The sequence below is a fragment of the Spermophilus citellus genome (genome assembly GCF_964194105.1).
Source record: "Spermophilus citellus genome assembly, chromosome: 1".
NCBI lineage: Eukaryota > Metazoa > Chordata > Mammalia > Rodentia > Sciuridae > Spermophilus > Spermophilus citellus.
Genome location: NC_138182.1, coordinates 189,502,393 through 189,563,679, shown reverse-complemented (window position 1 = coordinate 189,563,679; position 61,287 = coordinate 189,502,393). Strand labels below are relative to the sequence as shown.

The following is a 61,287-nucleotide window of genomic DNA, read 5'->3' as shown; positions in this document are numbered from 1 at the left end:
TTTATTAATATGATCATATGGGTGTACTCTGTTCACATTTAGACATTTGGTTTCAGTTCTGAGAAATTTTCTTGTTAAGTTTAAATACAATTTCTCCCCTGAGTTATTTATCTACATTCTCACTGAATGTCATTGAATTATCAGACTTCCTTGTTGATTCAATAAGGCCCTATAAGGTCCTTTCATATTTTCTCTCTTATTGTATCTGGTTCTACATTTTAATTGAATGATTTAATCTTTTTAAGTTTTTCTTTTCATCTGACAAATATTTTTTAAGAGTTCTTTCTGGTTCTCTGAGAGTTGTTCATAGTTTTGTTGTTGTTGTTGTTTGTTTGTTTTGTATCAGGGATTGATCTCAGGTGCACTTGACCCCTGAGCCACATCCCCAGCCCTACTTTGTATTTTATTTAGAGACAGGGTCTCACTGAGTTGCTTAGTGCCTCACTTTTGTTGAAGCTGGCTTTGAACTTGTGATCCTCCTGCCTCAGCCTTCACAGCGACTGGAATTACAGGCGTGCACCACAGCACCTGGATTGCATTTTTTTATAAATGTAATTTCTTCTCCCTTCTATAATTAATTTAATCCCTAAGATGTATTATTCAAGACATACATTATGCAGTATTGTTATTATGTGTCCATTTAATAATGAGAATGTATCAGACAACGAAAGAACTTGAACTGGTAAGGACACTTAAGTCTGAATCTATTGTTTATCTTACAATAAGAATATATACTTCATACCATTGCTATTAAGTTTAAATGTGTAGGACTGGGGATAGAGCTTTCTGGTAGAGCACTTGCCAATCATGCTGGAAATGCTGGAAATTCTGGGTTCAATCCCCAGTATTGCAAAAACAAAACAAAATGTACAAAAAAAACTTGAAAAACAGCACAAAGATTAAATGGGGAAATGTATGAAGCACTTAGACCAATGGGTAGCATGAAGTAAGTTCTAAATTCTAAAACAAATACTAGTTTTATTAGATTTTAATTCTTTGTGGACATTAGTCAGACAATCTCTTTTTATTATTTTTTCATTAGGTTCTGGGGATGGAACCCAGGGATTTGTGCATGCTAGCACTTAGCTACGTCCCCAGCCCAACTAATTGGACATTTTCAAAGGCATTATCATCTCTCTTTCTCTCTTTAACTTTTTTTGGGGGAAGGGTTTAAGCCAGAGTGCTTTACCACTGAGTATATCCTTAGCTCTTTTTAAAAAATTTGTGGCAGGATCTCACTAAATTGCTAAGGGGCTCCTTAACTTACTAAGGCTGGCCTTGATCTGTGATCTCCCTGTCTCAGCCTTCTGAGTCACTGGGATTACAGGTGTGCACCATCACACCCACTTTCTTATGTTCTATTACATGGGTTTTCTCATTCCCTTTTTGTAGAGGTGGTAGTGGTTTGGGCCTTTCTATTTCATGCTATAATAGGCTTCTCCTCAAATGTCTTGTGTTACTTAGCTATCCTCTTATATTTAAGAAGGATACTATTTTAAAATGCCAGCAATCAATACTTTGTGAGTGAATAAATCCTGTTGATGGCAGAGCATCAATCTAATATAACTATAAAAGGACAGGGCTGTTACCCTGGAAGACCACAAATATCAGTATGTTTAAGTATTTGGGCTTTTCATATTCTTGAGTTAGAATTCTAGAATATCCACTGTGTGGGAGTGGGAGTTATATTCCTTATGTCCTACAACCTCAGAGCATTGCCTGGGAAGGTAATATAAGTATCACCTTTCAAAATGAAAAGTTTTCTTACTTTTTCCTTACACTTGCTTTTAATCCTGCCTATATCTCCAAGACTAGAAAAAGTCTCATTTAATTTCTCCATAGAATAAACTAGCCCTGAGATACTTTCCTGTCTCTGTAGGATGGTGAGAGGAACAGAGAATTCAACATTCCTATATATGTACTTTAATAACTTTTATAGCTGCTAAGTCTTTATGCACCTGATTCCTCTAAATCTTTACATGGGATTGTGTGGGACAATCTCACTATTTTTGTCTTTTCAATGCAGGAAAATTAGCCATTTCTTGGAACTTGTGAGTTACTCTGCTCTTCTGATTTCTGTCCTAAAAAATGTATATTCACTTGTGTATTTTTAGCCTTTTTAAGTTGATTTTTAAGTTTTTGTCATCTTTGTAGATTTTTTAAAAATATTTATTTTTTAGTTTTAGTTGGACACAATATCTTTATTTCAGTTGTTCATTGTTGTATGTGGTGCTGAGAATCCAATGCTGGACCTTGCACGTGGGAGGCAAGCACTCTACCTCTGAGCCACAATACCAGCCCAGTAGATATTTTCAAAGGAAGGAGGATAGCTGCATAATCAATCTACCTACTTTTTAATTTGTAAACTTTTTTATTATTAAAAATTTATCTATTTTTCCAACCATGCATAAAGCTTACATATTATAGAACAACATTTGAATTTAATTTTTAAAATTATATTGTGTTTAGGGATTTTGTTTATCCATTCTTAGTATAATTTTGAGATTTCCTATAGTTGATACCATTAATGAACTTCTAGCATCTATTCCAAACTATCACCTTCATTATGTAGCAACCATGCACTTTGGCTAGGACTAAAACTACCTCAAGTTTAGAGGTGATTCCCGACAGAGTTAAACAAAGTAAGTACAAGCATAGGTCTTCAAATTCCAGAACTAAAAGCTCTATCTGTAATGTTGTCAATACCTCTTGAAACAATGACTTCTTCAGTAGCAGAAACATGTACTTGATCTAATCAGAGTAAAGGTTAAGTTTTTGTTTTATTTGGGAAAGAGACTCTCTCCCACTTTCTCTGCCTGGGATGAAAAAGAAAGTAGTTAGCCATAGTTGTTGTGGGAATGAGTCTTGGGAACCTAAAGGAAGTCAGTTTTAGAAGACTGCTTTAAATGAAACTAACATGTTTGCATTTGTGTAACTATTAATTTTTTGTAAGATATGAGAAAGTGTTGCCGCAGTCTCGGCTGGGCACAGAATCACGAGCCACCACACAGCTTTGTAGATTCAAACAGCAATTCTTTATTCCCGAACTCACACCGGCCTCCACACACGTTCTCTCGCAATCCCAGTTCTCCTGCCACCCAATTCACCTACTCCACGAGGCTTATTTCCCCAAAATGCTCTCTGAATCTCACGAGAGTTCAACAGGAGCTTAGGCAGCAGGAACGCCCTAATTCCAGCAGCAATAATCCTCAACATCGAACTTCCCTAAAATCCAAGGTCTTAAACTGGGAACGCCTTAAACTTGTCTTAAACCGGGAACGCCCTAAACCCAAGGACTGGGATACTTCCTCAAACTGCAGGATACACCCTAATCCTGGATCCACCCTCGTCCTTGGGCAGGGTCACCTAACATGCAATGTCAACAGCGAAATTAACATGGGGTACGCTGGCAAGGAAATTTCCTACTTGGTAATGGCCCTCAGCAAAGTGTAACTAAATTGTGGGTTTTATCATATGTTCTATCCCAACATTTTATTTAATTTTCTACCAGTTCACAATTCGTTCTATTAAAGAAATCTACAGAAATACTCTCTTGTACTATAGCAACTATATAAATTTATGCCATTTCATTTAATCCAATTTTATACTCCCTGAGAAGACTTAAATTACCATTGGATACTGTCTCTTTCCTTTAGTACCTTAGGCAGACCAAATAGTGATGGAATTTTGTTCAGCTTGACAGTGAGTTATATTACCCTCCTTGTTTCAGAAAGATTACAAACTTTTGGGGATCAGGAATCACATCTTCTATTTCTGTTTTTCCAAACACTGAGCACATTGTGTGAAGAGTGGGAAACCTGATAAATATTTTAAAACAGATGATAACATAATCAGAAATTATAAATCATGTAAAACAATTGTGAAAGAATATATTTGTAATCAAACAACAAATAGACATTTCTTTCCATGGGACATTCATGTGAATTTAATTTAGGTAGCTTTCAAACTGTGAAAATCTGTGGAGACGCATGGTGGCGCTGCAGGATAATATCCGCACAGGAAAAAAATATATTCCACTGGATGACATTGTGGACGCTTAATCAGTGCACAGGGAGAACAGGGAAGACAGAACAAGCCAACAAGGGGCAACCTAGAAGCCATTCAACCGGATTACAATATTCTTCCAAAGTGGACAAATCCAGAAACACGTTTCCCAGAACGGCAAAGTGGAGCTGAATCAATTCTGCAGGAAGCCTTCTGGCAAAGAACTATGGAGAATGGAGGAGAAGATACTTTGCAGACAAGGCAAGTCCTACTTCTCTTTGTTTTGTTGGGAATATCTCAGGCGCACTCTGAGCCTGGGAGCTTTTCCGTGGCAGAGGAAATGCAAAGTGGAAGCTTTGTAGGCAATTTGGCAAAAGACCTAGGACTAGAGGTGGATGAGCTGTCCTCCCGGGGAGCTCAGGTTGTCTCTAATGATAACAAACAGTCTTTGCAACTGGACATAAATACCGGGGATTTGCTTTTAAGCCAAATGTTAGACCGGGAGGAGCTCTGTGGCTCCACCGAGCCCTGTGTGCTGCATTTTCAGGTATTAATGAAAAACCCTTTGCAGTTTTTACGGATTGAGCTTCAAGTAAGAGATGTAAATGACCACTCTCCAATCTTCTTGGAAAAAGAAATGCTCCTAGAAATCCCAGAGCATAGTCCTGTTGGTGCTGTGTTCTTACTAGAAAGTGCAAATGATTTAGATGTAGGAATGAATACTGTACAAAGCTACACAATAAGCCCCAACTCTCATTTCCACATTAAAATGAGAGTTAATCCAGACAACAGGAAGTACCCAGAGTTGGTTCTGGACAAGGCGCTGGATTATGAAGAGCAGCAGGAACTCAGTTTGATTCTCACTGCTCTGGATGGTGGGACCCCACCCAGGTCTGGGACTGCCTTAGTTCGGGTGGTGGTTGTAGACATTAATGACAACTGCCCTGAGTTTCAGCAACCATTTTATGAGGTGAAGATTCCAGAGAATAGCATCCTTGGTTCACTGGTTATCACTGTCACGGCTTGGGATTTAGATTCCGGAACAAATGGGGAAATATCATATACCTTTTCTCATGCCTCAGAAGATATTCAAAAGACATTTAAAATTAACCGAAAGTCTGGAGAAATTAGTTTAACAGCATTTTTGGATTTTGAAACAATTGAATCATACTCAGTAATCATTCAAGCCACAGATGGGGGAGGACTTTTTGGAAAGTCTACAGTCAGAATACAAGTAATGGATGTGAATGACAATGTTCCTGAAATTGCTGTGTCATCAATTACCAGTCCAATCCCAGAAAATTCCCCTGAGATTGCAGTCATGGTTTTCAGTATTCGAGATAGAGACTCTGGAGAAAATGGAAGAACGATTTGTTCTATTCCAGAAGACCTCCCATTCCTACTGAAATCTTCATTTGAGAATTACTACACCCTAGAAACGGAGAAAACCCTAGACAGGGAAAGCAGAGCCCAGTATAATATCACCATCACGGTCACTGATTTTGGGACACCCAGGCTGAAAACCGAGCACAGCATAATAATCCTCGTCTCCGATGTCAACGACAATGCCCCTGCCTTCACACAAGTGTCCTACACCCTGTTGGTCCGCGAGAACAACCAGCCAGCCATGCACATAGGCAGTGTCAGCGCCACAGACAGAGACTCAGGCACCAATGCCCAGATCACTTACTCGCTGCTGCGAAACCAGGACCCGCATCTGCCCCTCGCCTCGCTGGTCTCCATCAACGCAGACAATGGGCAGCTGTTCGCGCTGAGGGCGCTGGACTTCGAGGCCCTTCAGGCATTCGAGTTCCATGTGGGCGCCACAGACCAAGGCTCTCCCGCGCTCAGCAGCCAGGCGCTGGTGCGCGTCGTGGTGCTGGACGACAATGACAACCCGCCCTTCGTGCTGTACCCAATGCAGAACACCTCTGCGCCCTGCACAGAGCTGGTACCCAGGGCGGCAGAGCAGGGCTACCTGGTCACCAAGGTGGTGGCGGTGGATGGAGACTCGGGCCAGAACGCCTGGCTGTCATACCAGCTGCTCAAGGCCACGGAGCCAGGGCTGTTTGGCGTGTGGGCGCACAATGGCGAGGTGCGCACCGCCAGGCTGCTGAGCGAGCGCGACGCGGCCAGGCACAGGCTGGTGGTGCTGGTCAAGGACAATGGCGAGCCTCCGCTGTCTGCCAGTGTCACACTGCACGTGCTGCTGGTGGATGGCTTCTCCCAGCCCTACCTGCCGCTCCCGGAAGTAGCGCCCGAGCGCGCGCAGGGGGACTCGCTCACTGTCTACTTGGTCATCGCCTTGGCCTCTGTGTCGTCGCTATTCCTCTTCTCTGTGCTGGTGTTCGTGGTGGCGAAGCTGTGCAGGAGGCGCAGGGCGGCGCCGCTGGGTGTGTATTCGGTACCTGAGGGCCACTTTCCTGGCCACCTGGTGGATGTCAGCGGCACTGGCACTCTGTCCCAGAGTTACCAGTATGAGGTGTGTCTTAGGGGAAGTACTGGAACAAATGAGTTCAAATTTCTAAAGCCAATTATCCCCAACCCTTCACCCGAGTGTTCTGGGAAAGAAACAGAGGAAACTCGTCCTTTCAACAGTAGCTTTGGGTTCAATATTCAGTGATCATAATTGATTTGATATTTCATATGCATTTTACTTTGTGGCACATGTGAATGTTTATTTCCCTCAATTTGCATGCACTTTAAATTGTAGTAATGTTCTTTTTTATTGTTTTTCATCCTTGCTTTTATGCAAATGTTTACGTAGTCATAATTGGATTTATTCTCTAACCCAGGAGGTCTTAATTTTTAAATCTCTTTACATTTAAAAAAAAAAGTCACTTTTTGCCCATATCCTTCTCTCCAGTTAAAGTTTCACACACACTTATGTTTATGGTAAAATGAATCAGGTCACTTTGGAAGTAGTTCAAAAATTTCTTCATTAGACTCTTCTTTTTGTAGTTTTCTTGTGGTTTAATAATAGTTACTAGTCACAAATACCATGTTTCTTAAATTAAAACATTTTAGTTAACATTTTAAAATCTTTATTACTATTAAAAACACTTTGAAAATCATGTAGTATGAAAGAAAATTTTAGTCTAAAAATCTAGTTATAAGCGGCCAGAAGAGATTGAGATAGGGGTATAGCTAGCTCAGTGGTAAAGCCCTGGGTTTGATTCCCCAAATTTTTTAAAGAAAAAACAAAATCAAATAAGTAGGAGGAAGAGGAAAAGAAGGAAGAAGGCTTATTCATCCTGGAAAAGGACTGTGAAGGTACATTGATATTGTGGCCACTCATATAATCTTCATATATGAAGCTATAATTTTCCAGATGTCTCACTAATGTTACAAAACTAGGATTCAACCCAGTTGAATTCAGGAACCTGAGAATTTGCAGAGTATAAAGTGAGTTTCTGTGCTAATGTGTATTTTTCCCCTGTGGTCTCCTTAAGTTTAATGTACATATACTGAGTACTTATTTTCAATTTCTTCCCCACCAATAGTAAAATTAGGTTGCATGTGTCATCAACATTGATATATTACAAATAAATGTTTTATAAACAATTCTTAGTCTTTCTGTTCCGTTGTTTTAAGCTTTCAGTGTGGTCATGAAATTGGCTTACTAAGGGGTAGCAATCCAGAGTTTGATAAGCACTTTTCTTAGAGATATAAAAGTGTGATACAGGGCTGGGGATGTAGCTCAGAGCTTGGCTAGGATGTATGGGGCCCTGAATTCCATTCCCAGCACTTCAAAAAAAAGTGTGATACATATGGAGCATTGAGAATTATTGAAAGATAACCCTTTGGGTTTAAATTTATTTTATTTATTTATTTTTGGTACAAGGGATTGAACCCAGAGATACTTAACCATTGAACCACACCCCCAACTCTTTTTTATTTATTTTTTTTATTTTTAGATAGGGTCTCACCAAGTTGTTTAGGGCCTCAACAAATTGCTGAGGCTAGACTTAAACTAGTGATCCTTCTACCTCAGCCTCCCAAATTGCTGGTTGGGTTTTAATTTTAAAGTAGAAATTCAAAGCGTTGTAAGAGGAAGTTTTGTCTTATGTTTATTTAGGGACCAACTAACCATTCTTGCCTTTAATGATCTGACTAAAAAAGAATAAAGGGGGAAAAGCCCCTATGTTTGGGTTTCCCAAGAATTCCAAAGGCTGTGGAGGAATGAAAACATAGATTAGCAAAATGTGTGATCAAAGAGAATAAAAAGAGTCTGTGAAGATGTGTTTGTGTGTGAGAGAGCAAGCAATCACCCTCCTCTGGTTTTAAATTCCTTTTCTATCCAGCCAATTCCCCCGTTTACCATTTCTTTTCACTCTCATGCCTATATCCTTCATTCTGTTATTAAATTTCCCCTCACAAAAATCACTTGATGAAACTTCACACTAGATGAATATAATTGCCTCCTTTCCCCCCTCTTACACCTGGGCTGCTGCACTCTATAAGATAAAAATTGTCATACCATTGCCACTATAAATTTATCATATCCAAGTCTAATTGGGCTTTTGAGACCGATAAATCCTTTTACAATTTTGCTAATCAACTTTCTCTTAAAATCTACTTACTTTAGACTTTGCCTAATACCTTAAAGAAAAATAAACTCCATCAGATGGAAATTATTATTTCCTGTCCCCAAGTCTACACCTTTGACAACATCTGTACCAACACCATTGTCCTACTGAGTTCCCTCCCACCTAAATACAATCTCTTCCTATATTCACCTTCTAGGGGCCTCATATGGACTTGATCTTCTGTATCTTAATTTTCTCCCTCTCTACTGAATGTTACACATCATCATTTTAAATTCATTCATTTTCTGGTCTTAAACTATTAAGTTAAATTTTCTAGTTTACCAAGCTTTTTTTTCCACCCATAGCCTTTTATTCCCTTAAAGTTTTATCTACCCTCATTTTTGATTCCTCATTTCTCATACTTTTCAACCAAGGGCAGCCTTACCTTGCACTGCAACCACTTTACTGAAAATGCTATTGTAAATGTTACCACAGATTTATTTTAAGGGATGTGATTATGCAATAGCTTATAAAACTTATATGTCTCTTTCATGTGACATTTCCAATGTACATGATTAGATATATATGACAGCTTTGCTCCTAATAGTCCTTGTGGAATCAAGTTTATTTCAAAGTAATTGTTCCAACATTCCCTTTGGACTGTCACTACCATATATGTGTTCTATAGCTAGCTTGGAGGGAAGAGGCACATCCAGATCTGGAAGTGAAAAGAAATTATGCTCACAATCCATATGTGAGAGAGTTCACTTGGCTATACCTAAATACAAGGGATGCTGGGACAGGTATCTAGTGGTCATGTGTACATTTCTATTACTACAGAAGAAATGAAGTACAGATTTTAGCAGAAATCCACAGTGATCACCGTCTTAAATCCAATAGGCAGTTTTAATACTTGCCTTTCTCTTGGTTTTTCCAAAGCATTTGCTACTGCTTACTCTTCCTCATTTTCTTGCTTTCATTTTCACGATTTGAACTCTGGGCCCTCCATGTCAATTAAGATACTTCTTTTCTTCTCTCCTCTAAATTAAGGGATTTCTCAGAGTGCTGAGTAAAGCTCTTTTTTTCTTACTTGACAATTTTAACACTTGACATTTGTCACTTTGCTTGATTATCCTAGAACTCTCCATATACAGTCATCCAGGTAACTGTGGGAGAATGGTTTTTTAATTCTATGAATATCAAAATCCACAAATACTGAAGTTTTATATAAAATAGAGCAGTATTTGCATATAACCTATTCATATCCCTTTGTATAATTTAAATCATTGTTAGATTATTTATAATAATACAATATAAATGCTGTATAAATAGTTATTATACTATATTGTTTAGGGAATAATTCTGGGGTAGAAATCTGTACACAAATGAAATATTTGGTTTAGATTTTAATTATTTTGTGTTATTTTATTTTTGGATGCTGAAATTCAACCCTGGATTGCACTGTGCATTTAAAGCACATGTCTTTCCACTGAGTTGAACCCCAATCCAATACTTTAATTAATTTAACAGACACTTAACCAGCACATATGATTAATCTGTAAATGTTAACTCTTTATATCCCTATGACAATCCTAGGGCACTAATAAATACTATTAGTGACCTGTTTTACACATAAGAAAACAGAAAGTTGGCCCATGTTTGCATAGAGTGAGTGGCACAAGCAGAATTCTAATGCTGACACTATGGTCCTATGCAGTTCCCATGGTACATAAATACATATCCCTTCTAGGTATTTCTATATTATAATTAACCTGCATCATTGTAACACATTTTAATTACTGCCAGTTTTTAGCCTTTGAGCTCCATAGAAACAAAAGTTATCTTATTTGTACATGATCTTACATGTTAAATGTAAAAGTTCAGAATCTTATACTTCCATGCCTTGGGCATGTAATAAATTTTGTGTGATCTTTTTCCTGATATATATGAAAAAACTAATATGCTACTAACTATAATTGACTGAACTTAGCAAATAGTGACAAGAATTGCACACAGTGTATATTTGTAACTATTTAAGATGTTACTTGAATAAAAATATTATTTCTTCAGTTCAGGACATTTTAAGAGATTCATGTATCAAGCGTTCAAAGCAGTGATAATTTAGTGCAGAATATGAATCTTGTTTGGCTTATGATTCAAACCAAAAACAAAAGACATTTTGGTGAGAACTGGGGGAAATCAGAGTCCAAGTATAAATTATATCAAAGAATTACTGCTAAATATTTTTATTGTGATAGTGATGTTGTAATAATATTTTAAAAGGCCTTTTCTGTTATAGATACTTAATGAAGTATTCGGAAGGAAAAATATGTGATATATGGGATTGGTTTTTGAATACTCCAGATGTATTCACAAATTTCTTTTTCAAAGAGGAAATTTTCTCAATGAAAAAAATTCTAGAGACACATGGTGGCGCTACAGGATAAGATGAAAACGATACACAGCTAGCACTGTGGGCTCCATTATTTAGGAGACAGAGACCATCAAACTCACTCAGAGGTATTGAAGCAGCTTCACTTACAGAACTGCTGGAAGGCTATATATTTTCCAGGGGTAATCCTATCGAAATATCAGTGCTTTGGCTTCCAAAATTAGGACTGAACTTAATATTATTCCACACAAAAAAAGGTTGCCTGAAGGAACCATGGGGATCAGAGGGGCATGCGCTCTACGGAAAAGGCAAGTCCTGGTTTTCTTTGTTTTGCTGGGGTTGTCGTGGGCAGATACTGAATCCACACGCTATTTTGTGGCAGAGGAAACAGAAACTGGCTCTTTTGTGACTAATTTGGCAAGAGACCTAGGGTTAGAGGTAGAGGAGATGTCCTCACGGGAGGCTCGGGTAGTGTCTGATGATAATGAAAAGCATTTGTACCTTGATTTGAGGACTGGAGATTTACTCTTAAATAAGAAACTGGATAGAGAAGAGCTGTGTGGCTCTACTGAGCCCTGTGTGCTGCATTTTCAAGTGGTATTAGAAAACCCCTTAGAGTTTTTTCGGGCTGAACTGCATGTCAGAGATATAAATGATCACTCCCCTACATTTCTGGACAATGAAATACTGATTAAAATATCAGAAAGTGCTACTATTGGATCCACATTCTTAATAGAAAGTGCTCAGGATTTGGATGTAGGAAGCAACAGTCTCCAAAACTACACAATTAGCCCAAATTCTCATTTCTACATTAAAATTCAAGACAATGAAGATGGAAAGATATATCCAGAACTGGTGCTAGATAGAGCATTAGACCATGAGGAGGCACCTGAGCTTACATTGACACTCACAGCACTGGATGGTGGATCTCCACCCAGGTCTGGGACAACTTTGGTTCTCATCAAAGTTTTGGACATCAATGATAATGCCCCTGAGTTTGTCCAAAGTCTCTATGAAGTGCAGGTCCAGGAGGATACACCCATTGGCTCCTGGATTATCACCATCTCTGCTAAGGATTTAGATACAGGAAATTATGGGAAAATATGGTACACATTTTTCCATGCCTCAGAAGATATTCGTAAAACCTTTGAAATCAACTCAATATCTGGGGAAGTTAATTTGAGATCACAACTGGATTTTGAAATAATACAGTCCTATTCTATAAATATTCAGGCAACAGATGGTGGAGGTCTCTCTGAAAAATGCACGCTTCTAGTTAAAGTATTAGATATAAATGACAACCCACCAGAAATAACCATTTCATCAATTACAAAGACAATACCAGAGAATGCATCAGAGACCCTCGTGGCTCTTTTTAGTGTCCGAGATCAAGACTCTGGGGACAATGGAAGGATCCTTTGCTCTATTCAAGATGACCTCCCTTTTATCTTGAAACCCACCTTCAAAAACTTTTTCACTCTAGTTTCTGAAAAAGCACTGGACAGAGAGAGCAGAGCCAAGTACAACATCACCATCACGGTCACAGACTTGGGGACACCAAGGCTGAAAACTGAGTACAGCATAACCGTCCTCATCTCCGACGTCAATGACAATGCTCCGGCCTTCACACAAGTGTCCTACACCCTGATGGTCCGCGAGAACAACCAGCCAGCCCTGCAAATAGGCAGTGTCAGCGCCACAGACAGAGACTCAGGCACCAACGCCCAGATCACCTACTCGCTGTTGCCAACCCAGGACCCGCACCTGCCCCTCGCCTCGCTGGTCTCAATCAACGCAGACAATGGGCAGCTGTTCGCGCTGAGGGCGCTGGACTTCGAGGTCCTGCAGGCGTTTGAGTTCCGCGTGGGCGCCACAGACCAAGGCTCTCCCGCGCTCAGCAGCCAGGCGCTGGTGCGAGTGGTGGTGCTGGACGACAATGACAACTCGCCCTTTGTGCTGTACCCAATGCAGAACGCCTCTGCGCCCTGCACCGAGCTGGTACCCAGGGCGGCAGAGCAGGGCTACCTGGTCACCAAGGTGGTGGCAGTAGACAGAGACTCAGGCCAGAACGCCTGGCTGTCATACCAGCTGCTCAAGGCCACCGAGCCAGGGCTGTTTGGCTTGTGGGCGCACAATGGCGAGGTGCGCACCGCCAGGCTGCTGAGCGAGCGCGACGCGGCCAGGCACAGGCTGGTGGTGCTGGTCAAGGACAATGGCGAGCCTCCGCTGTCTGCCAGCGTCACGCTGCACGTGCTGCTGGTGGATGGCTTCTCCCAGCCCTACCTGCCGCTCCCGGAAGTGGCGCCTGAGCGCGCGCAGGGGGACTCGCTCACTGTCTACTTGGTCATCGCCTTGGCCTCTGTGTCATCGCTCTTCCTCTTCTCTGTGCTGGTGTTCGTGGCGGTGAGGCTGTGCAGGAGGCACAGGGCGGCGCCACTGGGTGTGCATTCGGTGCCTGAGGGCCATTTTCCTGGCCACCTGGTGGATGTCAGTGGCACCGGGACACTGTCTCAAAGCTACCAGTATGAAGTGTGTCTGATGGGAAGTAATGGGATAAGTGAGTTCAGTTTCCTGAAGCCAAATATCCCCAATCCTGAAGTACATGATATTGGCAGGAATGTGGGAGAAAAAGAGAACTTTGCGAATAGCTTTGGATTCAATGGTCAATAAAAAAAAAGATCATTTAGAAATTTTAATATTTTGTTGTAGTAAGCAAACTTTAGATACTTTTATTTCTGCAAATATTTTAATTCCTAATTTGTAATAGATTTTAGGTTGCACTCTATTTGCATGCATTATTATTTATCATGCTCTCCTGAAGGTTACTTTAAAAAACTTTTTAGTCTCTATAATGATATTAGAATATAGTCTGCTCTTTGTAAAATATATGTGATTTCAATCTTGATACTGGGAATTGATCTCAGGGTCACTCAACCACTGAGCAACATCCCCAGCCCTATTTTGTATTTTATTTAGAAACACAATCTCATTGAGTTGCTTAGTGCCTTGTTTTTGCTAAGGCTGGCTTTGAACTTGTGATCCTCCTGCCTCAGCCTCTCAAGCCACTGGGATTACAAGCACATGCCACAATTCGGTTTTAATGAAGTTACTTTTAATTTGTTGTCATGGTGTATACTAAGCAATAAAACACTCTTAATCATTTGGAGATGTAAACTAAAATATTGATAGCAAATGTCATGGGACTGGGAATGTACCTAAGTGGCATAGTGCATATGTTCCTGAGGCCTGGCGCTTGATTCCCAGCTCCCACCCCCTGACAAAAAGGTAAATGTCACAATATGTGTAAATTGTTTCTGCACACCTTCAAGATACTAATAAAGCAAAAAACTAAAAAATGTTGAATATGAGTTGAAGGTATATTGAGTTAATTCTACTGGTCTCTAAAATTTTCATCATAAATGGTAAAAAGATGTCTCTCTCTCCAAACTCAGTACTAGAGAACTTTTAAAAGATATATTGTTTGTCAAGAACCCATTTTAGGCTTGGCTTCATGTTGTACAATTGTAATCTCAGCGACTACAGAGGCTGAGGCAGGAAGATCACAATTTCAAGGGCAGCTTCTACAATTTAGGGAAACCCTGTCTCATAAGAATTGGGGGTATAGGTCAATGATATAGTGCCCCAGGTTCAACTCCCAGTACCATGGGAGATTAATTTTAGGTGAAGTGATCACATTAAATATTAATGATGTTTTAAGTAATTTTTCCTTTTTATTGTTGATGATGCTTTTGTGGAAGAGTATCTTAAAATATTCTTAACTTTCATATTGCTACCTTGTTTAAATACACCAAGTTTACTAGCTTAATATTGTGTTATTTTGTCATTACTAAAACATAAAATAGTTTGAAGTCTCACCCTGAATAAAATAATCTTAATCAGAATAATACAAGACAAAACTTCTGAAGAAATCAGAATGAAGATTTAAACTGTTAAAGATTACCTGGGTTTTCTTTCCTAATCATTATTAAGAATAAATATAGAGGTTGGGCACATATCTTAGTGGTAGAGTGTTTGCATAGCAGGTGAGAGGCCCTGGGTTCAATTCCCAGCATGAAAAACAATAAAAAAGTAAATATCACTAAGGCTGTGTGGCCTTTTCAGGTATCCACAAGAAGCAATAGATCTGTATTTATGATTTATAGATGCCTCATTGTTTTTACAAATTATAATGTCTCAAACCTGTAAGTGGGCAGCTCAATGAAGGATTATAGGTAGAAATGTTGATAACTAGAAAGTAGCATACATATAGTGCTAGTGTGCATATACATTTCTGTAACTGTGTTCATAAAATGAAATATCATGAATTAAATGATATAGTAAAATGGAATTTCACTTGCCATTGTGAAATAGGTGAAAGCTATGATTTCCTTAAGAATCTCATTCTCCCTCTGCTTCATGAAATTTCAATTGATTTTTAGTGTTTTTACAGGAATATATATTAGCTGTATAGATGTATGAAAGTTGTATGAATTTCATTTAATTTGGTATTTAAACAATAAAATTCTGAAAATGATTGGGCCCTCCTAATCCCTCAGAGTCATAAGAATTAAAACTATGCTATGAAAGCCACCTAGTAAGTCCAATAATAAACGCTGATGAAAGGAAGAAGCATTGAGGGGTTGGAGATATGACTCAGGGGCAAAGTGCTTGCTTAGCACTAAAAGAATGGAAGAAGCCAGTATGGTGTCACTGGCCTGGTATCCCAGTGACTCAGAAGTCAGAAGCAGGAGAACCTAAATTTAGAGACCTGTCTTAGCAATTTAGAGAAGCCCTAAGCAACTTAGCAAGACCCTGTCTCAAAATAAAAAGTAAAAATCATTGGGGAAAGAAGGAGAATTTAAGGAATGGAATAAGAAGTTAGGAAAAAGTGAAATGAAAAGAGAAGTAAGAGCAGTGTATCCTTACCCCCACCAATATCCAATTAAAAATGAATTTTAAAACCCAGGTATTAGTCTAACAAAGAAGAAAAACAGACTTTAATTTAAAAATGAATGGTATAAATGAAATAATTATCTGAATATTTGAAATGACAACAACCTGATAAGGATATCTGTTCTCCAAAAATGTTTATAAATTCAATGCAATTCTTTTAAAAATCCACGAAAAATAAGTAAGGATAAATTGTTCCTAATATTGATGTGGAAAAAGTGCATTCTTCTTGCATTAAGAACAAAGAATGTTTAAAAAGAAAATAGAAGAATGCCTTACTTTGTAGCTATTAGGATATGTGGAAAATATAAAATAAATAAATACATTTGAATGATTCAGGAACAGACTCAGAGATTACTAGATAGAATAAGATCCTTCTATATAAAAAATCTTGGTCATACTAGGGGAGGTGTCAAAATCACAAAGAGGGGGTGAGAAAATAGTTATTACTTAGCAAGTGTTCTTGGGAAAACTGGATCATTATATAAAGAAACAAAATTCCTATCTCTTGTCATATGCAAATAAACTCCATATATATCCAAGAAGTGAATTTGAAATATTTTAATAGGAAAACTGAAATAAATAGAAGTAAAATATCTTCATAACCTTATAATTGGTTTAGATTTTTTACAAAGCTTTAAAGTAAAAACAATAAAAATGCAAATTAATTAATATTACCATCTCAAAACTAAAGGATAGCACAAGCAAGCAGATGACAGGGAGGAGATATTTGCAATATTTCAACTGCGAAGGATTAATACTTAGGTTATTCAAATAAATCAGCAAAGTGCCAAAACTCAGAAGAGCCAATAGGATGTTTGAAAATCAGCAAAGTGCCAAAACTCAGAAGAGCCAATAGGATGTTTTAAAGAGGACAAGTGGGAGAGGAAATTTGAAAAGGAGGAAAATAAAATCAGAAAGTACTTGAAGTAATGCTTAACCTTGTTAATTCTTGAAACATGCATTAATGTAAGACATTGATTTAAATCTATTGTCAAGATGAAAATTTAATGAGAAAGTATGTATTAATCAGAAATTACATGTAAAGACTACTTACAGAACTTCCTATTACATTTAGTGAAATTTAGCATGTACATTCCCTGATTCTACAATTCTACTTTGGGAAATATAAGCCAGAAAACTATTTTTCAGCTTTACAATATGATATATATGAGTGTGCTCATCTTTTAGAAGCAAAGAATAGGAATCCATCCATATATGTATCCATCAGAAAAGCAATCCATAAATAAAATGTGGAACATGATTCTGAAGGATCATTATGCAGTAATCAAAAACAGTGAGTTAAATGTACATAGAAGTATATAGACAAATCCCAGATGTTTTTAAAGAAAAAAAAAAGAATGGTGGGGGAATATACATTGTTGGTGAGACTGCAGGTTAATACTACTATTTTGGAAAGTAATATGTACATATTGATGTTTATAGCAGCACAGTTCACAATAGCCAATCCTAGGTGTCCCTTAATAGATGATTGGATAAAGAATATGTGTGTATGTACACAACAGATGCATTTTAATTAGCCATAAAGAAGAATACAAGTATGTCATTTGTTGGCAAATGGATAGAACTCTATTACGTCATGATAATAGAAATAAGCCAGACTCAAAAGGTCAAAGGTCAAATGCTTTCTTTTATATGTGGAATCTAGGAAAAAATAGGAATTAAAAGTGGGGGGTTCTTTTGAAAAATAGAACAGAGAACAGTGAAGTAGAGGAAGGATAACAATGAGGAAAGGGGAGGAATAGCAGAATGAAATTAACCGAAGTATGTCATGTGCAGGTATGAATATATCACAATGAATTCCACTTTTATGTGTAACTATAATACACCAGTTAAAAATATAGAAAAGGACTGGGAATAGGACAATGATACAAATATATCCATATTGTATTCAATATCTTATATTGATAGATATTTACAAGTATAGAGAAGCGCATATTGGAAGAAGAGAAGAAAATGGATATAGGAAAGAATATATAAGGGATAATAAAGAGATATATATAGATATAGATATATAGATATATATATGAATGAATCATGTGGGGATAAGATACATGTATTTGAGGGAAGCAGGCTCAGAGAGAAATGGAAACTAATAACAATGTAAATAATAGAATTTGTTTCTCCCAAGAGATAGTTTAACTTGATTGCATCCTTATACAGTGGATTTTGTATTGATCAGTTGAGGTTGATTAAAAGTATGTATTATTTCTCTAGGCCTTCAAAAAAATCAATTGCTCATAAAGCTAAAAGTTTACTTGTAATTTTGAAATATAGTAATATCCCTGAGACTTTACCTTTTTGATATAAGGATGGAATAACTTATGTAGGTCAATGTTTTCACTGAAAACAATTAGCTATTAAGACACTAATATATTATCAAATGAATGTTAATGTTAAACCCCCAGAGAGACAAAAGAGTACAAAAATTACTTTTTCCCTGGGAACATTTGGAATCCTGGAAAATTTAAAACCCCATTCCCATGGTTTATATGAGAAGGAAAATCAAAGCCTAACAAAGTGAGAAGTTTATAAAAGACACTCCCATTAATAAGCATGGATCCCTAATAGCTATACCTAGAAGGTCAGAGTAAGCTGGAAGTGGGTGAGCCTTTGTGTGAAATTTTGCCTTGAACTTTGTTTTGAGCCTTAAACTTGATTTGAGACCATCAACAAGTAGTGCTCTAAGGTCTTGATAGACTCAAATACAGATCTTCTGTGAAAGAAGATTTATTCATCTTAAGCTTCAAGTTTCTAATCTTCTTAACTTGAACATAGTTAAAGACAACTACAAAAACAAGAAACAAGACACCATGAGTGAGAGCCATCAGGTAAAAAAAGAACACAGACATAAACTTATAAGCACTTTAAATATTATAATTATCAAATAGTCTATAATACTTGGCCATTTTAATTGAAATGAAAGTTAAATTTGAAGATGTGCAGAGATCAAGTAATTCTAAAACATGACAGATTTGAACAGAATCAAATAGAACTGAAAAATACCAATCAAAATTTAAAATGGAATAAAATATTTAAAAGTTAGATATAACAAAATAATTAGTGATGTGAAAGATAGGTGACACTATAATCCATCCAACACGCATCTTAGAAAGTAAATAAAATGAAAAGAGACTAGAAATGTAGGACAGAATAAAAAGGTTTAACATATATTTAACCAGACCCCAGAGTTAGCGATGAGAAAGATTGTATCAGAACCAATATTTGAAGAAATAATGACTGGGAAATTTCCAGAATCGATGAAAACATCAATAAACAAACCAAGACACTTAAATAAACCTAACAGGATAAATTAAAAAGCTATCCATGCCTAGAAATATTATAGTAAAATTTCAGAAATCTTTCTTTAAAGACCCATAAAAAAGGACATTTATCACTCAAACCAATGACAGACTGATGTCTATGCTCTAACAGTAGCAATGGAAATTAAAATGTGCTGAAATTAGTAAACTTTACTACCTAAACTGACTTTGTGTGTAAGACATCAATAATGAAATCAAATCAACTTGACACAGTTGAGTTTTAAATTTGTCAAGACCATAGAAATTAGACAAATGAAAATTAGAACTACACTGAGATTTCATCACACTCCAGTCAGAATGGCAGTTATCAAGAATACAAGCAACAATACATGTTAGGGAGGATGTGAGGGAAAAGTTCTGCTGATACATTGCTGGAGGGAAGGCAAATTGCTGCAACCACTATGGAAAGCAGTATGGAGATTCCTCAGAAAACTTGGAATGGAAGCACCATTTGACCCAGTTACCTCACTCCTTGGTATATACCCAAAGGACTTTAAATCAGCATACTATAGGGACACAGCCACATCAATGTGTATAGCAGCTCAATTCATAATAGCTAAGCTATGCAGACAACCTAGGTACCCTTCAACAGAAGAATAAAGAAATTGTATACAAACACAATGGAATATTACTCAGCCATAAAGAAGAATGAAATTATGGCATTTGCTGGCAAATGTTTGGAACTTATTTCACTTAACACACTAAGTGAAATAAGCCAAATCCCCCAGAAAACCAAAGGCCAAATGTTCTGATAGATAGATACTAACACACAATAAGCAGGGAAGGAAGAATAGAAGTTCATTGGATTAGACAAAGGGGAATGAAGGTAAAGGATGGGGGATGGGAATAGGAAAGACAGTAGAATGGACATAACTTTCCTATGTTGATATATGAATACATGACCAGTGAAACTCCATATCATGTACAACTATAAGCCTGGAATCCTATTTAAAATAAGTTATACTCCATATATGTATGATATGTCAAAATATACTCTACTGTCATGTATATCTAAAAAGATTATTTTTTAAAAGACCATAGGAAAGAAGCATTATAAAGACATTTTATCTCTCAAATATAACGTCTTTCAATTTTCCTCTTTGCCCATCCCTTGCCATAATTCTGAATTGAAGAGCTGCCTTTTTTTTTTAGTACCTGGGATTGAACTTAGCACTTCTCAAGCACGCTAGGCAAGTGTTCTACCACTGAGCTATGCTCAGTCTGAGCTGCATAATTTATGAAACCAAAATTTGTAATTTATTGCCCTTCTTGAAGGACCTCCTCAGTCACCATTTATAACAATAAGTCCCAAATTTGTCTCGAACCTCCAACCTCTTTCCTTAACTTCGTTTATATGATGGAAAATCATTTAAATAACTATTGATTCTCTATGGACACCTCAAAGTCAACAGATTTCAAATTAAAATTTTCCTTTCTTCAAACTAAAATTATCTTGTCCACCTCAATATGCCTATTCCCCTTCTCTTTCTGTGTTTACTATTTCAGATAAATAACACTAACAACCACTCAGTTCTATAAGCTTGAAAACAAAGTATATTTATTTTACTCCTTCCTATCTCACTTTTTGTACATGTAATCTAACACCACATCTCCCATTATTTCATCATTCTAATACAATTGCAGTGTTACATTTCTAGTTGAGACCAAAGTCGCCTCTTACCTATATTATTGCAACAATTCTAATCAGTCTTTATTCTTTTGATCAGTCTCAATCTCTTTCTAATTTTCTGTCAACTCTGAAACAAGATGAACTTTTTAAAAAATTAACCTATGATTATGTCACTTTTCTGTTTGGAACCCTTTAAAAATCTTGCATTTACACTTAGTGTTATCTCCAAATGCTTTAACATGCTTTACAGACTCTTATCTTTCTAATATAAATTCTTGCCATTTTTTCATCTTGCTCTATGCCTCAGTTATATTGATCTTATCTCCTTCCAAAACACCTTTCTCATTTTGGATTTGCATACTCATGTTTTTAGTTTGACTGGAAATTTTTATCCCAAACCAAATTTTTGTTTGTATTACTACTACTCAGTTTTCATGTATCAATTTAGAATATACTCCTCCAAAAAAAATCTTTTCAGTACTTCTAAATTTTGGTTAGGGCCTCCTGATCTATCCTCTTAGAGTAGCATGAACTTTTCTTATCTGGCAGGCATTGTGCTCTATTTTAAATATATAATAATTTTTCTGTCTATTTCATAGCAGAAACTGTGTCTGGTTACCATTCTATTCCTAACACTTATAGTTATGCCTAGCACAAAGTATATGCTCAATAATTATCTGCTGAATAAATTATGAATAGATAAATAAAGTATTTAGAATTGTTTCTCTGGAAATGCTGGGTCTACAAAATGATGTTTTACAACTAAACTGGGGTCTTGATTTTTTTTTCAAATTTTAATGTTGCCATGATGTGGATGTAGATTATCTTACTTTATTTACTGTTGAGCATTTGATTTTCTACCTTGCCAGGTTAAGTCTTCAATGGTGTATCCCCAAGTAAATGGTACCATTTACCTGCCCTAAAATTCCCACCCTACCCCCAAACAACTACTCACATATGCTAGGTTCACTTTCAAGTGCATAGCATCTTTCTTACTGTCTTTCTGGAGTATTTGCTAATAACTAGAGAAAACCTCTAAATTCCTATTTCCAGTTTTCCTGATAACCTCTTACTTGCTAAGTCAATTGCATGCAAGGGTCCTCTTAACTATCTTTATTGTCTTCACAAAGAGATCATAACTTAAATTTGACTAAGGACCACATCTTAAATAGGATTTTATATCTACCACTGTTCCAGCAAATTATGGTTTTATTGTGTAAATGACTCAATGATAACAGGATCATATGGCATAAAGAACACAACTCTGATAGGAAAATATAATTTAAATTAAGAAACACATAGATAATATTTCATCTCGAACTTATTTGACTTTGTCTAAAACCTGAAAATCTGCAGAGTCACATGGTGGCGCTGCAGGATAAGATGCAGAAATTTTCGTAGGAGCAGATGCTCTGGTTTCCCTTAACTAGTGAAACAGAGTGCTGGAGAAAACAGGAGAAAGGCAGCTTTTCAAAGTAAGACAAGGCAACAACATCCTCTAGACAGGATTGCAAATCTATAGATTGTCTAAAGTCCAGGATATAGGAGCAACTCCCAGAGCTGCTAGAGATTGAGTTGAAACGTTTCCACAGAAAGGAGTTCAACTAAGAAGCCATGGATCTGCGAGAGAGAATTGCTCAGCAGATAAGGCAAGTGCTGCTTTCCTTTGTTTTGCTGGGAGGGTCTTTGGTGTGTTCTGAGACCTGGAGATATTCTGTGGCAGAGGAAATGGAGATTGGCTCCTTCATAGCCAACGTAATAAAAGATATGGATTCCAGTGTGGAAGATCTGGCTGCACGGAGGGCCAGAGTCATCTTTGATGACTATAAACCTTACTTGAGGTTGGAACAGCAGACTGGAAACTTGGTCTTAAATGAGCAACTGGACCGGGAGGCACTTTGTGATATCACTGAGCCCTGTATATTGCATTTCCAGGTGTTATTTGAAAATCCTTTGCAATTTTTTCGGGCTGAGCTTTTGATCAAAGACATAAATGATCACACTCCCATGTTCCTAGATGAACACATACTTCTAAAAATATCTGAAGGTACTACACCAGGAACTTCATTTCAAATGGATAGTGCTCAGGACTTAGATGTAGGAAGGAATGGTGTTCAAACCTATACAGTAAGCGCCAATCCTTACTTCCACCTTAACATACAAGAGAGTGTTGAGGGCAGAAAATACCCAGAGCTGGTAATTGACCAATCTCTGGATCGGGAAAAGGAGCCTGAAATTATTTTAACTTTAACAGCCTTAGATGGAGGATCCCCACCAAGGTCTGGGACTTCACTGATTCAAGTTGTTGTCCTTGATATCAATGATAATGCCCCAGAGTTTGAGAGACCAGTCTATGAGGTGCAGGTCCCAGAGAACAGCCCTGTGGGCTCCTTGATAATCACAGTGTCTGCTACAGATTTAGATGCAGGAATAAATGGAGAACTATCTTATTCATTTTCTCATATCGATAGAGATGTGCGGAAAACATTTGAAATCCACCCAATTTCTGGTAACATCCATTTGAAAACAATTCTTGATTTTGAGATTATTCAATCTTATACAATAAATATTCAGGCTATTGATGGTGGGGGTCTTTCTGGAAAGTCAGTCATTATAGTTCAGGTTGTAGACGTGAATGACAACCCACCAGAAATAGCCATGACATCTCTTACTGGCCTCATACCAGAAAACTCTTCACCAGAGATGGTGGTCGCTGTTTTCAGTATCCGGGACAAAGACTCTGGGGACAATGGGAGGATGATTTGCTCAATTCAAGACAACCTCCCCTTTCTCTTGAAGCCTACTTTCAAGAATTTCTACACTCTGGTAACAGAGCACCCCCTGGACAGAGAGATAAGAATGGAATATAATCTCACCATCACGATCACGGATTTAGGAACACCCAGATTGAAAACCACACACAACATAACAGTAGTGGTCTCCGACATCAACGACAACGCCCCTGCCTTCTCCCAAACGTCCTATACTCTGTTGGTGAGAGAAAACAACAGCCCTGCCTTGCAAATAGGCAGTGTCAGTGCCACAGACAGAGACTCAGGCACCAACGCCCAGATCACCTACTCGCTGCTGCCAAACCAGGACCCGCACCTGCCCCTTGCCTCGCTGGTCTCCATCAACGCAGACAATGGGCAGCTGTTCGCGCTGAGGGCGCTGGACTTCGAGGCCCTGCAGGCGTTCGAGTTCCACGTAGGTGCCAGAGACCAAGGCTCGCCCGCGCTCAGCAGCCAGGCGCTGGTGCGAGTGGTGGTGCTGGACGACAATGACAACTCGCCCTTCGTGCTGTACCCGATGCAGAACACCTCTGCGCCCTGCACAGAGCTGGTACCCAGGGCGGCAGAGCAGGGCTACCTGGTCACCAAGGTGGTGGCGGTGGATGGAGACTCGGGCCAGAACGCCTGGCTGTCATACCAGCTGCTCAAGGCCACCGAGCCAGGGCTGTTTGGCGTGTGGGCGCACAATGGCGAGGTGCGCACCGCCAGGCTGCTGAGCGAGCGCGACGCGCCCAGGCACAGGCTGGTGGTGCTGGTCAAGGACAATGGTGAGCCTCCGCTGTCTGCCAGCGTCACGCTGCACGTGCTGCTGGTGGATGGCTTCTCCCAGCCCTACCTGCCGCTCCCGGAAGTGGCGCCCGAGCGCGCGCAAGGGGACTCGCTCACTGTCTACTTGGTCATCGCCTTGGCCTCTGTGTCATCGCTCTTCCTCTTCTCTGTGCTGGTGTTCGTGGCGGAGAGGCTGTGCAGGAGGCGCAGGGCGGCGCCACTGGGTGTGTATTCGGTGCCTGAGGGCCACTTTCCTGGATACCTGATGGATGTCAGCAGCACTGGGACCCTGTCTCAGAGCTACCAGTATGAGGTTTGTCTAAAGGAAGGTTCAGGGACTAGCGACTTCAAGTTTCTGCAGTCTATTAATCACAACCATCAAGGGACTGTGAATGACACGGAGTAAAATTCTAGCTTTGCAAATTGTTTTGGATAATTAGTGACTGTTGGTTTTCAGATCATTCAGGATAAAGGTTAATTTCTTTCTAAGTATAATAGATCTCCCTTATATTTTGGGTTCATATAAAATTTTCTAATGTTTTTCATTGATTTTTCTAGTTAATAAGAAATTTTTCTCTAATGTAGTCTCATTATTTCCTTCTCTTATCATTTTTACTTGATGGTGACAATAAAATGTCAACTTTACTCATTACTGAAAAGTTGCTGATATCTCTTCTATCAACTTTTTTTTAAGTATTAGTTATTGAACCCATGGGTGCTTTAACATTGAGGGACATCCCCAGCATCTTTTTATTTTTTATTTTGTGACCAGATTTTCCTAATTTGCTTATGGCCTTGCTAAATTGCTGAGGCTGGCCTGGAACATGTGATCTTCCTGCCTCAGCCTCTGGAGCTGCTGGGCATGAGCCACTGTGCTCAGCTTATTTATCAGCATTTCAACATCAAATAGTACTGATTTGAATATGATGCCAGCCCCATTCTATTTCATTGTTGTCTAGTAACTTTTTTTCTAAATTTGGTGATTTGAAGACAAGCATAATATAATGAATTTTTAGTATTTCCTGTTTAATCTGATAATATGCTTTCCTGTGTAGCATATTTAAATGGAGAAATATCTGTAAAAATGCATGGTTTTATTTTATAGTAGGATTACATGAGAAACACCATAATTTCTCCCCAACTTAAAGTCTTTCCTATTCTTTATATCAACTTTCAGTATATAATTATCAGATTTTCTCAAGCATTGCAAGTGATATTATGTTTGGCTAAATATGTGAAAGAAATACAGAAACTCAATCCTCTGAGAGACAAGAAGGAAGGTGCCACAGTCTGGCTGGGCACAAATCACGAGCCACTAAAGCAGGAACAAACTTTATTTCTGAACTCCACCAGCACACTGCATACACGCTCCCCGGGAATTTTCCCCAATGCCACTGGGCTCATCCAGGAACCAGCAACCGGAAATATCCCTCCTCCAGCACTTCCCCAACCAATGGGAACTCTCTGGGAATCCCAGAGAGCTCAATTGGAACTCAACGGGAACTCCTCGAGAACTCGCTGGCATCACCTCTCAACCACTACTTCTGGCAAAAATGCCATGCATCATCGCGACTCGGCTGTGGCCCTCAACAGGAAGGAGATATCCAAAAAATAACTTTGGTGTAGATTTTCCTGTTGTAGATGCTTCATTTCCTTCCAATAAGTTTTGTCTCCTGGGATTATTAAAAATAAATTTTCTGGGCTGGGAATATAGCTCAGTTGGTAGAGTGTTTGCTTTGCATGCATGAGGTCCTGGGTTCAATCCCCTGCTTCACAAAATAAAATAACTTTCTTCTAAGATAGCTAAGTGATGCTTTTTTCTTGTTTAACAGCATGTTTAGATATTCTTGCATATACTGGTGAAGTAGAGCTTACTATTAATTTGAGATTTTATTATGACTTTTAAAAAATATTTATCTTTTAGTTATAGATGGACACAATATCTTTATTTTAGTTTTATGTGTGCTGAGAATTGAGCCCAGTGCCTTACGTATTGTAGGCAAGTGCTCTACCTCTGAGCCACAGCCCCAACCCTTTATTATGGCTTTTTCTATTAATATCATTTGCCATCAAAAGGGTTGTACACTATTACTAGTTGGAAGAGTCATGTACAAGTTTTGCTAAAATATATAATTTGAGACGAATTGAAGGATATTTCCAATGTACTTCTCAATTATTTAATAGAAATTCTTAGAAAATTCTGATATATAAGATAGAGCTTTTGAATATCATTAGTATCATAATAGTGTTTGTGTGAAATGCTGTTGACAATGTAAAATGTGTATCTAAAAGAGATGTATACCTTATTTGTAAGATATTCATAACCTTATTGTTATATTATTTCTTTTTGCAATGTATCTCTTGGGTTAGAAAGAGCCAAGGTATTTTATCATTCAATGAAAAGACATTTCATATCATTGTGAATTATTTCAAATTATTTTAAATGCTTGATGTATCAAAAATAGATACTTGGGAATATTCTGTCTTATTTAATAGAGCTTATCTAACAACTGGGATCCCAGAAAAAGAAGAGATGTCTATAGTAGAGGAAGAATCCATCTATCAGAATTTTAAAATTAATTGTGATTTATCCACTGGTCCATTTGACAAATATTTATGGAGCATCTACTATGAGCCAAGGATTATTTGGGGGTGCAGAATTAACAAAACAAAGTTCTAGTATTTATGGATGACATAGGAAAGAAATAAATATGTACATCCATGCTATGACAAATGATAAATGTTAGTAAGGAAAAAAAACAGGGCAAGAGATGTAAAAGTACCTTCATATGCATTTTCCTATGACTGAAAAATTTACTGGCCAGTATTATGGTTTTTACTGGCTGAGCTATATCAAGCATTTGAAATTAAATCGAGGGCAAAGCATATTGCTGATACTTTTTTAAAAATCACATGGCTATGTGTCCTTAATTTTACAAGATGAATGATCATTATGCCTTCTTTCACTTCTCAGTTTTCCTCAGAGCACTCCTATCCAGAATATTGGTTTAGAAGGTCAGGGGCATGTCTGGATTGTTTACTAATGTATTTTCAGAACCAGGGACACAGATATCAATTATACTTCTTTGAATGAAGAAATAAAAAATTATAATTGCATGATTTAGTTATTACATATTCTCCCCAATTTCCAAACTTCTAAAAGTTAGACAGACATTGTAGCAATTCATTTCCAAGCAAAAGTAACGCATGGTGGCGCTGCAGGCTAATGCTTTAAAAGAAAGAAACGCCAATAAATGCTAGGAACTCTACTTCAGATCCCCAGTTAAAAAAGAAAAGCCTGTAAGCAGAGCCGGACCAGTAAGTCTCCAGAGAATGCTGCTTACCTACCTTTCCAGACAGGTTATCAACTAAAAGATCGACCAGTGTCTCAGTTCCATTGCTCCATAAGGTACTGCTGACCCCTGTTCTTGTAAAGGTGTGTGCAGAAGTAAAGATGGAGTCCGGAAGGGTGCGCAAACAAAGGCAAGTTCTGATTCTCTTTCTTTTATCCGGAGTGGCTCAGGCAGGCTGGGGACTCCGACGCTATTTTGTGATGGAGGAAACTGAGAGCGGCTCTTTTGTGGCTGACCTGGCCAAGGATCTAGAACTAGGAATGGGGGAGCTAGCTGCACGGGGAGCCCGGGTGGCCTCTGAGGATAATGAACCACGTTTGCAGCTGGATCTGCAGACCGGGAAGTTGATATTAAATGAAAAATTAGACCGGGAACAGCTTTGCGGCCCCACCGAGCCCTGTGTAATGCATTTCCAAGTGTTACTGAATAAACCTCTGGAGGTATTTCGAGCTGAGCTCCTGGTGGGAGACATAAATGATCATTCTCCTGAGTTTTCTGAAAGAGAAATGATCCTAAAAATCCTAGAGAATAGCCCCCCTGGTACTGTTTTTCCTCTGAAGAAAGCTCAGGACTTGGACGTGGGCAACAACAACGTTCAAAACTATAATATTGGTTCCAACTCTCATTTCCATATTTCCACAATCAAACGGGGAGATGGCCGGAAATACCCGGAGCTGGTGCTGGACAAAGAGCTAGATCACGAGGAGCAGTCTGAGTTCAGATTAACCCTGACAGCGCTGGATGGCGGCTCTCCACCACGATCTGGCACCACTCAGATTCGTGTCCTGGTCTTGGATGTCAATGACAATGCCCCTCAGTTTGAGCAGATACTCTATGAGGTGCAGGTCCCAGAGAACAGCCCTATAGGTTCCCTAGTTGTCAAGGTCTCTGCTAGGGATATAGATGCTGGAGCAAATGGACAGATAACATACTCGCTTTTTTATAGTTCTCAAGAGATAGGAAAAACTTTTGAGCTAAATAGCCTTTCAGGAGAAATTCGACTAATTAAAATGCTAGATTTTGAAACCATATCTTCATACGAACTAGATATAGAGGCATCTGATGGGGGAGGACTTTCTGGGAAATGCTCTGTTTCTATCAAAGTGTTGGATGTTAATGATAACTCCCCAGAACTAACTATCTCATCATTTACCAGCCCTATTCCTGAAAATTCCCCTGAGACAGAAGTGGCTCTGTTTAGGACTCGGGACCGAGACTCTGGGGAAAATGGAAGGACGGTTTGCTCCATCCAAGATGATGTTCCATTCACGCTGAAACCTTCAGTTGAGAACTTCTACAGGCTGGTAACAGAAGGAGCTCTAGATAGAGAGACAAGAGCCCAGTATAATATCACTATTACTGTCACTGACTTGGGGACACCAAGGCTGAAAACCGAGCACAGCATAATAATCCTTGTCTCGGACGTTAACGACAATACCCCTGCTTTCACGCAAACGTCATACACGCTGTTGGTGCGTGAGAACAACCAACCCGCCCTGCACATAGGCAGTGTCAGCGCCACAGACAGAGACTCAGGCACCAACGCCCAGATCACCTACTCGCTGCTGCCAAACCAGGACCCGCACCTGCCCCTCGCCTCGCTGGTCTCCATCAACGCAGACAATGGGCAGCTGTTCGCATTGAGGGCGCTGGACTTCGAGGCCCTGCAGTCATTCGAGTTCCACGTGGGCGCCACAGACCAAGGTTCGCCCGCGCTCAGCAGCCAGGCGCTGGTGCGAGTGGTGGTGCTGGACGACAATGACAACTCGCCCTTCGTGCTGTACCCAATGCAGAACGCCACTGCACCCTGCACAGAGCTGGTGCCCAGGGCAGCAGAGCAGGGCTACCTGGTCACCAAGGTGGTGGCGGTGGATGGAGACTCGGGCCAGAACGCCTGGCTGTCATACCAGCTGCTCAAGGCCACCGAGCCAGGGCTGTTTGGCTTGTGGGCGCACAATGGCGAGGTGCGCACCGCCAGGCTGCTGAGCGAGCGCGACGCGGCCAGGCACAGGCTGGTGGTGCTGGTCAAGGACAATGGCGAGCCTCCGCTGTCTGCCAGCGTCACGCTGCACGTGCTGCTGGTGGATGGCTTCTCCCAGCCCTACCTGCCGCTTCCGGAAGTAGAGCCCGAGCGCGCGCAGGGGGACTCGCTCACTGTCTACTTGGTCATCGCCTTGGCCTCTGTGTCATCGCTCTTCCTCTTCTCTGTGCTGGTGTTCGTGGCGGAGAGGCTGTGCAGGAGGCGCAGGGCGGCGCCGCTGGGTGTGTATTCGGTGCCTGAGGGCCACTTTCCTGGCCACCTGGTGGATGTCAGCGGCACAGGGACCCTGTCTCAGAGCTACCAGTATGAGGTGTGCCTGAAAGGAGACTCTGAGAGTAATGAGTTCAGATTCTTGAAGCCTATATTCCCTAATATTCTGACACAAGACTCTGGAAGAAAATTAGAGGATATTCCAACCCTCCAGAATAATTTAGGTATTTGAAATTTATCTGCTGGTTATATTAATTTTGCCTCTTTTGCTTTTCATTTTCCTTTTTAACTTCATAGTGATGTTTAATTCTACTATTTTTCTTTTTTTCTAGTAGTCTTTAGAATTGTTATTTTTAATTTTGTTGCCCTGTTTGCTGTATAATTATTTTCGAATTTTTCTTTTGTGAGTAAATAGTTTATATCAGGAAACTTTGTATTTCTGATTAAATTTTTATTACTTATTCCCAAAGGATAATATATGAATGTGAACCAGTTCTAATAATTCTAACTCAAAATTTAAAGGTACATTTTCCACTATATGATACTACATGAAAATGTATAATTCCTCTTTTATAATACTTTATTTTAAAATCTGGAAGTCTTTTGGGTTTTATTATTTACACAGCTATAACTTTTCAATTACCTTATTTCTATTTGGAATGTAATTGGTTTATGTTCATTAATATCCATTTTCTTCCCAAGCTTCCTGTTTTTATTTTTATTGTCAAATAGGCAGCCATATGGGTAATTTCAAATTACTTATTTCAATTTTATGCTTGCAATCATTAGACTTTCACTGTAAAATACATGTCAGTTCATAAAACACAGCTGTATCACCCATTCTTTCTCATATAGATTAATGCAGAAAAGACTTATAGGCTCAACTCTAACTGGAGTTATGATCCTGATAAAATTACTTAACAGGTGTTTTTATAGAGAGATTGGCTATGTTTAAGGTGTTCTTTAAAGCAAACAGACCATAGGATCAAGTGATGCATATTTTTGCAATTGTTCCCTACCTGGGCAGTATTAGGGCTCAGATATGAGGAGTCCCCTAAAAGCACATGTGTGAGAAATTGGAACAAGGTTCAGAGGTGGAATGATTAGTTTATGACAGTTGTAGCCTAAACAATGGATTAAATTACTGATTTAAATTAGGTGGGTAGTAACTATATGCAGGGTGTAGCTGGAGAAGGTAGGTGCATGCCTTTGGGGTATATAAGAAGTCAGCCATTTATGAACTGAGATCTCTGAAACTGTGTACCAAATAAACTTTCCTTCTTCTGTACTGTTCTTGTCAGTTGTTTGATCACAGTGATGAAAAAGCTGACTAAACAGAAATTGGTACACAGAAGTGGGGTTGTTGCTCAGAATAACCTGACCATGTGGTTCAGAAGTCTCTGGATATGGTTTGTGGTGGGAGGGATTTTGAAAAGGCTAGAGATGCAAGCTGGAGAACCTTTAGAATGTTTTAAGAAAAACTTAATGGATGATTCTGCTGTTAGCTCAGAAAACCAGAATGCTGATAGGACTTCTGGGCAGGAAATACTAGACTTATGAGGTTTCAATGGAGGAGAACTGGACTAACAATTGGAATAGAAGCCATTCATATTACATTCTGACAAAGAAATTGTCTATATTTTGTCCATGTCTTGAGGCTTTCTGTGAGGCTGAATTTAAAGGTGACATACTAGTTAATCTGGTGAAGGAAATTTCAAGGCAGCACAACATTTAGGAGGTTGCATGGATATTGTTGGTGGCATTTAGACAAACTTACTGTGATAATCAGGAGTAGAAAGTAGAGCAGAAAGATTTTAAAAACTTGTTTGGTCAAAAAAAGTTTGGCTATAAAAGTATAAGTAAAAGTGAGGCTAAGAAAGTTGTGGTTGTTAAATACATTAGCAATACTAAAGAGATGCTAAGTACTTTACAAAGAGACCATAGGAAAGAAGATTTAGGGTGTCTCTAGAATTGGCAAAACCACACCCATCTCCAGCTCAGGGTGTAAAAGTAAAAATTCCTTTGAGAAAAGACCATTGGGAACCCTGTCTGCATTGGCGGGGGGGGGGGGGCTAGGAAGTTGTTTCACTATGCTTGGCCACCCATCCACCCATGCACTCAGAGGGTGCTGCATCCATGATCCTAGGAGATTTGGCTGCTGCTCAAGATGGTGGCAGCATCAACCATGTAATGCTGGTTCTGCAGGATTGCAGGATAATGGAGTAAGTGGTTTATAGAGGATACCACTGAGATTTCAAAAGAATAACTGGGTGTTTGGGCAAAGTGTAGCGGGGTCAGAGTCCCTGTGGCTGCTTCTAAAAGAGTAGTGAATGAAGATGTGAGAAGGAAATCAAAACTACAGTGGAGATCCCTGAGATTAAGAGACACCAGTAACATGAAACATCTGCTAAAGAAAGCTGCAGGAATTGAGCAGAGCCAAGCCAAGAAAGAGCCTGTGGGGGCTGTAACCAACAAGGCCAAAAGGGCAGAGCTGCACAAAGCCCTTGGAGAAAATGTCATAATGCCATATGTCCCAGATGCTGGACATGGAACTTCAGAATTTATTTGCCCAGCTGGATTTCAGTCTTGCCTTGGACCCATCCTTTCTTTCTATACCCTTGTGGACTAGAAATATTTACTCTGTGCATTATATATTGGATATATGTAACTTGCTTTTGATTTTTACAGGTGTTCATGTTAAGAGTTTTCCTTGAGTCTCAGAGGAGACTTGGACTTGGAATTTGGGGTAATGTTGGAACTGTTAAGACTATGGGGACCTTAAAAATGGACTAAATATATTTTTAATTGTGAGATGGGCATGAGCTTTTAAGGATTAGGGATGAAATGTAATGATTTAGATTTGGTGTGTCCCCCAAAAGCTCACATGTGAGACAAAGCAAGAAGGTTCAGAGGTGAAATGGTTAGGTTATGAGAGTTATAACCTAATCAGTCAATTAATCCACGAATGTGGATTGATTGGGTGATAGCTATAGGCAGGTAGGTTGGGACTGGAGGAGACAGGTCACTGGGGGCATGCCTTTGGGGTTTATATTTTGTCCCTGGTGAGCAGAGCTTTCTCTGCTTTCTTGTTGTCATGTCCTGATCTGCTTTCCTCCACCATGAGCATGCCATGATGTTCTAACTCACCTTTGACCCAGAATTATGAAGATGGCCAGTTATAGACTGAAATCTCTAAATCCACGAGCCCCATATTAACTTCTCTAAGTTGTTCTTGTCAGGTCTTTTGGTTACTGTGATTAAAAACATTTTTTTTACTAGAACAGGCAAGAAAATTCCCAAAGAGTCCAGATTCTGGGCACTGAGGAGTTTCTAATGGTACAACATCTCAGTATCTACTTGCCTTTGGATGATTATATTTTTCTGGTTGATGAAGAATTCAGAAAAAAATACATTGTATAATGAAAATGTGTTAACCAAACAATATTTAATAAAGGATATGTTGATGAAGCAGTTTAATTATTTCAAGAAAACATTTGGAGAAATGATGGTATCCCCCAAACTTGTCTACATCCTAATTCCTTTTTCCTATGAATATTTCTTTTTTTTTATAAAAAGCTTTTTATTTTAATCAATTTGTCATTCTGTCTCTGATTATATTATTTTAATCTGAGGAGGTTAAAAGCAAATAGTTTTTAATCTTCTGCAATCATGGGTAGAAGGAGCTTCCCTCACAGAAGAAAGCAGATATTATTTTTGCTTAATTAATGTGCTTTAAAAATATGTTGAAGCATATGAGCATTTTACAAAAATAATTTAATAATTACTGTAACTTAATATTTGGCATCAGTTAAATCTTCTCAATATACATTTCTTATTTGATAGAATTTTTGTAGTGAACTGATTTTTATAACCACTGTTAGTTTAATTGGGCTAACTTTAAAGTGAAATCAATGAAGAATATTTTATTAATTTTATTTTTTATGTGCATTCATTATTTGCTTCCGGAAGAATTTAGAAATGCCAATTACATAAGTGTCTAGCACTTCAGTCTATAATTTGTGATGGATAAGAAAAAAACAGGACTTTTGGATATGTACACAAGTTACATGAAAGAAACCCTGGCACAGTTCCTGAACTTCAGGAGAACCAAAGTACTGCCATTGGATGCCACACGGGAACCAGGCATGTGGCTGGCATTGGGGGATGGGTCTGTACCAGCACAGTGGGTCTGTGTTGAGTTCATTTCCTGGCTCTCAGGGTTCTCAGCGTTTGCCCTGTGGTTTGTTTTCAGATTCTGCATAGCACAGACACCTGGGCTCCAGATTCAGGACAGAAAGCCTACAAAAAGATTGAAAAAATGGCGGGCTCCATACGCAAAGGGTCCTATGAATATTTCTAATTCCTGGTACCTGAGAATATTTTGTGTTACATTGTCAAGTAGAATTAATGTGCAGACAGTATTAAAGTAGATGATCAACTAAACTTAAAATAGAAAGAATACCATAAATAATCTAGGTTTATCTGATTCAACCAATTGTTAGGCATGAAAAACAGAGCTGAATCGTCTATGAGATAAAGAAATTCCACCGAAGCAAAGGAGATTCATCTTCTGCCTCAGTTTTCCAAATATAATTCCTAACTAACTGCCATACAGACTTTAGACTTGTCTAGCCAAACACATAGTTTGCTCAAATTATTTCTCTGGTCAAATCTTGATTGGTACAGACTTTAGTACTTGGAATGGGGTGTTGCTATAATAAATAACTAAAAGTATGAAAATGACTTTTGAACTGGGCAATGATAGAAAAAGCCTAGATTGCTTTGAGTGGATTATTAGTAGAAATGTTGTGTTAATAACTCTACTAATGAGGATTCAGATGGAATTGAGAATATGGTGGTAAACACATATTGCCTCATATAATATACAATTCATTTTAGGCAGATTTCAGGAATATGTATGGATGTTAAAACTACTGTTAGTAAGAGCTCAAAAATGAGGAAAATGTTACTGTAGACTAGAGGAAAGTGAATATCCTGGCAGGAAACTTAACTGACTTGTGACCTGCAGTTACATGGAAAGAAGAACTCATAAACAATGAACGTGGACAGTTAGCTGAGATTTCCAGACAAAGTACTGACAGTGCAGCCTGATTTCTTTTTGCTTATTATAGTAAAATATAAGGAAAATTATGAGAGAAATTAAGATAGTCAGGAATATAGATGGAACCATTTAGGAAAGAACTATGGAAAGAGTCTTTTACCTAATAAAGTTAATCCCTGTTACATATACAGAAGATACACAAGGCTTTTGTGAATGTTATACTAGCAGAGACCTTGCCAGCTTCGATTGACAGGGATTAGTATTCTCTATCTATTTTGAGAGAGACTTGTATGTTTTTCCCCAAACACAGCAAAATAACATTGAGGAGAGCTCATTTTACTGTTGTAAAGTCATAGTTAAAATAATTCACATTCAGAAATCAAATCTGGGGAAAACTCTACAGCCTTTTTGCACTAGGAAACATAACAAAAAATAATTAGACTATTGTTTTCATTTTGTATCAGCAGCCTGGAGTTTACTGGAGAAGTTTTACCACAGGCTATGGGCACCCTCTGTGTAATGTGCTCTCAAACATGAATGAGCAGTTCAAGAACTAGGGATATTGATTGACTGGTTGGTTGGTTGATTTTGATTGATAGTGGTGCTGGGATATTGAATCCAGGACATCAAACATTGCAGGCAATTGCTCTACCGCTGAGATATTTTCCCAACCCCAAAACTATTGTTATTTAAATGATTGTAAATGCTCAAATAGATAGCTCAGGAAATACTTCAACATTGTTTGGACATTATATTTGACATGAACCAAATACCAGATGCTCAGAAAACTGAGACAGAGAATTGGAAATTCAAGGCCAGCCTGGGCAATTTAGTGAAATTCCATCTCAAATTTTCAAAAAATGAAAAAAGGGCTGGGGTTGCAGCTCAGTGGTAGAGCACCTTTAGATTAAGCTCCCAGTTAAAAAAAAAAAAAGTTTTGACATGAAATAAAAAAGAATGGGTCTGGGGTTGTAGCTCAGTGGTAGAGCACTCATCTTGCATGTGTGAGGCCGTGGGCTCAATCCTCAGCACCACATAAATAAAACAAAGGTATTGTGTCCAACTACAACTAAAAAATAAATATTAAAAAAACATGAAATCCTTGGACCAAGTTCTGTCTCTTTCTGATTATAAAGTTTTTTATCTGACAGTAGTTAAAAGTCTGACCTATCACAGGATATCAGAAATCCCTAATTTTGGCAGACCCAAATAAGGGAGTTAAAAGATGTTCCTGAGAATAACTTCTTAAAAGGAAATTTTTACTTAACTAGTCTGTTCCCAAATATTTCTCCCCAATTTGTCTCTACCACTTTCAAATTCCAGAGTCATGTTTGAAAACAATATGTTCTTCTGCACATCTTTTTCTGCTTTAAACACAACTTTTAGAATTTTATCTTTCATATTTACAGAAAATTTACTAACCAGAAATATCTCTTCCAAACTTAATACCTCTGTATTAAAGTCTAACTTTTCTTGTTTGCAATCAATAGAAACCCAGTTCAAACTAGCTCAAGGGGGTGGTAAACAAAATTTATTGAGAGGACATTTGAATATATAATGCAATTTGAGATATGCATGACAACCAAAACTGATTTAAAACAATCAGAAACAGAACTTGAAAAACTGTATTATCTTTCCTGTTCTTTTCTCTTTTATTCTATCTGCTGGTTTCATTCTCTTTTACTGAAGGCCACCTTCTTCCACATGGGAAAAATGCCCTCCTATAATTCAAAGTTATTTTTATTACTATAAACTGTCTCATGCCTTTTCTAGCCCCAAGTTCAAAAATCTTGATGAACTTGCATCAACTCTAAATTTGGAGAAGGAAATTGGAGGCACATTTGTGTGTGTTTGTGTGTGTTTGTGTGTGTGTGTGTATGTTTATTAATATGACTGCTCTCATTTATTTCACATGCTTGTAATTGGGGTAGGAGATAGATGCCCTCCACAGAATAAAGAGAGGCAAATAAATATCTGTGGATGTCAGTATTCACCAACACCAGTCATTTGAAGGTAAGAGAATCAGTTTTCTTTTGTAATTCTTGTATTATTTTGTGTGTCCACAAAATTGAAAGAACTTCTTTTTCACAATTAGAACAACAAATTAGCCCAAATACTTTGAACTGACAGGAATTTGTCTGTGAATTGGTATTCAATGACAATGATAATTCCATATTGATGCTGAATTTCTGTAAACTGCCTGCAGAGGCAAAGCAGACTACCTGGAGTGGTGGTCATTGATGGGGCTTCCTTATAGAATGGGATTAGTAAGGCCTGTAACATCTGTATCTCCTTCAAATCTCCCCTGGAACATTCATTTTTCCTTATACACTTGGCTTTCACATGCTTTTAGTGCATTTGTTTCCTCACGCACCTAGATGTTTCCCTTTAGTAATTTTTCAAAGGAAGAGGTACAATAGAAAAAAACCTAAACAAAGTGGATTTGTTGTTTCTGTTTCTGCCTGCAGTGATCACTTTTGACAGATACTATATACATGATAAATGTGTTATGATAAAATGGTGTTAAAAATGTCTGGTGAGTTCTAGCACTTTCATAATTTGGTCACATACCTAGTCTCCATTATATTTGAAAGCTTTCAGAATTTGGTCACATACCTAGTCTCCCTTATGGGCTGAAAACAGCAAATACCATCTCCTCTAGGTGATTATAACCAATTTTAAGATAATATTAATTTGAGTACCAAATCAGAGAAAGAAGTTTACTACTAGTACTTTTAGGTTTGGTCTTTTTCATAATTTTTCCTAACAACATATTTGGATGAATCCTACACTTCTCATACACTGAAATCTTTTAAAATAAATCCGACCAGGCACAGTAGTGCATGCCTATAGTAGTAGTGGCTCAGGAGGCAGGGGTAGGAGGATTACAAGTTCAAAGCCAGCCTCAGCAACTTAGGTAGCCCTAAGCAACTTTGCAAGATTCTGTCTCAAAATAAAAAATCTAAAATAATGGGCTAAGTATGTTGTTTAGTGGTTAGGCACCCCAATACCAAAATATTGAAACAAACAAACAAACAAACAAATAAAATAGGCCCATAGATTCAAACATGTTTGTACTACTCCTTTCCTATCTTACTTCACAAAAACTTTAGCTGGAAAGTGTAGAATTCAAATCCATCTCTAAATCATTATTACTTTTGTGTTTCTTACATTGATCTGGAATATCTTGAAAAGAGCATGATTCCAGTCACCAGAAGAATTTAAAAAATTAAACTTTATCATAATACATGAATGGTAATGCATTTAACAATGTTAGAACTCCACAGCTGCACTCAGAGCACTTGTTTATTGTGTGTGTTTGAGTGTGTGCCTGTATGTGTGTAAATGGTGGGGATGAGGGAGACCAAAGGTGGCTTAGTAGGAAGTAAAGGTGCACTGCATGCAGAGATACAGTTGTTTAATTGTTTAGTTTTTTTCTTCTTTTTCTAGCTTCTCTGGAATCTTAGATTGTAGATTAAAAGCCCCCTACTTTTCTGATATAAAAATTGTTTTTCCATAACTTTTCCACATAAAGAGATTTGTTTCTGTTAATCCCTGAATGAATGTTGGCATTGGCAACAAAGTGGAGATGAGGTCACCTTTGCAAACTAAAGGAACTTTCCTTTGTGAATTTAATAATCCCAACATTATTGTATCTACAATTTTGGTGGCCCTTTGGCCTTAAAGGAGCAACCCAGAAGAGAAATTATAGAGCATAAATGGCCCCTTTTCCTCAATGAGATCAGGAAAAAGTAAAGTTGACAATAAGATCAACCAGGGCTGGGATTAAGGTGACATCAGTAAACCAATATACGTAAGTGCAGTGTGGTTTCTCTCTTTATTTTAAATTTCACTTTTTTGTTCCTTATGGAATTTTGCATTAATTTAGGTTTTTAAAGACTATTACATTAAGTGATATCTATCTTTACTATTAAGTTTTTGAGTGATCCCTTAAAATTTGTATCTGAAACACTTGTCTTAAACTTGTTCCAGTAATTAGTTGATTTCAAGATGCAAGTTCTATGAGATATCTCTGAGGTACTGATGGAAGTCACAGGTGGAATTTAAGCAGGAAAATTTGAAGCATGTTCCTTGATATTCTGAATATGGGATAGCAGGAGCAATGGTGAAGAATGTAAGGGTATAGAACAGAGTTGATGATCTGAAGTCTTGCAATCTAGGACTAGAACTACATGTGTATGGCCATGATTTACTAAATGAATTGTTCACATCTTTTTCTTCTGCATAGCATGCAGCAGTATGAAAAATTTTAGCTATCAGATAAATTCAGTGCACAAATGCATTGAGATTTTTTGCATCTATTTCATCCATTGATTTTGTATACCTATTTTATAAAGAATCTGTCTATATTTTTTTTCTTTTAATGCCCTGGTCAAGCTTTAGTTTCAGGGATCTACGAGTCTCATAAAGTGAGATGGCAATTGTTACTCTTCCTCTATTATATGAAAGATTTTTGTGTCCAGAATTTATTAATTTTCATTATGGATTGGATATAATTTACTATTGAAGCCATCCATGAATGAACTTTATAGTGTGTGGGAAGATCTTGAATATCAAATTCAATTTTTTACATATTCTACAATTCCAATTTTCTGTTTTCTTATCTGTCAGTAACATGTTTTGCAAAATATTTCCATTCTATGATGTTGAATTTATTGGCAAGGAGTTACTTATACTTCATCCTGTCTATGCATTTAGGGTCTATAGTAATGCCCCTCTTTCATTCAAGATGTTGGTGATATGTTTTTCTTCTTTTGTCTTTATCACTACAGTGATAAAGTGAGAGTACTAATTTATTTTTTGAAAACAAACCCTTAACTTTGTTCTTTGCCTGTTGACTTCAGATTTCCATTTCATTGATTTCTACTATTATATTTTACTTTCTTTTATCTTATTTGGGTGTAGTTTTTTCTTCTTTTTCTAGCTTCTCTGGAAGCTTAGACTGTTGAATATAAGCCCCCTACTTTTCGAAAATAAATTAAAATATATAAAAATATAAATGAAAAGTGTTAATTTCTCTATATACATTACTTAAGCTGTGCTTCATGAATTTTCCTATGTTGTGCTTTCATTACTGTTCAGTTTATCTATAGATTGGTTTTCTTCATTGACCCAGAGGTCAAGTACAAGTACATTACTTAATTGCCAAATATGCAAGGATATTATTTTGACACCCAAAATAACTGTTTGTGTCTGAAAAAAAAAACTATATGATTGAAATCCTCTGAAGTTTATTGCATTTTTTTTAATGGATGAGTTTTCTTGGTGTGATTCCCAAGTATAGAAATGTGTGTTCTGTAACTATTGGGCATGGTGTTTTACAAGTATCAATTAAATTAAGTTGATTGATATTGTTATACAAATCTTCTTTATTCTTTTTACTACATGTTCTATAATTACTAGGAAAAAATGTTAAATTTATCAACTGTTTTAAAATTTGTCTATCCTTTCATGTCTACCATATTTTCAACCTCATATATTTTGAAATTCTGATATGAGATGCACCTAGGAGTAGGATTAATTTACTTTATGGGTTAATGAAACTCATAATTATGAAATGTTACTTTTAATCTCTAGTTACTCTGTGTCTGATATTAATAGTCATTCCATATTTGTTATGCTTGGGATTTCCAGGGTATATGTTCCTTCATTATTGACTTTCAGCCTGTCTTTATACTTAAAGTACCTCTTTTGGTAAATGGAATAGGGTTGAATTTTGCTTTCTTATCCAGTGTTGTTATTTTTATTTCAAAGTGAAAAAGTCAGCCAGGCACAGTGGCACATGCCTGTAATCTGAGCAACTCTAGAGGTTGAGGCAGGAGGATCATGAGTTCAAAGCCAGCCTCAGCAATTGAGACACTGTCTCTAAATAAAATACAAAAAATGGCTGGGGACATTGTTCAGTGAATAAGTGCCTCTGGATTCAATTCTTGGTACCAAAAAAATATTGAAAAGTTGTTTTGATTTACATATAATTATTTGTTGTATCTACTTCATTTTTTATTCATACTCTGTTTTGATTCATTTGTTCCTAATTTCCTGTTTTCTTTTGGCTTTATTATGTGTGTTTTGGTATTTCATCTTATATCCTTAATTGACTTGTTAGTTATAACATTATCAGGGGGCTGGGGATGTGGCTCAAGCGGTAGCGTGCTCGCCTGGCGTGCGTGCGGCCTGGGTTCGATCCTCAGCACCACATACCAACAAAGATGTTGTGTCCGCCGAGAACTAAAAATAAATATTAAAAAAAAAATTCTCTTCTCTCTCTCTCTCCTCTCTCACTCTCTCTTTAAAAAAAAAAACATTATCAGGGGTGTTTCTTCTAAGGATAACAAGGCAGTCATTTCTTATCACACTTTACCTTAAATTAGTATTATGCTACTTCACTTAAAATCTGAAATGGTTCCAATTTTGTAATTCTCATCTTTATTTCTTTGGCACAGATCAGCACAAGATATAGAAGAGATATTTGAGAATTCATGTGGAGAAAACTGCTTTGTGTAAGCAAATTGGATAATATCTCAAAAAGATCTTAATATTTATAGTATAAAAATATTTCAAAATGGGGAGAAACATAATGAGATTAATCAGTGTTGAATAGCCTGCAGCCAAATTCCAAATCTAAATGTACACTAGAGAACTCATGCTGGAGAGGAATTACATAAAATCAGAAAATGTGAGAAAGAATTCACTGATTGTTAAAGTTATATATGGGATCACATGCTGGACACAAATCCTATCGATGTAAGAAATATAGGGTATCTTTCAAATGTCTCTTGTATCTTGGGTCTCATATAAAATTCACATTGGGGTAGAATACTCTGAGTCTGCAAAATGTAAGAAAGCCGATATTTTTTCTTCATTCATTTCTGTACAGGTAACAACTCATAGTGAAGATAAGCCTCATGAATATAAGAAATGTGAAGAATTCTTCCATTTTCTTTGATGCTGTGAAAACTCCCAATGAACCTAAAAATTGTGGGAAAATCTTCATTGACCTTTATCCTTTAGGGCACATGTGAGAACTCATATTGGATTTATATTCTATGAATATAAAACATGAGAAAGTTTTTATACTTCACTTTCCTAATGTACGCATTAGAACTACCATTGGAAAGAAGACATATGACTAAAACTAATGTGGGAAAGTCTTCAGCTATTCCTTGATATAAAAAAGAGCCCTATACATACAAGAAATATAGGGACATCTACAGTTTCACTTCTTTCTTTAATAAGTACATGAGTACTAAAACTGGAGAAAAATCCTCTGATTACAAAAAATGTGACAAATCCCTCATTTCTTCTTATATATACTGCACATCACCTTTTGAAGGGAACCACTGCAATTGCTAATTTTAGATGTCAGCTTGCCTGGATTAAGGGATGTGTAGAAAGAGAGTAATCATTACTTCTCAGTATGTCTGTGAAGGTTTTTCTGGAAAAGTTCGATATTTGAATCAGTGGACTGAGTAAGGAAGATCCACACTCACCCAATAAGAATAGGCACCAGCCTTTTTTTTGGGTGGGGGGAGTAACCAATAGAAGAAAAAGGCACAGGAAAGGACCTCTGTGTCTTCTGAAGTTGGGAATTCAGTATAATCTCCTATGCTGGAAGGTCAGAACTCCAGGTTCCTCAGCCTTTAGACTCCCAGACTTTCCCAAATACTACCTCATGTCATCAAGTCATTGGACTTGAACAAAGCTTTGCCACCAGCTTAGCTGATATTCCAGCTTGCAAATGGCCATTGTGGGACATCATGGCCTCCATAATTATGTGAGTTCATTCCTTTTCTCCCTCCATCTTTCTCTCTCATTTGTTTCTATATGTTTCTCTGGAGAAGCATGATTAATACATTCTTCAGTTGCTCCTCATTCCTCTTATAATGCATGATAATTATCATTAGAGAGAAATTCTATTAATATAAGGAGTATATGAAAATACCAACTTGTATCTTGTTCTTTCAAAGGTTTTTGAAAATTCACATTAGAGAGAAGCCATAGAAATGTAAGAAATGTCATACAGTATAATTACTAACACTTCAGTGTGCATGTGAGAACACATACTGAAGAGAAATTATACAGATATAAAATTGTAGGTAAGACTTCAAGTCTTTCTCATTGCTTAGTCAGCAAGTGAGAACTCATACTGGTAGATAGACTAGAGATCATGGAAAATCCTTTAGTTTTCACTCATATTTTCATAGGCATGTGAAAACACACAATGGAATGAGCCCCAATAAATAAAATCAATGTGGGAAAGCCTTCAAATGGCTTTCATATTTATGCATGAGGAAATTTATTCTGGAAGAGAAATATTTAAAATGAAAGTATAGAATTGTTTGCCATTCTTCAAGTGGACCCCTAGCTCATAGTTTATCATTTTTATTTGCTAATAAAATCCTCTACAGTAATGACCATTGCTCCCAGTACCCTTTCAGCTATATCACACAACATTTGACATATATTATGGTTCACTAATATAAATGATTAATTTCAATTATGAAGTTCAATTGGATGTATGGCTAAATTAAAACTTATTTTAATTTGCAAATATAAGTTTTTGAAATTACTTTTATTATTGTTTTTAATTAATTTCCATTATGCTCAATTCATGTGATCATATTATAATTGACTATGATACTTATTGGAGTTTTTCCTGGCCTACTATGGCAGAATTTGTGTTTCCCTACTTCCCTTCTTCCTTGATAAGAAGAAGTGAGAGGAGCTAAGCAACTTGGAATTTTTCAGGTTATTGGAATTTACTAAGGAGAGGTGTATCTTTAGCATTATCATAGCCAGTGTAGTATACAAGTTACTGTGTTGGTCAATTGGTGTTGATAGAAATTTTAAAATGTGTAGTTATCAAAAAGGGCAGTTTCAATCTGACAGTCAAGTATCCTTTTGTATTCTGCTACAAGTTGGACACAACATTTCACACTTAAAAGAGAGAACTTGTAATCATGAGAATGAATAATGGTACCTCTGGCTTGTGTTATATGAAGTTTAGAACTATATTTTCCAGAATCCTCTTTGTTTGGTCCAGGTTACAGCTCGACCAAAAAGGAACCTCAGATTTGGAATGCAGAAATGAAGAAGAAATATATCTGCAAGACATACTGAATAGTTGCAAGAGTTAAGACAATGAAGTCTCTACACAACTATCAATAAGCAAATTGAAAATCAAACCTGAGTATTATGCTATAAGACAAAGAGGAAATAATAACTCTTGTATTATATGCCCATGGCATTTTTTAAACAGATACAGCATTTTTTATATCTTTATTTTATTTATTCATTTTTATGTAGTGTGTGGGATTGAACCTAGTGCCTCACACATGCTAGGCAGGTGCTGTACCAACAAGCCACAACCTCAGCCTTACTCATGGCATTTATGGACTGACTTTAATCATACATTTGGTGCATTTTTGCTGATAAAATTCTTATAATGTGGCTACCAGAAAATCCTTAAACTGGCGCCTGTGGTTTTTTGATCCAACCCATTATTTTGAAAGCATTCTTGGTTTCTTGCAAAAATAAAAGATCACAAAAGTACTATATTTATTTTGCTGATCCAGTTATTCATTGGACTATCCTTACATAGTTCCCTGGTTTCTTTTCATTAAATAAATAAATGTTAGAGAACAAAAACCTGGTACCAGATGCTACACATCGGACTAGTTTTATGATTCTTTAGATAAGTTCTAAAGAAATTTGTTAAACAAATGTAGTCAATATATATTTTAAAGTTGTGTGTTTGTATTAATCTTTCACCATATTCTGATATATTATAATGTATATACTTAATAAAGAAACACCTCTTTCAAATTACAATTTAATTAACATTTTTCATTGAAAATGTTAATGAAAACTAACTTAATTATTCAACTAGTGGTTAAAAATATATTAAAATTAAGCCCATGAAAAAACTGCTTAGCATAACTATACATTCCTGATGGAGCAGCAAATATTTAAAATTATCATTCATGGGCTGGGGATGTGGCTCAAGCAGTAGCGCGCTCGCCTGGCATGCGTGCGGCCCGGGTTCGATCCTCAGCACCACATACCAACAAAGATGTTGTGTCCGCCGAGAACTAAAAAATAAATATTAAAAATTCTCTCTCTCTCTCTCTCTCTCTCTCTCTCTCCTCTCTCACTCTCTCTTTAAAAAAAATTATCATTCATTTTTGTGATATCTTTGGAATATACCTTGTAAATGATATAAAGTCAACAAGGAGACATAGAGGATATTGTTGATTATATAAAAATTAAAATTTTAGCCAGGTGCATTGGCACATGCCTGTAATCCCTGTGGCCCAGGAGGCTGAGGCAGGAGGATCTAGAGTTCACAGCCAGCCTCAGCAACAGTGAGAGGAGCTAAGCACCTCAGTGAGACCCTGTCTCTAAATAAACTACAAAATAAGGCTGGAGATGTGGCTCAGTGGTTGAGTGCCCTGAGTTCAATTCCCAGTACCCCAAAAATATTTTTTAATTTTTGAAAAATAATTTAAAATTTGTCTTTATGTATACTTTAATGCAATCTTAAATTTAACTTTATTTTAAAGTTCTTAGAATTTTAGTTCACTATTCATATTTATGTAACATTATCTGCTATTAGATCTTACTAGTTATCAGTGTTTAGGTAATGGAGGATAAAAGAAGTTAGCTGTACCAGACCATATTATAAGTGGAAAACATAAGTAATTTGTTGTCTAAAGTCGTGTTTAAGGATTTCATTAATCCATAACCAGTCCCACTCATAAGAACTTAGTACATTAGTTCTTGCTAGGCAAATCCTTTCATTATCTTACATAATATAAGAATGGATAATCTAGTCAGGCATGGTGGTACATGCCTGTAATCTCAGTGGCTTGGGAGACTGAGGAAGGAGGATTGCAAGTTCAAAGCGAGCCCCAGCAGTTTAACAAGACCCTCAGCTACTTGGAAAATCCTGTCTCTAAATAAAATATTAAAAAGGGCTGAGGATGTGTCTCAGTGAAGTGCCCTTGGGTTCAATACCCAGTACCAAAACAAAATGGATAATCTATAATATTATTAGAATATTTTCATTGTGTGTTTGTATTAATCTTTCACCATAAATACCAGTTGAATTCAAGTTTATAGCCCCAAAAGAGTGAATAAACGCATGTATTAAGACACACCTTTAAATTAACCCAATTTTCCTCTAAACTTAGAAGTTGTTTTTTCTGTGTGGATCCTTAAAATTGTCTTTATATTTTTGACTCTGTTTTCTGTCATCTAAATATTTTCTTATTAATTTTAACACACCATGATGTACTGTGGTAAACTAAGTTCCTATTATTGTATTTTTAAACATCAAAACATGTTTTAAGAATAGCAATATATTTTTTTAATTTTTTTCTTAGTTGTAGTTGGACACAATACCTTAATTTATTTATTTTTATGTGATGCTGATGATCGAACCAAGCAACTGGCATGTGCGAAGCTAGTGTTCCACCACTGAGCCACAACCCCAGCCCTAAGAATAACAATATATATTAACTACAATATTTTTTGCTATTTTTCCACATGATTTTATGAGTGAAGAAAACCAAAGTTTTGCATAGGTGGAAGATAGATGAAAATTGTGTGCTGACTGTATTCTTTTACATTTTGGATCCAAATATTTAAATAGGGCTGAAGGTATATAGGTCTAGCCCACCTGGTATTATATATTTAAGCAGTACAATTACCTGGAAAAGAAAGATGTCTTAATTTTCCTTCAAGATGTCATTTGGGATGATAACTAGTATTTAGATATAAAACTCTTAAGGGTTAAGACTTTTTTTGGCAGCCTATGGATCCCTTTATAGAATGTTTTAAAGTAAACATAAAATGTATATGATTACAAAATAAATTACTTCAAAATATAATTATCAAAACATTTCAGAACAAAATAATAATATGATGATAATAATATAATAATATGTGCTCCTTGGTAATACACTGAATAATGTAATATGGGAATAACGAGTTAATTTTTGTTTCAAATATAGTTGCTTATCTTGAATAAAAATAATTAATTCGGGGAAGACATTGACTAAAATCTTTATACATTGCTTAGCAAGTGATTTTTTGACAGAGACTATGGAAATATCATAGAGGCCTCACCAAAATAAAAGCAATCTGACTTCACTCTTTGGTGGTTGAATGACTACTGAGTGTAAAAATGCCCAATGGCTGATCAGTTGGGAATTTTCCCAAACGGCATTTAACCTGTAAAACTTTAGAAATTCTCTACTGTAAACTGAACAAGTCTTTGTGGCATCATAGAAAGGCTACAGAGGGAGAAAGAAGTGAGGTTTGGCAATAGAAGACTATCAGTAGGGGCTGGTGTTGTGGCTCAGTGGTAGAGCACTTGCCTAGAATGTGTGAGGCACTGAGTTTGATTCTGAATAGCACATATAAATAAAATAAAGGTATATTGATGATTAAAAAAATAAAACTATCAATAGTCCATAAATGTAGCAGAAATAAAATTGAACTTCGAGGTAGGTCAAAGGCTGTAGGTAGGTTCAGTAACATCTGCTACAGTTCATCTCCTACCACTCAATCACTTGTGCCACATATTAAATCCACACTATCATTGATGTTTCAAGGTAGCAAACAACCACAAAATTTGTTAAAGATTAAAATTAGATGGTTTTTGCTGGGAATGATGGTGTGTGCCTGTTATCCCAATGGTTCAGGGGGCTGAGGCAGGAGAACCATGAGTTCAAAGCCAGCCTCAGAAATTGCAAGGCACTAAGTAACTCTGTAAACCCTGTCTCTAAATATAGAAAATAGGGCTGGGGATGTGGCTCAGTAGTTGAGTGCTCCTCAGTTCAATTCCCAGTACCAAAATAAATAAAGGGTTTTCCAAGACCTAGTGCTACTGCTACTCCCAATCTACTATTGTCTCCCTAATCTACTATGTAATTTAGAGTCCCCTTATTCATGGCAAGCACTCCTATTGATCTAGATTTCTTGTTTGATAGTATGATGTCAACCTTCATTCATGAGAGTTCTGAGCTTCTGGCACCTTACTTTTATTAGATTATAGTTGCTGCAATTGCCTATGGACAGTTAGCAACATGCAGAAAAACACCAGGGGACAACCAATCTCCTGAGTTCCAGATATGTTCCTCCCAGCCTTCAGATAAAACAATGACCCAGTTCCTCAAGGAAAAAAAAAGTCTACTCAGATTGTCAGGTAGCAAAAAGATTGTCCACCTAAAATAAATACTTACTGAAGATAAGTCTCTGGCAAGCTAAGTAGCTACTATTGCTTACCACAGCAAAATGGTGAGCTAAAAACTTAGGATTCTTAAATTCTCAAGTCAGGACATAGTCTGAAGACTAAATACTTTTATGATTTCTCTAATAGATTATCTTTTATCCTGGAGATAACTATAGTACTGGCATAGATAAAAATAAGACACAAGTCTGCTTCTTAAGGCTAATAAATAATTGCAAACATTGACTTCATAAGCACTGCATATTTTATGAAAACACTAAAACACTAATTGAGAAATTATTAGAATTGGAATGGGGACAGCTAGGTGAATTCAGATATAACCTGCTACCCCCAAAGTAATTGGGCTTTTTTTTCCTAGCAAAAAACAAACTATATTTTTCAATGAAACTGTCCTACCTTTCATAATGTTCAGAATGACCTCAACTGAGACAATTTCATTGCATAAGGTTGACAATTTCCTTTATGTCATCTACCAACTCTCATGGCCTCTTGACCTATAATTAGAGAAATATCCTCAGATGTTCAAGAGGGGCAGCAAAAGCGAGGCACTAAGCAACTAATCAAATCTATCCCAATTTAGAAGACATGCATACTAAAGTAATTGCAACTTAATGTCATAAAAATTTTAGGAATATGTTTAAGAATAAGTTGTTAGTCTACCAGAATAGAAAGGGAAGAACAAAGGTTTAGATTGGACTGAATCTGGTTGGATATATTTCCCAGGGATTATGAATTCAGTATTCAAGCTTTGACAACATTAATTCTAAAAGTTCTCTTAGCCAGCTGAGATAAACCTGCATCCAATGGCTGTGAGAATTAAATGAGATTAGCATGCTATTAATTATATTAACAGAGTCATAGGCCAGAGACCTGACTCTGAGGATCACCCCAAACCAGCCACTCACCCCAAAATCCACATGGAAAAGTAATGATAAAAATCAAGAAAGAAAATTTAACCATTATGTCCATGCTGGGTAGATGAGGAGATGAGTGTTTCCAAACCTGTCTTTGGAGGTGCTGACATGTGCTCCCAGATTGTATAGAGAGAAACAGAAATATGCACAGTCAAGCAGCCTGGAAAAATGGTGAAGGAGAAACACAAGGGATTCCTGTCCCAGAGACTGTGATTCTGCCCATTAGCAGGGATAGCAGATTTTTAAAGAGGTAATCTGAGAGGACACCCCATTTGGTCAGGGAATATCCATCACTGGGGAAAAGCTGTTCTTGCTATAATAGCATCCATCAAACTAATATGCCTGGGGAGATTGGCAAAATAAATGACTGCACTCAGAAAAGAAAAAGAAACTAAGGCCAACTGGTGTTTGTAGGCAGCCTCTTCAAAGGAATCTTCAAGTAAGCCTAAAGAAAAAGATGGAAAGGGCCTCCTTCACTACATATCAATATGCCTAGTATAAGAAAGAGCTCAAAAAGGAGCCTCTGGGTACAATTGACAGTGGGGGACTCACTTAAAGTTGATGGCATCATGATAATGGTGAGGCAGACAGGACAGGCTCAAAAAGATCCTGTGCTCCAACCCCATGAATGCAACCTGGGGGTTTTTGCATATGCCAGATTGTCTGATCTCTCTCCTGGGATAAATTTTTTTTGTGTAAATTACATGCATAGATAAAATTCATAAGGACTGTTTGAGAATATGAATTTAAGAAAGGATCCAAAACTAGGAAAGATAAAAGACAGTTATAGATATGGAAATATATTTTAGTATGGAAATTAGAAGTTAAAGGAAGTGTTTCTGGATGAAAAAGTATTTTGTCTGACAAAGTAATATTTTGGGGCTAAAGTCCAAGATGAAAGATGTCAAAACTAAGGATGTAAAGAAGTTGTGAATATCTAAGTAAGTCATAGAAGGTTTGTGGAAGGTAATTCTCAAAAGTTTGTGTTTGTGATTGAGTTGGCTATAATTAGCACAGTGAAAGTTAACTGAACTTTAATGTACTGATATGAAGCAAAGTCTGAAACATTGATCTGCTCCTATCAAGATAATTTTCTTGTGTTTATTAGGTTTTATTACTTGGGGAAACTGTCTTTAAAAAATTGGGGATTAGGGCTGGGATTGTGGCTCAGCGGTGGAGCACTCGCCTAGCATGTGCAAGTCCCTGGGTTTGATCCTCAGCACCATATAAAAATAAATAAAATAAAGGTATTGTGTTCAACTACAACTAAAAAATAAATATTTTTTTCTTTTTTTTATTGGTTGTTCACAACATTACAAAGCTCTTGACATATCATATTTCATACATTAGATTGAAGTGGGTTATGAACTCCCAATTTTACCCCAAATGCAGATTGCAGAATCATGTTGGTTACACATCCACAATTTTACATAATGCCCTATTAGTAATTGTTGTATTCTGCTACCCCTACTATCTATCCCCTACTATCCCCCCTCCCCTTCCCTCACATCTTCTCTCTCTACCCCATCTACTGTAATTCATTTCTCTCCTTGTTTATTTTCCCATTCCCCTCACAACCTCTTATATGTAATTTTGTATAGCAATGAGGGTCTCCCTTCATTTCCATGCAATTTCCCTTTTCTCTCCCTTTCCCTCCCATCTCATGTCTCTGTTTAATGTTAATCTTTTCTTCCTGCTCTTCCTCCCTGCTCTGTTCATAGTTGCTCTCATTATATCAAAGAAGACATTTGGTATTTGTTTTTTAGGGATTGGCTAGCTTCACTAAGCATAATATGCTCTAGTGCCATCCATTTCCCTGCAAATTCCATGATTTTGTCATTTTTTAGTGCTGCATAATATTCCATGGTGTATAAATGCCACATTTTTTAATCCATTCATCTATTGAAGGGCATCTAGGTTGGTTCCACAGACTAGCTATTGTGAATTGTGCTGCTATGAACATCGATGTGGCAGTATCCCTGTAGCATGCTCTTTTAAGGTCTTCAGGGAATAGTCCAAGAAGTGCAATAGCAGGTTCAAATGGTGGTTCCATTCCCAGCTTTCCCAGGAATCTCCATACTGCTTTCCAAATTGGCCGCACCAATTTGCAGTCCCACCAACAATGTACAAGTGTACCCTTTTCTCCACATCCTCGCCAGCACTTGTTGTTGTTTGACTTCATAGTGGCTGCCAATCTTACTGGAGTGAGATGGTATCTTAGGGTGGTTTTGATTTGCATTTCTCTGACTGCTAGAGATGGAGAGAATTTTTTCATTTACTTGTTGATTGATTGTATATCCTCCTCTGAGAAGTGTCTGTTCAGGTCCTTGGCCCATTTGTTGATTGGGTTATTTGTTATCTTATTGTCTAATTTTTTGAGTTATTTGTATACTCTGGATATTAGGGCTCTATCTGAAGTGTGAGGAGTAAAAATTTGTTCCCAGGATGTAGGCTCCCTATTTACCTCTCTTATTGTTTCTCTTGCTGAGAAAAAACTTTTTAGTTTAAGTAAGTCCCATTTGTTGATTCTTGTTATTAACTCTTGTGCTATGGGTGTCCTATTAAGGAATTTGGAGCCCGACCCCACAATATGTAGATCTGAGCAAACTTTTTCTTCTATCAGATGCAGAGTCTCTGATTTGATATCAAGCTCCTTGATCCATTTTGAGTTAACTTTTGTGCATGGTGAGAGAAAGGGATTCAGTTTCATTTTGTTGCATATGGATTTCCAGTTTTCCCAACACCATTTGTTGAAGATGCTATCCTTCCTCCATTGCATGCTTTTAGCCCCTTTATCAAATATAAGATAGTTGTAGCTTTGTGGATTAGTCTCTGTGTCCTCTATTCTATACCATTGGTCCACCCCCCTGTTTTGGTACCAGTACCATGCTGTTTTTGTCACTATTGCTCTGTAATATAGTTTGAAATCTGGTATCGCTATACCGCCTGATTCACACTTCCTGCTTAGAATTGCTTTTGCTATTCTGGGTCTTTTATTTTTCCATATGAATTTCATGATTGCTTTATCTATTTCTACAAGAAATGCCATTGGGATTTTGATTGGTATTGCATTAAACCTATAGAGAACTTTTGGTAATATCGCCATTTTGATAATGTTAGTTCTGCCTATCCATGAACAGGGTATATTTTTCCATCTTCTAAGATCTTCTTCTACTTCTCTCTTTAGGGTTATGTAGTTTTCATTGTATAAATCTTTCACCTCTTTTGTTAGGTTGATTCCCAAGTATTTTATTTTTTTTTAGGATATTGTGAATGGAGTGTTTTTCCTCATTTCCGTTTCAGAAGTTTTGTCGCTGAGAAATGCCTTTGATTTATGTGTGTTGATTTTATATCCTGCCACTTTTTTTTAAAAATTGGGGATTATACCTCATTTAAAAAGTATTAAATAATTACATTGTAGCTGGCTAAATAAGCAATAGTTACTTACATTATAACAATGTAATTGACACCTTAAATACATGTGACTATGTATATGTATGCATCTGAGAACTATATCTGTCTAAGCCTTGTCTAAGTGTTATATAAAAGTTTATAAAATGAAAGTTTATCAGCAAGATAAACAATAAGTGATCCCTTTTATACATTGTATCTGACATAGAAGGGCCACACTGTCATTTTAAGACCTGTCTTATATCTCTTTGCTTTTTTGGGGTAGGGTACCAGGGATTGAACTCAGGGGCACTCAACCACTGAGCCACATCCCCAGCCCTATTTTGTATTTTATTTAGAGACAGAATCTCACTGGGTTGTTTAGCACCTTGCCATTGCTGACGCTGGCTTTGAACTCACCATCCTCCTTCTCAGCCTCCCAAGCCACTGGGATTACAGGCATGCACCACCATTCCAAGGCTTATCTGTTTGCTTTCACTAAGTCAATTTCTGATCATTAGCACTGTTTCCAAAATGTATACAAGATTGAAGGCTAACCTTGATTTTTGTTAACCCATGCAGATCTATGATTATTATCTTCATACACTCTGGACTCCAAATTGTACTTTAAAAGTTGAACTTAGTTAAATGTAAATCTTGGGAGAGCACTTTGCCAAGTTGGTGTTCTCCAAACAAAAATTATGTGTAACAAAAGTCTGAGATTTGTATAGAAATAACAAATTTGGTTGATATTTCTACATGTCAAATGATGTTTTTAATATCTGGATAAAGTAACTTGTTGTCAATAAGTTATATATAAAATTTTCTGTTACTCTTCAAACTAGAATTGGAATTTAAATGCATTTTTGGAAGACACTGAGAGCCTGATCTGTTTAAAGATGATATTGTAAAACATGAAAACATTCTGCCACTTTTTCCACAAAAAGGAAGTTAAAAGCTCTTTTAACCTTTCTTTGATTCATGTTTCAGATATAATGCTGTATTGTGTTATTTATGAAGAGACCCCATCTTACCGGAGATAAGGCTCTGCCTCCCACCTTACTCCATGTAAGAATGGCTCCAAAATAGGCTGAAATTCAGTTCATTTCAAATTGTATTCAAAAGACTGATTTTTGTTGTAATGATTACTGTGATCTCACACAGGGTATATAATGCATGACTAAGTAAAAGTTTCAAGATTATAAAAGAATTTTTCTTGGTTCGTACCTATTACATGATATTGATCTGTTATTTTGTATTTTCCTTGTAAACTTTATAACTGTTGCCCAATGGTGTTTTGCATAGGTACTGCTTCAAAAAAAAAAAAACCAACTTGGGTTAATTTGAGATAATAAGGTATCACATAGTTAGTATAAAATGTTGACTTCCAGTACTAATACTAATTAACCTCAATTAAATGAAAGGGGTAACTGTAAAATTATGGATATTGTTACTCCCTCTTTAAGCCTGGTGAAACTAGCTTGCTGGGTGTTTAAACCAAAACTTGGATACAAAAGTCAAAGAAATAAAAGGGCCAAGGAAAAATCAACCAAAATTTTGGCCCTTGCTCTCTAAGATCAGCCACGACCTAAAGAATGATGGGATTCCTCTCTAGGCCCTGCAACACTGGTGAATCATAGAGAAGATCCTAGAGAACAGAAAGCCCTCTAGTGCACACTAGGCAAAGAGGAGGATCATTGGAGATGGAAATGTCCCTGATACTTCCAAGAGAAGCCACCTAAGATCAGCATGACCCTGACCCATTCTAGCAGATGGCACCACTTGCAGAGGAAAGCTAAAGGAGCCAAGAGATTTTGCACATATCCCCAAGAGTAATCTCTGAGGAATCTCAGAGATTCCTTAGATTTATCACCTGTTTGCATCAGCTGACTCTTAAGAGTAAGCAAGAACAAGATCAGTTTTGACCAACTTGGTCTTAAACACCTGGCAAGAGAGTATAGCCTTAGCACAATCCTACATGAACATTTAAAGGGAAAAACGGTGGTTTATTTGAGTGAAAGTTAAGCTGTATCCTTGTCTATTAAGTGTAAATAAAGTACAGGTGGAGGCTATAAAGGAAGTTTTCTTGTGTGAGAGTGCCTCATAATGATGATCACAAAAGACTCTAGCATCACAAGTTCTTTCCTGAGTTAATTTGAGCCTGATCTCATAGACATATAAAACTTCCTAACTTTCTATATTGATAAACTTGGTTTGTTTTTCACGGATATGATTAAGAGCGTTCTCATGATTTCTAGAGACTGGCTGAAATACTAATTGCTTTTGTGCTTGTTTGCCGCAGTCTGGCTGGGCACAATTCAGGAGCCACTTGTCAAGCAGAAATGAACTGTATTTTTAGAACACACACGCTGCACCTCAGGAGCTCTTCAGGAATTCCCCCAGAGCCCAACTGCCACCACCGGCTTCCAGCGAGCCTCCCAACCCCCACTCCTCCCGCTCTTGAGGCCAATTGGCTGGGTCGAGTGGGCGGAGCCAAAAGAGTCCCCCAATAAGCAGTTCCATGGTCTGAAAGGGCAGGGAAACAGCTCAATGAGCATCACCGCAGAGGAGCCAATCAGCTGGCAGCTGGAAGTTCGCTGGGGCCACTGTGAGCCAATCAGCTGGAAGTTTGCTGGGGCCACTTTGGCTGTGGCTCTCAACATTTCCCCCTCTCTGTTTAATTAAACAACAAGAATGTGGTTTAGGGACCATGCCTGCCTTAGGTTGTCCAATACTACACTTGTTAAGTGCAGGGCAAGCTGAAATAAATTGTCTGCAGGGCAGGCTGAATGAATATTAGCTTCAGGATAACCCGGGCACTCAAAGCCCCCTCTGTCTGGTCCTTTATCACCTGTTTGCATCAAGTCTGACCACTCAACCCCACTCAAGGCTGAACACTAAACCCCACTCAAGGCTGAACACTTGACCCCCACCCGTCTGGTGCAACAGAAACTCACATCTGACCCCTGCCCCATCTACCTGAAGGCAGAAGATGACACCCCTAGCAACTATTGTATGATCCAATCATTGTACGCTAACAAGGCAGCTTACAGACCCAAAGACCCCATTAGATTTTGGCTATAGAAACTCCCTCCTTCCAGACCCCTCCCCCCCCCTCTCTCTTCTCCTCTTTCTCACTGCTGCAATAAAGATCTCTTGGTTGCTCTGAATATCATGGTCACTTTCCTTTCAGTGCTAATTGTTTACAAAAAAAGTAATGCTTTGCTGTCTTGTTTATAGTTGGCTTAGTATGATCCCTGCCCTAAGTATGTGTTGTCCAGTCACCTGTTATCTGCCAAAGGCAGTTGTGAGGTCACAGTGATATAATGCCTCACCAGAGGCCAAAAGCTCTGAGGCCACTCAATGATTTGCTGGCACATTTAGAACCATAAGCCAAAATAAGCTTTGTCTTTTTATGAGTTAATTATTTCAGGGATTTTGTTATCATTGATGGAAAGATGACTAGTTTCCCGTTTCTGGAAATCATACAACAATTTCATGAAAAAGGTGCTTCACAAAAAGATGTTTTCCTCAACATATGCCCCCCATCCTCATTCTTACAGTTTATAATCAGTAGAGAATAAATCTCTGTTCTGGGAGATATAACTTACACCCTGCAGGATATGTCTAGATATGACTAATATATTCTGGTGGGAATCAGGAAAACATGTGAGAATGGATTTTGAGGTTATTGGAACAGAATACAGAATTTAAGGCTAGAGGTGGTAGTGCTGAGGGCCATTACCAAGTAGGAATGACGCATTCGAAATTTCCTTGCCAGCGTACCCCATGTTAAATGACTTGCCTTGGAATTTTGCTGTTGACATTGCATGTAAGGTGACCTTGCTCAAGGAAGGCGGATCTGGGTTTAGAGCTGATCAGGTTTGAGGAAGTATCCCAGTCCTTGGGTTTAGGGCGTTCCCAGTTTAAGACCTTGGATTTTAGGGAAGTTCGATGTTGAGGATTATTGCTGCTGGAATTAGGGCGTTCCTGCTGCCTGAGCTCCCGTTGAGTTCTCGTGAGATTCAGAGAGCACTTTCGGAAGAAAGCCTCGTGGAGTAGGTGAATTGGGTGGCAGCAGAACTGGGATTGCCCGAGAACGTGTGTGGAGGCCGGTGTGAGTTCAGGAATAAAGAATTGCTGTTTGAATCTACAAAGCTGTGTGGTGGCTCGTGATTCTGTGCCCAGCCAAGACTGTGGCATTTGGTGGTCCGTACGGGGAGCATCTGAAACTTGGAGGTAAGTGAAATTGCTCGCCCCTGAGGGAAGGCGAGAGAATGGGTGACCATTTTAAAAAACGATGTGTTCTTGTTTTGATTTATTTCGTTTTTGTTTCAAGCTGCCTGTCCCTAGAAATTTCTCAGGCAAACTGGGAAAAATGGTTGGCTCAAGGTTTGAAGTTTGTCCGCCCTGAGGAAGAGAAATTTGATACAACGATTTTTTATTTAGTTTTTGTTTCATTCAGTTGCGGTTTTGTTTTGTGTTATCTTATTGGGTTGCGTTATCTTTATAGAAGATTAGAAATTAGTAAAAAAGAAACCGAAAAGGTGTTAAGTAAATTGTTAGAGGTTCAGACCATGGAGAAAGACATTTTAGATCAAGCAAAAGAGAAGGTCTCTAGAGCTAGTCAGACACAGGAAGAAAATTTAAAGGAAAAGGGGTTATTAGGAAAAAGGCCACAACAAGGGGCTGTTACTAACTCCGTTTTATTACCAGAGGGCGTAATTCAACCAACAGCCCCACCGATGGAAACAGCTGAGTGGCCCTCAAACCCCGTAGTTGATAAGTGGGATCCTGAGACAGGACCTCAAAGATTAGCATGCCCTGTACTTGAACAGGTAGGAGGGCAGCGAATTCACCGTGCTTTAGATTTTAAAACAGTGAAGCAGTTAAAGGAGGCTGTAACAACCTACGGTCCCCAAGCTCCCTTCACGGTAAGCATGGTCGAATCCATTACTAACTTGGACATGACGCCAGCAGATTGGGCTAGCATGTGTAAATCTGTGCTAAATGGAGGACAATATTTGTTATGGAAAGTTGCCAATGAGGAATTTTGCACGGAGACAGCTAGGCGAAATGCAGCAGCCAGTTACCCTCAAAGAAATCTAGATATGCTTTTAGGAAAAGGACCTTATGAGGGTCAATGGCAACAAATTGAATATGATCCTGCTATATATGCACAAATTGCTGCAGACGCAGTTAGGGCATGGAAGACTTTACAAGGACATGGAGATTCACAAGGTCAGCTATCTAAGGTAATACAGAGACCTAATGAACCTTACGCTGACTTTGTAGATAGGCTTATTCAAACAGCCGCCAAAATTTTTGGGGATACAGATCAAGCAATGCCATTAATAAAACAACTTGCTTATGACCAAGTGAATCGTTGCTGCAGAGAGGTTATTAGACAATGGAGACATGAAGACTTAAATACATATATTAAATTATGTAGAGATATTAATGAACAAGGGCAAGTCTTGGCAGCTGCAGTACAACAGGCTTTAGATGCCAGGCCAGAAAGATGCTATAATTGCGAACAAACAGGACATTTTAAAAGGAGTTGCCCTGTAAGAGGAGATTTTAACAAAACTAGAAATCAAATGAATAGAATACCGGGTATTTGCCCACGATGCCGTAGAGGGAGACATTGGGCTAATGAATGCCGTTCTCAAACCACCATAGAAGGTACTCCGTTATCAAAAAACGGACAAGGATCAGGTATTTACCCACGATATCGTGGAGAAAGGCATCAGGCTTCATTGCCAAAAAACGGACTGAGGGGCCCAATGCTCCGGGGCCCACAACCACAAATATACGGGGCAGTGGAGGAACCCAGCAACACCATCAGGGTGGTGCCCAGGACACATTGTCCATTAAATCCCTCATCAGACAAACCCGAGGGAGCACAGGGTTGGATATCTGCGCCTCTGCCAGAGCAGTACTAACTCCAGAGATGGGAGTTCAAATCATTCCTACAGGAGTAAAAGGACCTCTTCCCCAAGGAACAGTAGGCTTATTATTGGGACGTAGTTCATCTACATTAAAAGGACTTATGATAAGTCCTGGGGTAATTGATCCCGATTATGTAGGTGAAATAAAAATTATAGCTAGTTCTCCAGGAGGTATATCAGTAATTTCACCTGGAGATAGAATAGCACAGTTGTTAATAATACCCAGCCTACGTAATAAGTTCTCTAGTCATAATGTAGAAAGAGGTTCTAAGGGATTAGGCTCCACAGGTGTAGATTGGGCTATGTTGTCTTTAAATTTAGATTCTCGCCCGATGCTAAAACTAAATATTCAAGGTCACGAGTTTAATGGGCTACTGGACACAGGTGCTGACCTTAGCATCATATCTCGTCAAGAATGGCCAAAACATTGGCCATTACAACAAGCCATTCAAACGCTTCGAAGCCTAGGAGTGGCAACTAATCCCCATAGAAGTTCTATGGTATTAGATTGGAAGGATCCTGAAGGATGTGAAGGAACTATACAGCCATATGTTTTGGATCACCTTCCTATTAATTTATGGGGACGAGACGTCCTGGATCAACTAGGTTTGATGTTAACAAATAACATCAATTCTAATGCGCCCACTACTAGGACTAGACAAGGTGTTAAGAAAGAAAAAAGATTAGGAAAACAAGAACAAGGTTTAGCAGCACCAATTCAATTAGATCAAGGAACAGACAGACATGGGTCGGATTTTCAGAAAGGGCCACTGAGACAATCAAAATTACTTGGAAATCAGAAAGACCAGTGTGGGTTCCTCAGTGGCCCTTGACTAAAGAAAAGATACAAGTAGCCCATGATCTGGTCAAACAACAATTAGCGGAAGGACATTTACAACCTTCCGTATCTCCCCATAATACTCCCATTTTTGTCATCAAAAAGAAATTGGGTAAATGGAGATTATTGCAAGATTTAAGAGCCATTAATAATGAGATGGTTATTATGGGACCTGCTCAATCAGGGATTCCTCAATTGTCTGCTTTACCAAAAACGTGGCATGTTTTATCTATAGATATTAAAGATTGTTTTTTTTCGATTCCAATTCATCCCGAGGATAGTCCACGTTTTGCATTTACTATCCCTGCATTAAATCATGAAGGTCCTGATGAGAGATATGAGTGGAAAGTACTCCCTCAAGGTATGGCTAACAGTCCAACTATGTGTCAAATCTATGTAAATAAAGCAATCCAGCCACTTAGAAATCAAAATCCTGAACTAAAAATATTTCACTATATGGATGATGTATTATTAGCACATAAAGATAAAAACATATTGCTGGAATGTTATGCCACACTTACGAACTTATTAAAAAATTATAATCTAGAAATAGGAATACATAAAGTACAATTAAATTTTCCAATTAATTATTTAGGAGTTCTATTATCCTCAACCATGGTCCGTCCACCAAAAATTCAAATACGAGTAGATCAACTCAAATCACTCAACGATTTTCAAAAGTTATTGGGAGACATAAATTGGATAAGGCCTCATCTAGGCATACCAACAGGAGAGTTGGGACCTTTATTTGATATTCTAAAGGGTCCATCAGATCCAAATTCACCCCGAATGTTAACTCCTAAAGCTAGAAAGGCATTAAAAATTATTGAAACATATATGGAAAATATGCATCTAGATGGAATTGATATAAGTTTGCCTTTATTATTTATTGTACTACCAACAAAAAATATTCCTACAGGAGTATTTTGGCAAGAAGGTCCATTATTGTGGATACATTTATCTTATTCTCCTAACACTATTCTTACTAGGTATCCTGAGGCTGTAGGACAATTAATACTCAAAGGAATAAGAGCAGCAAAGGGAGTGTTTGGAATTTCTCCCAATAAAATTATTACTCCATATACTATGGATCAAATTGATGAGTTAGCTAATGAGTTAAATACTTGGGCAATAATCATGTGTAAATCTAATGTTTCATTTGATAATCATTTGCCATCGAATCCTTTGTTGTCTTTTTGGTCTAAGCATCCTGTAGTTTTTCCTAAAATGACAAGGAAAACACCTATCATGAATGCTACAAATATATTCACTGATGGGTCTAATAATGGTACAGCAGCCGTAGTTACCCCTGATCAAACTTTTACATTTTTAGTACCCAAACAATCAGCTCAAAAGGTAGAGCTTAATGCAGTTTTACAAGCTTTTGTGATGTTCAAAGATTATGTATTTAATTTATTTTCTGATAGTCAATATATAGTTAATGCTATTAATTCCCTTGAAGATGCTGGTAGGATTTCCCCTTCCTCTACTGTTTTTTCTTTGTTTTCCACTATACAAAGTCTAATATGGGACAGAAAAGATCCATTCTTTATAGGACATATTAGGGCACATACAGGATTGCCTGGAGCCCTTAGTTTGGGCAATGATTTAGCAGATAAAACTACACATGACGTACATATTTTCTCTACATTAGAAGAAGCTACAAATTTTCATAAAAGGTTTCATGTTAATGCTAATACTTTACAAAAGTGTTTTAAAATAACTAAGGAACAAGCCAGGCATATAATAAAACAATGTCAAAATTGTGTGACCTTTTTACCACAAGTTAATCTTGGAGTCAATCCTAGAGGACTGATACCTAACCATATTTGGCAGATGGAC

At 37.7% G+C, this 61,287-nt stretch overlaps 3 protein-coding genes across 3 annotated transcripts; all 3 read left to right on the top strand.

The window, feature by feature from the left end:
• Positions 1-3,578: 3,578 nt before the first annotated feature.
• Positions 3,579-13,596, top strand: LOC308654359 (uncharacterized protein; the record flags this gene model as incomplete). The annotated part of the gene is made up of 2 exons (XM_081303634.1): positions 3,579-6,624; positions 11,112-13,596. Exons 1-2 carry the CDS (start codon positions 4,232-4,234, stop codon positions 13,594-13,596), a joined length of 4,878 nt encoding a protein of 1,625 aa, XP_081159760.1. The 5' UTR covers positions 3,579-4,231.
• An 8,715-nt stretch (positions 13,597-22,311) lies between these two features.
• LOC308650718 (protocadherin beta-18-like) lies at positions 22,312-24,826 on the top strand. Its single transcript, XM_081296966.1, has one exon. The coding sequence runs from the start codon at positions 22,465-22,467 to the stop codon at positions 24,814-24,816; it is 2,352 nt and encodes a 783-aa protein (XP_081153092.1). The 5' UTR covers positions 22,312-22,464; the 3' UTR covers positions 24,817-24,826.
• Positions 24,827-27,848: 3,022 nt separating this feature from the next.
• On the top strand, positions 27,849-42,100 carry LOC308650696 (protocadherin beta-15-like). Its single transcript, XM_081296928.1, has 3 exons — positions 27,849-30,238; positions 41,541-41,597; positions 41,975-42,100. The coding sequence occupies exons 1-2, from the start codon at positions 27,865-27,867 to the stop codon at positions 41,555-41,557; spliced, it is 2,391 nt and encodes a 796-aa protein (XP_081153054.1). The 5' UTR covers positions 27,849-27,864; the 3' UTR covers positions 41,558-41,597; positions 41,975-42,100.
• The last annotated feature ends 19,187 nt before the right edge of the window (positions 42,101-61,287 follow it).

Coding starts and splice junctions, on each gene's coding strand:
- LOC308650718 (XM_081296966.1), top strand. CDS start 22,465: ATGGATCTGCGAGAGAGAATTGCTCAGCAGATAAGGCAAGTGCTGCTT.
- LOC308650696 (XM_081296928.1), top strand. CDS start 27,865: ATGGAGTCCGGAAGGGTGCGCAAACAAAGGCAAGTTCTGATTCTCTTT.